Genomic DNA, 69,514 nt, shown 5'->3' with positions numbered 1-69,514 from the left:
ATTCCCGGCCCGGCCCCAAAAAGGCTAAGAAAAAGAAGAGGAAGTCTGCGGCCGCCGTCGAAGCGTCAGCCGCAAGACGCGACGCGGCCCCAGCAGCGGAAACATCACAACCCGCCTCCACTTCAGAATGGACACAGGTTGTTAAAAGGAGAAAGGCGACAAGGAAGAAGAGTGAAGAGAAGCTACAAAAGAGAGGGAAAAAGAGGAGCGGAAGGAAGAAATAAAAGCTCCGCGCACCAAAATCTGCGGCCGTAGTAATCACGCTGCAGCCGGACGCGGAGAAGAGAGGCGTCTCCTATAAAGACGTTCTTGAGAGGGCAAAGGCGCGCTTAAACCTGCCGGCGCTCGAAATTCCGGCAGTTAAGTTCAAGACGGCCGTGACCGGGGCTCGTTTGTACGAAGTCCCTGGCGCGGCCTGCCAGGAGAAGGCCGATACCCTCGCGAGGAGGTTAAAGGAGATCCTTGGAGATGAAGACGTCCGTATCTCTCGTCCACAAAAGTGTGCTGAATTGTGAGTATCAGGCATGGACGACACAGCCTCCGCGCCAGAGATCGCAGCTGCCATTGCACGACTGGGCAGTTGCCGCGTCGATGACGTTAAAGTTGGCGAGATTCGTCGGGACCGAAGTGGCCGTGGTTCGGCCTGGGTAAAATGCCCGGTTGAGGCCGCAAAATTGGTAACAGCTCCCGGCACTAAAGTATACGTGGGCTGGACCGTGGTACGCGTGACTCTTCTGGCCGCTCGCACCATGAGGTGCTACCGGTGTCATCAAGAGGGCCACACACGAGCGACGTGCTCATCAGAGACGGACTTCAGCGGATTATGTTTCCGCTGTGGCCAATCCGGACACCAGTCGGGACAGTGCGGTAACCCGCCCCACTGCGCGTTGTGCGCATCAAGCGGGAAGCCAGCGGACCATACTGTGGGGAGCAAACCTTGCACAAAGTCTGCTCTCACCAGGAAGAGAAACGGTTCTAAAAAGAGCCAAGAGCCCAAGAAGCGCGCCACACCATCTACGGCGGCTTCTGGTGCTGGAGCGGTCCCGATGGAGGCCCAATAACGGCCACTTTACGTTTTCTTCAGGGAAACCTGAACCACTGCGCTCGAGCGCAAGACTTGTGGACTCAGGAAACCCTGGAGAGGAGAACTGACGTCGCAGTTATTGCTGAGCCATACCGGGTACTAGCGAGGGACGATTGGTTCGGAGACGCCGAATCAACAGTCGCCGTAGCCCTCGGCCCCAATATCGTGCCTCCACCTCGGGGGAATACGACACGGGGTCATGGTTTTGTCGCTGTCGGTCTGGGAGCCCTCACCGTTGTGGGGGTGTATTTCTCCCCCAATAGACCACTGGCAGAGTTCGAGGACTTCCTGCTCCACCTTACCGCCTGTATAGAGGGGTCAACTTCTCCTGTTGTTGTTGCCGGGGACTTCAACGCAAAGTCCACGCTGTGGGGTTCTCCGGCGATGAGTGCAAGAGGCCGCGTGGTCGAAGACTGGATGAACACAACCGGTCTGGTGTTGGCAAATCGTGGTGCGGTCAGCACGTGCGTCCGCCCTCAGGGCGAGTCGATTGTCGACCTCACTTTCGTCAGCGCTTCGATCGCTCAACGCATCAAGGATTGGCAGGTCCTGCGTCACACCGAGACTCTCTCGGACCACCGATACATCAGCTTCGTCGTCTCTGCTAGCTCGACGGAGCTGGGTCACCCGATTCCATCCCGTGGCGGCCCAAAGTGGTCCTTGAAACGTTTGGACCGCGACCTGCTTGAGGAGGCGGCAATAGTGGCGTCGTGTCCGCCTCTCCCGTCGGAAGATGTAGACTAATGCGCGGAATGGCTGAACGAGGCGGCACACAACATCTGTGACGCCTCAATGCCCCGCGTAAGTTCGGCTAGGCCTCGGTGCCAGAGCTACTGGTGGCGCCCTGAGCTCGCACAACTCCGAGAGGCATGTGTGGCGGCCCGACGCGCGACGTCGCTACCAACGATACCGCAGACGGCGGAACAGGAGTGAGGAGGAGGAGGGAATCCTCTACGAGGGCTACCGCGTGGCGAGACGTGAACTGCGCGAGTCCATCAAAAACGCAAAAAAGCGGGCCTGGGATGAGTTCCTTGAAACATTGAACCAGGATCCGTGGGGCAAGCCATATAAATGGGTCAGGCAGAAGCTTCGCCCGGCTGCCCCACCACTCACCCAGAATATGTCATCGGAGCTTCGTAGCACCATCATCTCGGCCCTGTTTCCATCTAGGGCCGAGTGGTCGCCGCCAACCATGGCGCCTCGCGCTGCGGATTCAGAGGTCGAAGAGGAAGTGCCGCCCGTGACCGCAGGGGAACTGGCAGCTGCGGTCGCTAAAATGGCCCAAAAGAACAGGGCCCCCGGCCTTGACGGGGTACCAGGACGAGTGTGGGTGCTTTCCATGAAGCACATGGAGGAGCGGGTGCTCACCGTTTTCACCAGATGTCTGGTACAGGGTCGAGTACCCCGCAGGTGGAAAACCGGCAAACTCGTCCTGCTGAGGAAGCACGGGCGGCCAGAGGACCAGCCGTCTGGTTATCGGCCAATTGTGTTGATCGACGAGATTTGTAAGACCTTCGAGAGGGTCATAGTGGCGCGTCTTAACCGCCACCTTGAGGACGTTGTCCCGAATCTGAGCAACGCTCAGTACGGCTTTAGATCTCGTCGATCGACCATTGATGCGGTGGCCCGACTCCGGCAAATCACGGAGGAGGAGGTTTCCCGGGGTGGGGTAGTGCTGGTTGTCTCGTTAGACATCAGCAATGCCTTCAACACCCTGCCCTGGGCAACAATCAACGAGGCGCTCAAGTACCACGGCGTGCCAAAGTACATGCGTAGGACGATTCGGAGCTACTTGTCGGAGCGCTCCGTCAAATACCCCACCGAAGACGGCACCTGGGAGGAACATGAAGTTGATTGCGGCGTCCCACAGGGCTCTTCTCTTGGGCCGGGCCTGTGGGACATCGGTTTCGATTATGTCCTCCGAGGCGCCAACCTCCCCGGCGCAGAGAAGATCGCATATGCGGACGACACATACTTCTGGCAGTTCTCTACAGAAAAGTCCCTTTTTTTATCAAAATACACGAGCCGCCACGATTTGCGTCAGCTCTGCCAAAGAATGAAGCTAATTTATAATTTTCCAAATATAATAAATTTTCTGAACCAGCCCTTAGAAAATGTTCAGTAATGCAAAGTATATCTACAGAAATGTTGTTATCACAAAGTTCCTCTAGGCAAATCGTTAAATCACAAGATTTATTTAAAAGACCTGCTATATTTTGATGCAGTATATTTATGGTATGATTACAGAAATAACCGTTCACTATCGCTATTATTGTCAGAATTCGAATAGTCGGCAAAGCGGTAGTAATCAATGTAATACTGCAAGTTGTTAAAAACATTTTTCATTCCATAGTTGTTAAGTACACCATTATATTTGGAAAACATTGAGCTGTCATATGACAAGTCATAATTTGTATCAAACAATAAAGCATGATTATGTGTGTCGACATCAAGATAGAGCAAATTACAAAAGTTTTCGATTCTCCAATTGAACATTGTTCCATATCCAAAGCATTTAAACGTCGGTGCGCAGATAATTATATTGGTATGGTTTAAAGGTAGTAACGTCATTCGTATTTGTTTTATTATTTCAAAATAATTGTTTGTTTCGCCAAAATCTTCCTCTTCAATCATAATAACACAGTAATCGTCTAAAGTGTAGTTTGTTAGTTTAAACTTAAGATTTTTAATAAGATGTAGTATTCCGCCGCCTGGTGAGAGATAATGACAGATTTGTTGGATAGGGAATGTATCTCTTGCCATGGATAAAATATTGTTCAACTTATTGCTCGTAAGTAGCAAAACATATTTTATTTTGATGTTTTTGTTTTTGATAATTTCTTTCATTGTTCTAATTCCACAGGATTGTTTGAAGTAGGTGTTATTGTTTCTAATTGGGCCTTATTTTTACATAACTTATATTTAAAAAACGTTTTATAATTTATTTTACAAATGAATTAAATTTTTCATTGTTTTCATTGTTATTTTAACTTAATTTAATGAATTATTGAAAGTTAATGAATTGTATCATTATTTTATTTTTTCTTAATTTTAAATCTGTATTTTATTGCAAAAGCATTTTTATAGATGATTTTATGTATCTTATTTTTATTTCTAATTGTGTTTACCGTTTACTTTTTAATGTAATTGCATGCTGTGACCAATTGTAATTAGTTATTGCATGTAGCGTGTATTTTTAAATGTCTAAACCTAATGTTGTAATTCATGCAAAACTGTTTTTGGTCCTAAATAAATAAATAAATATGCATCTAGTAAAAAACGGTTCTTTCAATATTACAAACAGACACTCCAATTTTATTTTTATGTAGTATGTATAGAGTATAGATGTATAGATTTACACCTCGACGTTGATTTCATTATTTCGCATGAATTCGCACCTGTGTTATGCCTTGTGCAGACACATTTACACACAATCTAGGTACTTCATATGGCAATAAGTAAGAACAATAATTATTGTATGTAGTATAATTTGCAGGTTTCACTAATACTCGTGGGAGGGGGGGGGGGGGGGTGCGAGGTGCGGTGCAGGGTGCGGGGCGCGCGGTGAGGGTTTCCCGGTAATGGAACAGCCATTAACCACTCGATACCGGGTGGTCGTCTTACCGGCCTCGACGCTGATCGCCGCATTGTTCGCCGCACCGAACCCTCCCGCCGGGACTTGTATGACTGAGACTTATCGACCACACCGAACGACATGCTATAATAGTTAAGTATGCCATAATAGTATTATGTGGAACATACATTTAAAGATAATACTGTATATAGTTCACTGTGAAAGTAGCAGCGCTGAAAGAACAATTTTTTTTACTTTTTTTGTGGAAACTTCATAACGCTCAGGCGCTTGCCCATACAAATCGCCATTTGTATGGGCAAGCCCCGCATAAATATTTGTTTATGTCCAGGCTGTATCCCGAGAACCGCTTTTAGCTAGACTTCTGTCACAGATGGTGTTTTGGTGGTCCGCGGTACCCACAATTCGCCTAACAATCCTGCATCGCGCTATCAAAATTTCGGAGAACGGCAAGATAATAAACAACGTCTGAAGTGACGTCAGTGGGCTTCGGCCTGGCCGAGCATGCTATCTCGCTCGCCGCTCGGTCGGAAGATCTTCCTTTTCGGCCGCCACTCACATCGTTAGTGTATATTTTGTATTGGGCGATTCCGCTAGAGACGACCCTTGACACGAATTTTTAAATTGCTGTCATTTGTTTCATTTTTTTATTGAATTATAAATAATGTATATTTACTAGCAAAAGAACTTTTATCAGTAAAAATTTAATTTTGAATGATTTATAACATTCTGAAGTGATATCATCTAATGGCGCGAGAAAAACTGCTTATGCCACACATGATTATTTTTTACTACAAATCACTAGCTCGAAGTTGAATTTCACTACATAATATTGACTGTATAACATAAGTTTATATTTCTGAGAAAAAAAAATCAACAATTTTGAATTAGTTTTCAAACATTGCTAAACAAAAGTTGCAATTGTTGCACCCGCGATAAAGAAAGTACAAAAGTTTAGTTTTCTCGCTAAAATAAATTGTTAATAATTTGAAACTTTGTAAAAGTAAGAAGAATTGAGAGGGAAATAGGAATTAATCATTGGAATAAACTATTTTATGGTTTTTAATGAAAAAACAGTACCTTAAAAGTGGTTGCACCCGCGATCGAAGCAGTATAATTGCAAAAGCAACAATTTATTTTTTGACTATTATAGTAATTTTCGTCATATTTAATATTATTAAGGTAAACAATAACGTTAAATTATATTTGTTATCAATACTTCTCATGTAATTACAAGATTTATAAAAAATTCAATAGAGTCACATCGTGTTTTATATTTTTAGATATATTTCATGTATTACATAACAGATGTTTCAAATGATGATTCATCTTGTTTTATTTTTAAACATTTTAGAAGACATGCTACAAATGACATAAAAAAATCATATAATTTAATATTTTTCTTTGAAAAAAATATATTTTTACTTATCATTTTCCCATATTCTTTTAAATAATAGATATTAATTTTGAATTTAATGTTTGCTGTAGTTCGGTTTTATAGCAATACATCGAAAAACGTTTGCCTAATTTACATTATTAAATTATTTTAGTGATTTAGACGATTTATTTTCTCAGATCGATAAATGACTGATAAAAAAAAAATAACAAAATTTTAAGTAGTATTATTACAACTTACTATTAATATTATGTATTGCATATCAAAAATGTAGAAATTAGTGGCAGACTTATGAGTAAATTCAATTTCTTTAGACTTGTTGCACCCGCGATCATGGAAATTGTTAATAATTCCTAGTACTAATAAATTAAATTAATTGTATCTTGTTAAATCATTTCTTTGTCTTATACACTTTTGAAATATGGGTTAATAAATTACTAAAAGTTTCACAATTAACAGTATTCTCAAATGAACTCGTCCGAGTTGTTAATGGAGGGCCGATTTGGTTGCACCCGCGATAGTACTTCAAACATATTTTGTGGCTTTTCTTAGATTTAATTATAGTTCTCATTTACAAATCATGATTAAACTAGTTAAAATGTATCCCTTCAGAAGATAATTTATTAATAAATATGTTTTATTTTGTCAGTAGGACGCTTTAAGTGCGTCAAAATGTTGCACCCGCGATAATGGAATCGCCCTATTGCCATTATATAAATAAATAAATAAAATAAATAAAAATTGTTTTATTTCCGAATAGATTTGTAACAAATACTTTCAGAACGTTGATGCTAATGGTGCCTACCACCGGTTCGGGAACTATCCCGGCGAGAAGAACCGGCGTAAGAAACTCGCACGGGGTCCCACTTTTTACCAAAAAATGTGAGAAAAAAATTATTATTTTTTAAATAAAATTTACAATTCTAACTTAAAATTATACAATGTCAACATCCATACATAATTGTAAGTCATAATATAATAATGTAGAAGTAGCCTTGCAAGGAGCCATCCTACTCCCAAGATGTGCCATCGTTTATGAAATCATTGACCTTGTAATAGGCTTTGGCACACAAACGTTCTTTGACTACTTTTTTAAATTTATTAATCGAAAAATTTTTAACGTTTTCTGGGATTTTATTGTACAGGCGTATACATTGACCTTTAAATGATTTACTAACTTTACTAAGTCTGATCATCGGCAAATCCAGCTTGTGCTTATTTCTGGTGTTCCTACAATGAATGTCACTTTTAGCTTTAAATTTACTTATATTTTTTCTAACATATATTACATTATCCAAAATGTATTGAGAAGCAACAGTTAGAATACCAATTTCTTTAAATTTATCTCTCAGAGATTTAAAAGAAGACATTTTATAAATAGAGCGTATGGCTCGCTTCTGCAGCACAAATATTGTATTAATGTCGGCAGCGTTTCCCCATAAAAGGATTCCATATGCCATTCTACTATGAAAATAACTAAAATATACTAATCGTGCCGTGTCTTCATCAGAAATTTCTCTGATTTTTCTGACTGCATATGCCGCAGAACTGAGCCTACCTGCAAGATTAACAATATGAGGACCCCACTGTAATTTACTATCAAGTGTTATACCTAAGAATACAGTGGTGTCTACCAAATTCATCTTCTCATCATTCAATAGTACATTGGTTTGGACTTGCCTAACATTGGGCAAAGTGAACTTTACACATTTAGTTTTACTGGAATTTAAAAGTAAGTTATTAGCATTAAACCAATGTACTATTTTTGAGAGAGCACTGTTTACCTCGTCGTAATTTGACTGTTGTCGCTTCACTTTAAAAATAAGTGAAGTGTCATCAGCAAAAAGTACTATCTCATTATCATTTTCCTTAACAAGGTAAGGTAAGTCATTTATATAGACGAGAAAAAGAAATGGGCCTAAAATAGATCCCTGTGGGACACCTAATTCTATTTTGGTTCCATTGGACCTGTTACCGTTTACTTCAACCCTTTGAGTCCTGTTTATAAGGTAAGAAGTCAAGAGGCTAAGAGCTGAGTCCTTTATGCCATAGTGGCGCAATTTCCTGATCAATGTAGCATGATCCACACAATCGAAGGCTTTGGAGAGGTCGCAAAAGACACCTAGAGCGTCCTGCGACTCCTCCCAAGCTTGAAATATACTACAAAGAAGACCTATACCGACATCCGTTGTGGATCGACCCTTAGTAAATCCGTATTGATTGTCATGTAATAAATTGTTTGAATTAAAATTTACCAATAATTGTTTTAAAATTATTTTTTCAAAAATTTTACTAAGAGTTGGTTAAATCGATATAGGCCTATAATTTGTTGGGTCAGATTTAATTCCCGCTTTAAATAATGGTACAATCTTACTGTGCTTCATTAAGTCATGAAAAACACCACTCTTTATGCAGTCATTGAAAATCATTGCAAGATGAGGAGCTATGATGTCAATTACAGATTTAATAATTTTAGAGATAGACAATTACAGATTTAATAATTTTAGAAGACCTATACCGACATCCGTTGTGGATCGACCCTTAGTAAATCCGTATTGATTGTCATGTAATAAATTGTTTGAATTAAAATTTACCAATAATTGTTTTAAAATTATTTTTTCAAAAATTTTACTAAGAGTTGGTTAAATCGATATAGGCCTATAATTTGTTGGGTCAGATTTAATTCCCGCTTTAAATAATGGTACAATCTTACTGTGCTTCATTAAGTCATGAAAAACACCACTCTTTATGCAGTCATTGAAAATCATTGCAAGATGAGGAGCTATGATGTCAATTACAGATTTAATAATTTTTGTAGACATTCCCCAGAGATCAGTAGTATTTTTAACATTCAGCAATTTAAATGTATCAACAATGTCTCTGGGGTTAATTTCCCTAAACTTAAAATTGACATCACATTCCTTTACATTGTCTCTGAGTAGCTTTTCAGCAGCTGCAGGTGAGGAATTTAGATTTTTGGTAGTTGAGACCGGAATGTCAGCAAAGAATTTTTCAAAGACCGTCGCAACTTCTAGATTATTAGAAATCTTTTTATTATCAAAATATAGTTCAAAATCTGTGTCACGACAGGTGACGTTTCCAGTCTCATCAGATATAACCTTCCATGTAGTTTTAATTTTATTTTTAGCATTTTTAATTTTATTTTTTATATATAGAGCCTTAGCTGCTTTACAAACTTTTCTGAAGGTTTTAGAATAGTTTTTAACATATACTTTAAATGCTTCACTAATGTTGCAAGACCTTTCATCATACAATTCATATAATTTTTGCCTACTTATCTTAATTCCTCTAGTTGCCCATTCAATAAATTTACTTTTTTTAATGCCGTTTCTAACTGTTTTGAAGTAAATATTGTATTAAATTGAGTTCCTATTACCTTAAACAATTTATTGAAAGCTTCATCAGAGCTATGTGACCTATCCAATAACTCAATATTTAATTTTAATTTAGGTACCTCTAAATTGCTCAATCCAATTAATACTAAAAAAATATAATTTATATTTAAGTTTATCATGCAAAAACACATTTTTGTGCTAATTTTGCATCTAGAGATATGAAGGAATGAATGAACGAATGATTTATTGCTTAACGCTACGTACGGTACGGAACCACTCGTGCGCGAGTCCGACTCTCACTTGGTCCATTTCTTTTTAAAATAAACATCTGTACATAATTAGTAGATCATCTTTTTATTGTAAAGGGGATATAATATTGGTACCGCGTGTCTCGACTACTAATATTAATAGGTACAAATTAGTAAGTATCGATGAATATGACGTATCTTCAAATATAAATAAGGTTTTAAACATGAAATGTAATAATATGACTACCTATTTTACCTATTTTATATTTTGAAAGCTTACACGTGTTTCGCCCTGTCGAGTTTTAAAAGACAGCATTCTAAGGGCCAACGGCCAACGCTAAAACACGGGTGGACGCGGGTGCGAGCACACGCGTCGGAAGACCGCCGCAGGCTACGAATCCGCGTGCGGGCACCCGTCGCGTGCGCCCATCTCATTTAGCGCTGCTAGTATAATTTTTGTCTCGAGCGTGTACAGTTGCGTCGAGTAGATTATCATGGATTATTTACCTACTAATTTATTATTTGGCAAAAATACGTCAACGGAAACAACGTCGAATGCGAAAAGCGTGCGCCCGCGCCGTGTGCCTGCCGTCCGCCGCGCGTGTGTCTGTCCGTCCCCGCGTCCGCGCTCCGTCGCATGCGCCTGCGCTGCCCATACTATTTTTCATTAAACACACGCGAGCGTGCGCCCGTGCGAGTTTTATCGATGGCCTTAAGAACCTTACAATGTTAAATACTGATAAATAATAATATTATGTGATGCGTAAATCGTAATACCCTTTATGGCTGGTTTACATTAGTCCAATCCATAACCCAATTATATATTATGATTACGAGCGTTACTAAATATAATTGCGAGCGTTACCAAATATGATTACGAGCGTTACCAAAATATATAATTGCGTGCGTTACTAAATTTGATTAAGAGCGTTACCAAATATAATGAAGAGTGTTAGCAAATACGATAACGAGCGTTACCAAATGTAATGAAGAGCGTTACCAAATATGATAAAGAGCGTTACTAAATATAGTCTTACTGAAACATGGTTAGATGATTTTGCCTATTCCTCAGAACTGTTTTATGATAGGTAAAATGTGATACGAAGGGATCGGAGTAAATTTTTTCTCAATCACTATAATAAACACCATGGTGGTGGTGTGCTGATTGCTGTGTCTAAGGGTCTTAATTATGTTGTTTGAGATGATTGGCAGTATAGTCTGATGGAGGATCTATGGTTACAGATTAAACCTGTACGTGTCCAGGCTGCACTGGTCCACGACGGTCGAGCAGGTCGTGGACTACATCAGGAGCAAGACCCACTTCGTCTTGAGGGTCGAGCGTTTGGAGTCCCGCCACAAAGTCAATTTTAGCTCCTTTGTGGTGAGGGTCCCGATGCATCATCTACTGACCTTCGAGAAGGAGGAGTTCTGGCCGATTGGAGTCGTATACAGGAGGTTCCGAGGACGACTTCCGAACACGTCGCGCCCCACGTCGCAGACAATACGTGTTTAGTGCTTAGTGTTAGCTTTAGTTTATATGTTATGTATATTAGTCTATAAGGTATATATAATACTAGATGTCCCGCACGGCTTCGCCCGCGTAAATTAGGAATTTTACAGAAACCGTACATTTTCCCATAAAAAATATTTCTCCCGTTTTTCCCACATTTTCCTGAGTTTCTTCGGTCGTATTAGTCTTAGCGTGTTAGTATAATATAGCCTATAGTCTTACTCGATAAATGATCTATCTAACACTGAGATAAGTTTTTAAATCGGACCTGTAGTTCCTAAGATTGACGCGTTCAAGCAAACATACTCTTCAGGTTTATAATATTAGGTAGGTATAGATTTTTTTTTAAATTATCGCTTGACAAACTCGAATCTCGATCTAAAAGACTATGAAATGGTATAATATGGTAGTGATGATGATGATGATGAATGTAATTTGTATAGTAGCATATGCTTTCTGTTCTTAAAACAACGCCGAAACTCTCAAACTTGTATCTATTAAGAATCAGGAGTTCTCTCAGCACCTTCCGAACCACGGTATACCAGGTATATCTCGGTGCAAAATCTTACATGTTGGTAGCATATGCTTAGAATACTTCTCACGAAACCGAAGTCACCACACGTTACCCTATAAGTTTTGAGGAGTTCCCTCGATTACTTATGGATCCTTCATCAGATCACCACTTTTGTGAATATAATACCAAATTGGGATGATACCCTGTATACCAAAAGAAAAATGTTGAAAATCGGATAACAAACGGCGGAGTAATCGTTGAATATAAGAAAACGAACATAACACCTCCCCCATTTTGAAAGTCTGCTAAAATTGTAGAATATGTGTTATTCTGATGTATAAGCTATATTATTGTAAAGTTTCATTAAAATCCGTTCAGTTTTTGCGTGAAAGAGTAACAAACATCCATACATCCATACATCCATACATCCATACATCCATACATCCATACATCCATACATCCATACATCCACACATCCACACATCCACACATACAAACAAACTTTCGCCTTTATAATATTAGTAGGATGGGCCATGCGTGATTTAAATAAATAAATAAATAAATAAATAAATAATCAACAGATCTACCACACTTAACTTATGCCTAGTCTATGTACCCAACTGTTATATTCCATGTAACGTATTAACAAAAGGGCATTGAGTAACTTTGTATGGACCTATGGCGTCATTTTTTTTCCAGCGGCCAGGGATTAAACCAATACTATTTTGTAGCACTGCATTAGAGAAACAGATATTAGTAATAAAATTGTTATAAGTAATATGGGAGCTGAGCTACGATTATTTTAGTATAAGTATTCATTTTTGCGCCTTATGTTCACAAAATCAATAGTAATTAGGTTACTCTATGGAGCTATCCTTAACAACCAGGTATAGAAAGGGTATATTAATCTGTTGGATATATATTTCTCACTAGCTATTGCCCACGACTTCGTCCACGTCAAATATATGAATAATTTTTCATACATGTTCTCACACTGGGTGTAACTCTCGTCCGACTAAAATATAGCCAGACTTGAGACTATATTTCACTAGACAGTGGTTTTCAAAGGGCCGGATGCAATATTAGGCAATTATAATTATTGTTCTTGTTTGTATTATATTAATGTTTTGTAGGTAAAATGACTCTAGGGTATTGTTCCCATAATATAATGTCGATTATTTCCACTATTTAGCGAATTTTGGCAATAGTTCAGTCATAATTCATAAACGCCGGACGCCACCTTTCGGCAGAATTTTTAGTCTAGCTTTTAATCTACTGCCCGGCTCATACACGTGGAGCTGCTGGAATATTTTATAGAATACCAGCGACCCGCCCCGGCGTCGCAGGGTATAAAATCTATAGCCACTGAAAAAAATATTAAAATCGATAGCCTATGATCCTTCACGTGGTCTACTTCTTATCTGTGCTAAATAACATAAAAATTGCTCCACTAGTTCCCGAGATAAGCCCTTTCAAATAATTTCCCCCGTTTTTTTCACATTCTCCTATTAGTCTTAGCCCCAATTTCACCAACGACTGTTAAAGTTAACGCCGGAATTAGTATGACGTTACCTCTTTCGATTTTCATATGAATGAAAGAGAAGACATTACATTTTAACAAGCTGTTAACACTAACAGACGTTGGTGAAATTGGGGCTTAGCGTGATAAAATATAATCTATAGCCTTCCTCAATAAATGGGCTAATAATACTGAAATAATTTTTCAAATCGGACCAGTAGTTCCTGAGATTAGCGCGTTCAAATAATTTACCCCGTTTTCTTTTCCACATTTTCCTCTATTTCTTTGCTCCTGTTAGTCTTAGCGTGATAAAATATAGCCAATAGCCTTCCTAGATAAATGGGCTATCTAACACTGAAAGAATCATCAAAATCCGGTGCGTAGTTTTAAAGATTAAAGGGAACAAAGGGACATGAGGGAAAAAAGCGACTTTGTTTTATAATAATATGTACTAGCGACCCGCCCCGGCGTCGCACGGGTATAAAATATATAGCCACTGAAAAAATTATTAAAGTCAATAGCCTATGATCCTTCACGTGGTCTACTTCTTATCTGTGTCAAATAACATAAAAATTGCTCCAGTGGTTCGCGAGATAAGCCCTTTCAAATAATTTCCCCCGTTTTTTCAACATTTTCCTCTATTTCTTCGCTCCTATTAGTCTTAATGTGATAAAATATAGCCTATAGCCTTCCTCGATAAATGGGCTATCTAACATTGAAAGAATCATCAAAATCCGTTTCGTAGTTTTAAAGATTAAAGGGAACAAAGGGACATAAGGGAAAAAAGGTTACTTGTAATATGTATAGATTAACTATTTACTTGTAGAAATTCGATAAAAAATGGATTTGCATTATTTGCAAAAGAAAAATGAATTAAAGTAAATAAGTGTTAATAAGAAGTTAAAAAACTCATTAAATGACGGCGCGTAGTTGTATTTTGGGTAAGTCATTCTAAAATGTACGAATAACTAAAAATAAAAATAAATGATGAAATGAATTGTACTTGTATCTATATCTACACGTTGTAACAAAACTAAGTGATAATACTGTTACGTGCTATGGTTCGAAGAATTCGGAGAGAAAGACCTGTAGCGGTAGCACGGCGACCAGCGGAAATGCGAAAGTATGGACAAACTGTGGAAATAAACCTAAGGTGCCGTTCCGATCTTTTTTCGTTCCAAAAAATTCAATTAAAATGCCACTTTATGACACACTATAGTATATGTCATAATGTAGGATATTATTTGAATTGTGGCATTTTAATTGAATTTTTCGGAACGAAAAAAGATCGGAACGGCACCTTAGGCTTATTTCCACAGTTTGTCCATACTTTCGCATTTCCGCTGGTCGCCGTGCTAGCACTACTGGTGACTCTCTTGAAGACTTTATTCACTATGTCTAGGTCACACAAGCACACACTAGGTCACAACACTTAGCACTAAGTCCAAACACTATCACTGTCCTAGGTCGTAGCCAAGTCGCAGGTTTCACTATTGATCACTTGTTGTCACTCCGAAATCGCCTTGATGATAGCTCGAAACGAACTGACTCGCCGGGCCTGCCTGCGGGTTTTTATATGGCGAGACGAATTCCAGAAAGTTCCCGATTCAAGTAAACAAGTAAACAACCGTGGGAACTTTCTAGGAGGCTCGAGCATGTAACACAATAAAACTGCCGTCCTTACGATAAGTGCAGTAAGTGTGACAATTTATATGGGTCGAGGCGAGCCCTAGACTGTACGAGAACATTCCCTCCCGAATGTACACAATTCGCGTAAACAAGTAAACAAGTGTGGAATGTTTCTACTAAGTTCGAGCATGTTCACGCGCAGCTAACGTCATCTAGTATCGAGTAGGGGATTTCTGTTGTCTGTATAGGGTGTTCCCTCGATAAGGTTCGCTGGCTCTGTGTGTTCGTACTACTTTACGTTTACGTAATACTTTAGTTAGAGTATATATTATTATGTGTCCCTTGTATAGAGTTCACTGTGAAAGAAACAGCGCTGAAATTATCATTATTTTTTTAATTCATATATTTCTTTAACATTATTAACATTTTACTAATTAATGACCAATTTTATACCCATAGGACATTATTTTCATTAATTAATTCAATCTATCGACTTAAATTTCTGTATCTTATAACATTTTGGATGATGACCATCAAAAATATAAATAAAACATTTTATAAACATGATTAATTACTCTTTAAATGACACTTAGCACTGTATTACTTATTTAAATTTGATTTTGTTATTTTGTCTGAATGTTTATATTTAATATTGTCTTACTCCTTTTAAGAAATTAACATTTGCATGCTAACAATGTATTAGCGAAGTGTGCTGGTACTGTATCATTTTGTCATCCTTTGTAACCACATTTCGAGCAAATAAAGATATTATGATTATGATTATGATTATGAAAGACTTTTTTTTGTGATTTGCAATGGGCAAGCGCTCTGGCATTAAGAGTTTCCCCATACAAAAGTGAAAAAAAAATGTTCTCTTTCAGCGCTACTACTTTTATACACGAGACTTTATACACGAGACTCTATACACGAGACTCATACACAGTACACACCCTAAAGTATTATCACTTAGTTTTATTGTAACCTGTATACTAATATTATGAAGCTGAAGTGTTTGTGTGATTGAAAGTGCTAATCTCAGGAACTGCTTGTTCGATTTGAAAAATTATTTTTGTGTTGGATAGCTCATATATCGAGGAAGGCTTTAAGCTAATAAATAATGCCGTATTTTTTATTTTCCTGAGTATTCATGTTATTATTGAATTTACTTTTAGTTGAAAATACGAACTTAAAATGCCTAATATCTCGGCTCCGATATAGTTTAGCTATAATATGTCCCCCATAAAAAGTTTACTCCCCTTGATATGTTTTTTCATAATATGCTGGTTTGGTGAGTGACCGCGAAATTTCAAAATGACGCCAATATTCAAACCCTTTTTGTATAATACTTGTGGTGTTTGAACTCATCGAAAACTAACAGTGTGACATGTATTTTAGGTTATTTAATATTTTATTTTCCTGATAGTACTTGGTGTAGGGATACTGGGTGTCCCTTGAATTGTACAAATGACAAGTCCAAAGCCATTTTTAATGTAATACATAGTAGGGCGACACGTCAAATCAATTCGATACTTAACTCTAATAATCAGCTTTTAGATTTGGTCATCACAGACAGTAACTTATTAAAAAAGGCAAGGCAAGGCAAGGCAAGGCAAGGCAAGGCAAGGCAAGGCAAGGCAAGGCAAGGCAAGGCAAGGCAAGGCAAGGCAAGGCAAGGCAAGGCAAGGCAAGGCAAGGCAAGGCAAGGCAAGGCAAGGCAAGGCAAGGCAAGGCAAGGCAAGGCAAGGCAAGGCAAGGCAAGGCAAGGCAAGGCAAGGCAAGGCAAGGCAAGGCAAGGCAAGGCAAGGCAAGGCAAGGCAAGGCAAGGCAAGGCAAGGCAAGGCAAGGCAAGGCAAGGCAAGGCAAGGCAAGGCAAGGCAAGGCAAGGCAAGGCAAGGCAAGGCAAGGCAAGGCAAGGCAAGGCAAGGCAAGGCAAGGCAAGGCAAGGCAAGGCAAGGCAAGGCAAGGCAAGGCAAGGCAAGGCAAGGCAAGGCAAGGCAAGGCAAGGCAAGGCAAGGCAAGGCAAGGCAAGGCAAGGCTTAGGTTTAGGTTTAGGTTTAGGTTTAGGTTTAGGTTTAGGTTTAGGTTTAGGTTTAGGTTTAGGTTTAGGTTTAGGTTTAGGTTTAGGTTTAGGTTTAGGTTTAGGTTTAGGTTTAGGTTTAGGTTTAGGTTTAGGTTTAGGTTTAGGTTTAGGTTTAGGTTTAGGTTTAGGTTTAGGTTTAGGTTTAGGTTTAGGTTTAGGTTTAGGTTTAGGTTTAGGTTTAGGTTTAGGTTTAGGTTTAGGTTTAGGTTTAGGTTTAGGTTTAGGTTTAGGTTTAGGTTTAGGTTTAGGTTTAGGTTTAGGTTTAGGTTTAGGTTTAGGTTTAGGTTTAGGTTTAGGTTTAGGTTTAGGTTTAGGTTTAGGTTTAGGTTTAGGTTTAGGTTTAGGTTTAGGTTTAGGTTTAGGTTTAGGTTTAGGTTTAGGTTTAGGTTTAGGTTTAGGTTTAGGTTTAGGTTTAGGTTTAGGTTTAGGTTTAGGTTTAGGTTTAGGTTTAGGTTTAGGTTTAGGTTTAGGTTTAGGTTTAGGTTTAGGTTTAGGTTTAGGTTTAGGTTTAGGTTTAGGTTTAGGTTTAGGTTTAGGTTTAGGTTTAGGTTTAGGTTTAGGTTTAGGTTTAGGTTTAGGTTTAGGTTTAGGTTTAGGTTTAGGTTTAGGTTTAGGTTTAGGTTTAGGTTTAGGTTTAGGTTTAGGTTTAGGTTTAGGTTTAGGTTTAGGTTTAGGTTTAGGTTTAGGTTTAGGTTTAGGTTTAGGTTTAGGTTTAGGTTTAGGTTTAGGTTAGGTTAGGTTAGGTTAGGTTAGGTTTGGTTAGGTTTGGTTTGGTTTTTTTTTTTTTTTTTTTTTTTTTTTTTTTTTTTTAATCTTGTTCCCCCGTACGTAATACAGGATAATTCCTACTGCTTTCTATTTGTTACATGTTCGTATTTTTTTAAAGATATACATGGCTTGTTACATTATGTTCTACATATTTTAATTTACATTATATTTATTTACATTATATTTGTACACTGTTTTTACATTTTGTTCATTCACGGTTTTACAATTCTGTTTCGTTTATATCACAGCTTTTACATTAACTACTTACATTTACAATATAGATAACTTGTCATATTTTTATACATTATTAATTCATACTTACATTTTCTATGTTACACTGCCTTTTACATTAACTTTACATTCAGTTTACACTTTGTTCAGACAATAATTTAATACATGTATGCCACGGTACTTATTTTTCTTTACAGGATGTCAGTTCGAGCGGATTATAGTATATTATTAATTTCTTATTCTTGGTTTGCTATAGATGTAGAGCCGTTTACATGAGTGTCAATTAACAGATTTAAAGTACAGGATTAATACAATATAAAACAACAATATAATACATTAATAAATTTTTTACAGACAATAGACATTATTACTTTTGCTTTATTTGCTACATCAAATAAATGCGAAGTAATATATTATTTATATTTATATATATATATATATATATATATATATATATATATTTTTTTTTTTTTTTTTTTTTTTTTTTACATATATCTTTGGAGCTGAAACCTATATTTTACATAGTCATATTAGTTATTTAATTATTAGTTATTTCGGTTTAACATTTGGTTACATGGTGGTTATTGCTGCCATAAATTTTACTATTTACTACCAGCAATACATATTTTATATATTAACACTTATCCGGCTCTACATTTTAGTTAGCAGCTGTACTGCGACGGCATCGTAGTATCGTCACGTGTGCGTTCGTAGAGCCATGTACGTTCCACGAACGCATCGTCTTCAGGATCATACGATACCGCCGCACGCGCTATAGCTTCCCATTTCCGCCTTACTGGGCACTCTGAACTGAACGCGCCATGGTTTGCTTTTTGATTGTTCTTTTTACAATTAATGCAGCATGGCTCGGTACCCGCCTCGAAGCCCTCACACTGAGATCTGTGGTGAGCTCCAGAGCAATGGCTGCACTTCATTTCCGCAGCAATGTCGGCGCAGAATCGCTTCCCGTGTCCGTACCCCAAACAGTGCGAGCACTGTATTAGGGGGGACTGGTCGGCGACCCGCACCCTCTGCATATCAATGTATGCGCGGCCTTCTCTAGTGAGGCACAGCCATATCTCCGGAGACACCTCCAGCACAACGTGCTCAGTGTGGGCATCCTTTCCACGCTTTCGGTATTTAACCCTTATCCTATCCTCATCCCCATCCAGGATATGCTGTATGAGGTGCTTATTCTGAACCCGGATTGCGTCACAAATGTCGTCGTCCGTGTTCGACTTCAGCACCCCATACAGAATAACCTGGGGATCCTTATTTTTCACTATTTCCACTTCGAACTTATCCCTTGCACATATCTCTATCTTTTTCCTTACTTCGTCTCTCTCTTTTCTGTCCCTAAAGCCTATTATTACCTTCCTCCCTTTCCCTTTTCTTATCCTTTCAACTTTTACACCCTCCTTTCTTGCATCTATTATTTTACCTACTCTATCAACTATTTCTTGTCCTGTCATTTCGTTATCTTTGTCCGTTACCGCTAGGGAGTGGACAGTTATGGGCCCTGGCCCAGACGGTGGGGTTTTCGCCGCCACCGTCGCCGCCTTCGCAGCATAACTCTCCACTGCCTCAGCTGGATCCTTCCTAGTTTCCTGCACTAACTCGTCTTTTACTTTGTTCCCTAACTCCTTAATCTGCTCTTCTACAAATTCCTTTATGTTATCTGTCCTATCGTGTAATTCAAATTTTAACCTGTGGTAAATTTGTAGTATTAGTTCTTTACTATCGCAGTTATTTGTACTTCCTTCGTTTGTCTCTAAATTACATTGTGTTTCCGAGTCCTTTGTTTCCTTTATTATTCCTTTCCCTTTCCCTATCGATTCCCTCCTTACTAATCGCTCTATGTCACCTATTTTTCTTTCCAGCATTTCCAGATTATCTGCTAACCCAGACCTCAAGTCTCCTCTCATATTTCTGGTCTGGTTTAGCAGATAAATACTGTTTTTAACTGTTCCGCTTACCTCTGCCAGAAGGGCCTCAACGGAGTCGGTTCGTTTTTGCAATATAGGGCTGCTTTGTTGGTCACTCTGCATGCCCTCAAGGGAGGGTTTACTCTTTATCTTTTTGGGTTTTACACCCTTCTTAGGCGTGTGTACCATGGCCATTTTGCTTGTTTTATTTATTTATTCTAATATTATTTATAGGGGGAACACGTCAAGTTATTAATATAAATGTATATCTAAAATAGTGTAGTGTTTTATTTTAATATGTGTATATAATTATAAATTTCTATGTATAGTAAGTGGTTTAAAATTATTATTGAGATGTAAATATTAATAGTAGTCCCAATAGGGGACTAGTCTATTTTTTGTCAGTTATAATATAAAATAATAAGTTATTTTCAATGAAAACTGCTTTAAAACACTACCCTAATTACACTAAATCTTATTCTAATCGGTTGTCCCAATAGGGTACAGCCGGTCAATTAAAACTCTAGTTAAGCTTAAATATAAAATATATAAAATAAACTGCAAAAACAGTCGTCGTAAATCGCAATGTCACAAAATAAGATATTAAATAAAATAGGTAATACTAGGTTTAAGGTTTTAACAAAGTTGATGTTTAATATGTAAAGTTGTTGACTAGAATATTACTTTTGTATTTCAAAAGCAGCATGCGATCACGCAGAATTCCGTTGCTTTTTCTTTTTCACAGGGACTCGGATTTCCTACTAATTTAATATAATGTCCCTGCAGATTTAAAATAGCAATTTTTCTTTATATTTTACGTTGAGAATATATTAATTAAATAGATTATTTACTAGTAATTACTAATTACATTCAATCTGTCAATTAAAAACCTTAATCCTAACGAGTACACTAACTAGTGCACTCGGTCTGTAAATTATAAAATGTCAGAAAATATACCTTAACCTAACGAATACACCAAAAATGATGCACTCGGTCTATATTCTAATGATAACTGTGATGTCACTAGTCCTAGATATATAATGTGTAAATATGTATATATTTTAGTCTATAATATGATTAATATGTGTAAATAGTTAACTGGTTAGGTTAGGTTAGGTTAGGTTAGGTTAGGTTAGGTTAGGTTAGGTTAGGTTAGGTTAGGTTAGGTTAGGTTAGGTTAGGTTAGGTTATGTAAATAATAGCTTAGTTTTATTCCCTCTTTTGTTTACACTTAGATTTAAGATTTCATATTAGTAATTCCTATTGGAAAATGTTTATCTTGTGTCTCATTTTTATAATATTGCTGTCCCTTTCGCACGGGAATGTAGTGTGTTTCACACAATTGTTATTGCTGTCTCTTTCTTGCATAGTTGCACTCGAACTATTGTTGTCTCTTTTTTACATGGCTTTGTTTTACACATTTTATTGTTTATTTATCTTATAAGAATGTTTGTTTACCATTGTATTAGCTTATAAGAATCCCATTTGATGTCATATTATGTGTAAAATGTTATATTTCAATAAACGGACTGCATTCGTTCGACAACAACCGATAGAACCCCACGGGCTCTAACGGTACAAATTTCATATATAAACACGCACTTTCTCGGTGCATACACATTCACTTCCGACAAGCCAAGCAGATGCATGCGTAAGCCCTGCTCCACCACACTCCGCTCCAAGCAGTACCAAGTTCACTCCTGTGTTTTTCCTTCTCGTCTCCTGCACCTCCTTCTCCAGGAATCTTCCATCCGGCAACCTTCACCCTTCAAGATACAGTCCACTGCTCTGCCACCAGGCGACCACGGCCCCGCCGAGTTTGTCGTGTCGCCCACAACTGGTCCTTCAGAAGCCGGATCACTGCGTCAGCTCGTGAAGAAAGAAGCTCGCCCTGAAGATTGCAGCCAGCCCTGGAGAAGAGAGAAGCTCGCCCTGAAGACGGCAGCCCAGTCCCGGAGAAGAGAGAAGATTGAAGAGAGAAAACACAGGAGAAGAGACGAAGCCCCTGCAGCCAAGGCCAGCGTCTACCTTCTGAAGAAAGAAGAAAGAAACAAGTACGCGCGAGTGTTGGTGGTTGGCTTTGCTTACCTCCACCGATTACTTGGAAGCAATCCTCATTAACGTGCGTGGCCACCTAGCGGTGTTAAACGGCCCCTGCAGAGCGCACGGAAGCATTGTGGACGACCTGACGCCTCCACACACCTACCCAGGTGAACAGTCAGACCCCGCCGGCACGGTACGGTAACGCTCTGGGGCCACAATTTGGCACGCAACGACGGGTGCGGACATTCCTCCCGCACTCTGATGCACCCGTGAGCGCCCGCGCCCTCTACCGGGAGGTTCCTACCTTCCTATTCCCTGCATTCCTATTCCCGGTTCGGCATCACCGCGGTAGCAAGCTGACCGGGCTGTTAGTAGTAGGCTTGGTAGGTCGCGTTACGTAAAGACATTAAGTGAAGTGAAAGTGAAAAGTGTTAGTTTTAAGGTTAGGGCCCCTCGTGCGCAATGGAGAACGCGCGTGTGTTGCGCTCGGGCAAGTCCACGCCCTCGCGGGAAGAGACGCCATCGTCAGGGCAGACCACGACCCACGAGACCAACACATGGAGCAGAGGCACCGGCGTTGAAGACACGACGGAGAGCAGCACGCGTACCGACGCTAGGGCCAAACTAAATTCAGTACCCGCACAAATCGACAACGTAGTCGAAAATGTAGGAAGTGCGCCGGGCACTATAGTTAACGTCCCCGGGGACAGAGCAAGCAGCAAATTATCCGCGTTGCAGGCCGAATTAGAGTATCACAACTCCGAACTAGCACGGGCTAGGGCGGCGTCCGCAGCTGCCATGAGTCGGCTGGAAATAGCTAGGATAGAGCTAGGAGAATCCACCGACGCGGACCAGCCACCCAGATCGAATAAAACCCGAGTTGAAGGCTGGATCTCGGAGCAATGTGTTAGGCCGTCAACAAGCGCTCAAAACCCGGGACGAGACCCGCGTCCGACCGAAAACATCGAACCGCGCGCCGGTAACACGTCGCTTAGCGACATGACATTGCTAGCCAACGCGATAGTTCAAGCGGTCAATTCGAGTAGGTCGGAAGCGACGCCTAAATTCATTCATGAGTTGCCCCACTTCGACGGAACAATTACGGAGTGGATGGCGTTTAAATCCGTTTTTAATGACACCGCGGATATGTTCTCGGACATTCAAAATGTAGCTAGGTTAAGAAAAGCATTAAGAGGCGCGGCCCGCGAAACAGTTAGAGCTTTGCTATACACAGTATCGGACCCGTACGAAATAATAGATACGCTAGAACGGCGATACGGCAGGCCAGAACTACTTATTCTCTCCGAAATCGAAAACATAAAACGTTTACCCCGTATGACGGAAGACGGGCGCAATGTTAGTAGTTTCGCGAGTAAAATATCAAACACGGTAGCGGCCATAAAATCACTTAACCAGCCACAATATTTGTATTCTCCCGAGTTAGTGGGTCGAATAGTCGACAAGTTAAATATTATTTTAAAATATAAGTGGTACGAGTTCAAATCTGAACGACCCGGAGCACCGGAGCTCGAATTAATGGCTAGATTTTTAAATATTATGGCGGATCAGTGCGGCGCGATGTTCGCGTACGAAACAGCTAGGGAGGAAAGGAGAGGCAAGATGAAACCTCGCGCGGTAAACACGACTCGCACACGGACTCATAGATCGACGCGTTATGATAGCGATAGTTCCTGTGATAGATCAGATTGCGAAGTCACGTACGAGCCGCATAATACCGTAGCAGCCGCGTTCAAACCCTCAGCTAAAAAGGCCGAACCATTCAGGCCGAAGCATCGCACGCCGCGCCCCGCGACAGAGGCGCCACGCTCCGCGACGGAAGCGCCGTCAAACTCGTCCAATAGAAATAATTGTCCCGTATGTTCAGGCTCCCATACGACTATTAATTGTGCAGATTTTATTAAACTTAGCGTATCGGAAAGATGGGACGCAGCTAAAAATAGTAAACTTTGCTTTAGATGTCTAAATAACTCGCACGGGCGAACTTTCAGATGTAAATATATTCCGTGCGGCATAAACGGTTGCGAAGCGTCTCATAATAAGTTATTACACGGCAGCGGCAGTGCAGCGCCGCCCGCAAGCGGCAATGTTAGCTCAATAAATCACGTTCGTGCGTCAAACACCTACCTCAAAGTAGTGCCGGTTGAGATAAGTGGCCCAGTGGGCACCACCGCTACATACGCCTTGCTGGACGAGGGCTCTACATTGACCCTAGTTGAGCGTACGGTAGCGGACAGTGTAGCACCCAGGGGTCGCAGCCAGCTACTTAAGTTGGAAGGGGTAGGCGGTAACCAAATTGACGACCCCGAATCGTGCAACATATCGCTAACAATCCGCGGCGCGTGTAGTCGAAATCTAGAAAAAATGAACGCAAGCACGATTAGTAATTTGAACCTTACGCCGCAGTCCGTAAGCAAGGACCTAGTTAGACAGTGCAGCCACCTAGCGGAATTAGAAGACGAACTGTGTTACGAGCAGGCTAAGCCTACGATACTTATCGGCCAAGATAACTGGCACTTAATTACGTCTCGACAATTACGTATCGGAAATAAGGGCCAGCCAGTGGCGTCGTTAACTAAATTAGGATGGGTCCTGCACGGGCAGGACGCAAGCTTGCGTAATTTAAATAATATTCAGTTCATAAGTCACGTAAGAACGTCGCAGTCCGAGGATCCCGCGTTAGAATTGATAAGGAATTATTTTAGCATAGAATCGTTAGGTATAGAGCCGCGTAAACCTAAAGCGGATCCGGACGAGCGCGCGTTAACTGTTTTAAATAGAACTTGCAATAAAATGAACGATTGCGATCGGTATGAGTCAGGCTTATTGTGGAAAACCGACAATGAAGTAATGCCGGACAATAAGAAACAAGCCCTAAGCCGTCTGTACAATCTAGAGAACAAATTAGATAAAAACTTAAACTTAAAAATAGAGTATTCGAAACAAGTAAATAACTTGCTAAGTTCGGGTTACGCAGAACTAGTGAGCACCCCAGCCACATCACCTCGCACCTGGTACTTACCTCATTTTTCAGTGGTTCATCCCCAAAAAGGTAAGGTGCGACTGGTTTTTGACGCTGCGGCTAAATGTGGGGGAAAATGCTTGAATGATGCGCTACTAACCGGACCCGACTTATTGCAGTCGCTTTTCGGCGTTTTAGTTAGGTTCCGCGAAGGAAAAATAGCAGTAGTAGCGGACATCAAAGAGATGTTCTTACAAATAAAAGTGATTGAGTCGGATCGCGACAGCCTTCGTTTTCTGTGGCGAGGCGACGATAGAAACATCCCCCCGCGAGAATACCGTATGACCTCGCTTATTTTTGGGGCGGCCTCATCGCCGTGCGTGGCCATTCATGTTAAAAATAAAAACGCGCAAAACTTTAGTTCAGAGTACCCGAAGGTAGCTAAAGCTGCGGAACGGAACTTTTATATGGACGATTACTTAGACTCATTCGACGACGCGGACGAAGCCAGGCAAGCGGTCAATGCCATGTATAGGATTAACTTAGGCGCTTCGTTCGAGTTACGCGGTTGGGCGTCGAATGTGCCCGAAGTAATAAAAGACGTTTCCGATAAGCGAATTAGCGGCGCGACGACTTTAGGAAAAAGCGATACAGAGAGGACTTTAGGTCTCATTTGGAACCACGCTCGCGACACTCTAGGATTTAACGTGAACCTCAGAAACACGCCATCTAGTGTAATTTCAGGGGAAATTTTACCCACCAAGAGGCAGGTCACTAGCGCCGTCATGTCGGTTTTTGACCCGTTAGGATTAGTTTCGCCGGTAACTATGGTAGGTAAGTGCCTCATTCAGGAAATATGGCGTAGTGGCGTAGGTTGGGACGATCCTATAACTAAGGAACACCACATTACGTGGATGTCGTTTATTAATAATTTAAACTTGCTGAGGACTTTCGAAATAGAAAGATACGTACCTGCCCCGCCCTCTGGCGAGGGGGAGTTACACATATTTTGCGATGCTAGCGAAAAAGTTTATTCGGCCGCAGTTTATTTCGTTAGCATGAATAATAACACAAAGACGGCTAGATTAGTTACGGGAAAGGCGAAAGTAGCGCCGTTGAAACCAATTTCGATACCGCGATTAGAGTTGCAAGCCGCGGTTCTTGGTTCCCGCTTAGCAGAGTCAGTAAAACGGGAATCTGACTACAAAATTACAAAGTCGTATTACTGGTCGGATTCAAAAACGGTATTAGCTTGGATTAGATCCGATCCGCGTACTTTCAAGTCGTTTGTCGCGCACCGGCTAGCCGAGATCGAAAGTACAACGACCCCGGCCGACTGGCGATGGGTGCCGAGCGCCGACAACGTCGCGGACGACGCTACCAAGGGCATTCCGGTGAATTTTAGTTCGACACACAGATGGTTTACAGGACCTAGCTTTATTTTAGACGACCCCGCGACATGGCCGTGCGAAAAGCGGACCGCGGTTCCCTTACCCCCTTCAGGGGAGGAGAGAATAATTAAGCAGGTTCACGTCTGTGTAGACCATGTAAATAACGATTACTTGCCTAAAGTTGAAAGGTTTTCGAAGTATAAGCGCCTGGTACGCGCTGCTGCCACCGTCTTGCTCTCGGCTGAGGCATTTAAAGCCAAATTGCTCAAGAGAAAAGTAAATACGGAAATCTCTCCTGATCACATCAGACTAGCAGAATTGCTGCTTATCAAGAGGAGTCAGAACATCTCGTTCGCGGACGATATAAAGACGATAGAGGCTGGGCAACGACCTCCGAAGAGGTCCCCCTTTCACAAACTTGCTGTGAAACTCGACCGCAGCGGGATATTATACCTCGATAGCAGAGTTAAGGAAGAATATAATCTGCCTGTCCTACATGCGAAGGAAGAATTTACCCGACTGTTAGTGCATCACACGCACGCAGTATTTAACCACGGCAATCACCAAACCGTGATGAACGAGCTCCGACAGCGCTACCACATAATTGGACTACGCAGCATCCTTCGCTATATATGCAACAAGTGTCAATGGTGTAGAACCTACAGGGGAACTCCCTCTAAAATTCCTCTGGGTGACTTACCTCCTGAAAGACTGGCCCACAATCAGCCGCCGTTCACAGCCTTGGCGGTTGACTATTTTGGCCCAATGCAAGTCACGATCGGGCGAAGACACGAGAAGCGGTGGGGCGCAATTTACACGTGCCTCACCACTCGGGCCGTGCATCTGGAGCTGGTGCCTTCCCTATCTGCATCCTCCATGATCATGAGCTTGCGCCGAATGATGTCCCGCCGTGGCACTCCAACGGTCATATATAGCGACAACGGAACCAACTTCGTGGGCGCCGAGAAAGAAGTGACGGAAGCTCTTCAACAAAATGACGACGCGATGAAGGTCTTCGCCTCCGGAAAACAGATAATTTGGAAAAGAATACCCCCTGGGGCCCCGAACATGGGCGGCGCCTGGGAGAGATTAGTGAGATCTGTGAAGGCGGCATTACGAGTCACCTTAACAGAAAAGACGCCCCCAGATGAAGTGTTGCATACGCTGTTGCTGGAAGCAGAACATGTCATAAATACGAGACCGTTAACACCAGTAAATCCTGATCTAAACGAGGAATCACTGACCCCAAATCACTTCCTAATTGGGAGGTCAAGCGGGATGATACCTTTCGGCTCGTATAAAGACTACACAGCAGACAGTCGCTCGTGGAAAGCTGCGCAAAAGTTGGCCGAAGCATTCTGGGCTCGATGGGTAGCAGAGTACAAACCCCAATTGATGCCTCGGCTCGGCAACCCGCAGCACAGCAACCTCAACCCCGGAGACATCGTTATAATATGTGATAGAACGATGCCCCGTGGAATATGGCCTAGAGGTGAAATAATAAAGACTTTCCCAGGTCCAGACGGGCGGGTTAGAGTAGCAGAAGTCCGTACAGCCGCCGGACTAATTCGTCGCCCAGCCTCTCGTCTGATTCTCGTAAGCAGCCAGGAATAAAACGTTTCGGTGCTTGCGCACGAGGGGGAGACTGTAAATAATAGCTTAGTTTTATTCCCTCTTTTGTTTACACTTAGATTTAAGATTTCATATTAGTAATTCCTATTGGAAAATGTTTATCTTGTGTCTCATTTTTATAATATTGCTGTCCCTTTCGCACGGGAATGTAGTGTGTTTCACACAATTGTTATTGCTGTCTCTTTCTTGCATAGTTGCACTCGAACTATTGTTGTCTCTTTTTTACATGGCTTTGTTTTACACATTTTATTGTTTATTTATCTTATAAGAATGTTTGTTTACCATTGTATTAGCTTATAAGAATCCCATTTGATGTCATATTATGTGTAAAATGTTATATTTCAATAAACGGACTGCATTCGTTCGACAACAACCGATAGAACCCCACGGGCTCTAACGGTACAAATTTCATATATAAACACGCACTTTCTCGGTGCATACACATTCACTTCCGACAAGCCAAGCAGATGCATGCGTAAGCCCTGCTCCACCACACTCCGCTCCAAGCAGTACCAAGTTCACTCCTGTGTTTTTCCTTCTCGTCTCCTGCACCTCCTTCTCCAGGAATCTTCCATCCGGCAACCTTCACCCTTCAAGATACAGTCCACTGCTCTGCCACCAGGCGACCACGGCCCCGCCGAGTTTGTCGTGTCGCCCACAGGTTAGGTTAGGTTAGGTTAGGTTAGGTTGCGGCTGGCTGAAGAGGGCACAAAGCTCGTAGTCAGCCGCATTGAGCAGCTTGGGCTTCGGGTCCGCATGGAAAAAACCGAAGCCCTGCTCTTCCGCGGGCCCGGGAGGAAAGGACCCCCACCGGGTGCACGACTCCTGATTGGAGAGACGGAGGTCAGGGTGAGCCCGACACTAAAATGTCTTGGGCTCATCCTGGACGGGAGGTGGACCTTCGGTCCGCATTTCGAACAGTTGGGACCGAAGGTCGTGAGGGCGGCATCAGCGCTGGGCCGGCTCCTTCCGAACATAGGAGGGCCCAGCGAAGCCTGCAGGCGGCTATACTCCGGGGTTTGCCGGAGTATAGCTCTGTACGGGGCCCCAATTTGGGCGGATTCCCTCACCGTAAGGAACAAAGCCCAGCTGCGAAAGGCGCAGCGGGTCATAGCGGTGAGGGTAATTCGGGGCTACCGTACCGTCTCCTGGGTGGCAGCCACTGCCCTGGCTGGAGATCCCCCGTGGGAGCTCGTGGCGCCGGTGCTCGCCGAGATGCACCTCTTCACTTTAGAGAGGAGGTCACTTGGTGAGTCGCTGACGTGGGAGGAGCTCTCGCGGGTGCGGACGCTGGGGCAGGAATGGCTGCTTCGAAGGTGGGGTGAGGTTCTGGCGCAGGCTCAGTACGGTCAACGTACTGCTGAGGCCCTGCGTCCAGTTCTTGCGGCGTGGATGCGTCGCAAGAGAAAACCCCTCACCTTCCGCCTTACTCAGGTGCTCACCGGACATGGTTGTTTCGGTGCGTACCTGTGTAAGGTCGCCAGGAGGGAGCCTACGCCAGCCTGCCACGACTGTGGCGCTGCGGAGGACACGGCCCAGCACACCCTCGAGATGTGCGATCGCTGGGCCGTGCAGCGCCACGATCTTGTGGCAGTGCTAGGCGGGGACCTCTCGCTCCCGAGCATGGTGCGCTGCATGCTCGAGAGCGATGAGGCCTGGCAGGCGGCGGTCTCTTTCTGCGAGTATGTCATCTCGCAGAAAGAGACCGCGGAGCGGAATAGAGAGGATGACAGGTCCTCTCTTCCGCTCCGCCGGCGTAGAACGGGAGTGCGGAGGCGTCGCTATGCGAACCTCCAATAACTCTCGTCCCACGGGGCTCCGGGTCAGGATGGGTACCTGCCCGGCTGAGCTAGTCCCGGCGCCGAGGGGAACGCTTCAGTTTGCCTAAGCGTTCCCTTACTTTTGGTGGAAGTCCGGTCCCTTGAGGTAGACCGGCCGGTCGTGGAGGGAGTCCTGTGTTAGACAGATCCAGGACATCCCTCCGTATACGGCTGAAGGCAACCGCAGGTGGTTTTAGTGAGTAAGAGTCTCACATACCCCCGGGGTGCTTCAGCTTAACTGAGGCACATACCCGACCCGGGGGACCCATGATGGGTTTCCCCTGCGCATCAAAAAAAAAAAAAAAAAAAAAAAAAAAAAAAAAAAAAAAAAGGTTAGGTTAGGTTAGGTGGGGGCGATACCGGTCCGTCCACGTCGTGTCCCTGGGCACCTCCCCCGTGCCATCGTGAGCGTTTTTCGCGGTGACACGGGAGGGGTGGCTGAACGCCGGTATGGGCGAGTGTTTGTGTGTGTGTTTGGCTGCGCCCACAGTGTGACGAAAGGGCCCGCGACCCGGGGTGTCGGAGTTTTGAGAATGATGGCAGATCGTATTAGGCAAAGTATTCTCCGGGTGGGTCCCGGCTCCTCAGGAGCCGGAGAATCCCATGCGCCGTCTTCGGACGGTGGCCGGCCCGTGTATACGGAGGGGCCAACTAATGCGAGGAAGGACGAGGGGGCCGCTAAGGCGGTGAAGAAGGAAGAGGAGGCCGCTAAAGCGGCGAGACAGAGGGCCATTTTGGCGGCGTTAGGAGGAGGAGGAAGTGACAGCGCGAAGAAGCGCGACAGCCCGAAGCCGGCGCCCATTACCACGCCGGCGGCGGAGCTTCTAACGGACGAGGACATCGACTTCAGTCAGCCGCAGCCCAACGGCGTTGAGCGGATGCTGAAGTTGATGCAGAAGAAGAAATTGAGAGGCGACAAGGATCTGCCGCGTGTTCTTTTGACACGCGACGTGAAAATGCCGCCTCCAAGCACCGGAAAGGACCCGATTGGTAGAGACTCCCCTCGCGGTAGAGTCTCCCAACATGGACGTGACTTACCCGGACATGACAGCGAGGACTGGCTCTCGGACTCCAGTGAGATGTCTGGCATATCGCTGGACTCCGAGGGTTTGCCCGCATTCTCGGATCTGACGCGCCGGAAGAGGCGCTCTGACGACGACATGGCGCCGCCCCTCAGTAAAGGAGCGGTGCCCAAACCCAAAAGAGGACGCGGCCGCCCGCCAACGACCGGACAATATGTCGGCTTGGCGAAGGCACAGGCCGATCTGAATAGGGAAAAGGAGGAGGCCCTTCGACTCCAGGCAGAGGAGGAGGTAGCCGAGGCGGCCAGGGCGGCGCGAGAGACGCGTTCTTCGCTCCTTGCGAGCCCCGCCGCCATGGAAGAAGACAGGCCAGAGCAGACCAACTACGCTCTGGCCCAATGTGTTGAGACTTCGCTGGGAACGATCTCCATGGTCGCAGCGAAGTCGAATAACCTCAAGGGGACGTTCCAGCGGCTCCTCAAGGAGGCGGTCAGCGACATACGCGCCACCGTCGCTGAAATGAGAAGTCGCGGAGCGACCGAAGAGATGAAGGCCCTCGAGGCTCAGAATGCGCGGCTCCAGAATGAAGTGGAGTCTTTGCGCAAAGAGTTAGAGGAGCTACGCCGTCAGGTGTTGAAGCCGGCCGAGCAGGATATGCGCCAGCTGTTGTCTGAAGTCTCTCGATCTAACGTGGAGACCTTCAGCAACATGCTGAACGCTCGGCTGGCCGGACTGGAGAGTCGGCTCCTTCCAGAGCCTCGACTGCGCCCTCCGCTCGCGGCGGACAGAGCCCGGAGTATTACGCCGGCTCCCGTCGAGAGTGTAGAGGCTCCACCGGATATGACGCCGGAGCCCCCGAAGCAGAAGGCCAAGGGGAAGCCGGCCCCAAGGAAGACACGGCAGCCAGCCGCCGCAGCGGCCCCGCAAGAGGCCACTCCCGCGCCCAAGGCGCCCAAGGCCAAAAAGGGCCGGAAAAAGAAGCGGCCGTCGATGGCTGCTCTGGAAGCGACACAAGGGGGAGCGAACATCAGCTCCCCTCGTACTGAGGCCCCGTGGACCACGGTAGGTCCAAAGGGCAAGAAGAAGAAAGGGGCGGCTACAATACCTACAGCCGCCCCGAAGAAGAAGGGAAAGCCAAGGCTTCGCGTCCCCGTCACTGCGGCTGTCGCTCTCACAATAGAAGAGTCGGCCGTGAAGGCGGGTATGACGTACGCCAAGGCGCTTGAGACGGCCCGGCGGGCAGTGAACATCGCGGAACTTGACATTCCGCAAGTCCGCTTCCGCCGGGCCCGAACCGGTGGGCGCCTCCTCGCGATTTCCGGCGAGGGCGCAAGAGAAAAGGCGGACGCCTTTGCCGCGAGGCTGAGGACCGTCCTGCCACCCGAGGTGAAGGTCGGACGGCCGGTGGCAAGCGCGGAGATGCGCATCGCCGGCCTCGATGACTCCGTGACGACCGCAGAAGTGGTAGAGGCGGTCGCACTGGAAGGAAGGTGCCAGGCCGGAGATGTCCGGGCGGGGCCGATTAGAGAGGGGCCACGGGGGGACGGGTCGTGTTGGATCCGCCTCCCAGTCGCGGCCGCCAAGAAGCTCTCGAGCTCTGGGCGGTTGCGTATCGGTTGGGTGTCGGCGAGGGTGGCGTTGCTGGTCGCGAGGCCGACGCGCTGCTTCCGCTGCCAGGACACCGGCCACGTGGCTGCCAAGTGCCAGTGCCCGGTGGACCGTAGCCGGACTTGTTTTCGGTGCGGGAAACCGGGGCACAAGGCGGCGGAGTGCGGGGCTGCAGCACCAAACTGCGCCCTGTGCGAGGCCGCTGGCAGGGCCGAAAGGGGGCACGAGCTGGGTAGATGCCCATCTACGTCAAAGCCGTCCCCCGGAGAAGACAAGGCGCCGACCAAAAAGGCTCGACACAAAAAGTCGAGACCTAAAGGCGCGCGGGCCCCGCCCGCTCCCGCCCGAATGGAGACGGACGCCTAGACCCGTGGGCGGTGATCGGGGGATCCCGCCCACAGTATGGGTCCCGAGAAGACAGCCCCCCTATAGCCCGGGGGGCTCTCGGTGAGGTACGCGGCTCAAGCCGCTTGAAGAAGGTGCCGGTTGCGGCTGCGCGCTGGGAGGGGCGGAGTTGTAGTCGCTCCGCGGTTTCCCGCCCCTCCCGCACTAGGCGCGTGACGGAGGGCTGGGGGGGTTTTAGTGGGTAGACCTCTTGTAGGGAGTCCCACATACCCCCGCCCCTTCCCCCGAGGGGGTGGGGGATACGCAAAGTATTTCCCCTCCTAAAAAAAAAAAAAAAAAAAAGGTTAGGTTAGGTTAGGTTAGGTTAGGTTAGGTTAGGTTAGGTTGAGCTTAAACTTTCTGTGGTTTTGTGTTTACTTGCCAACGGATTTTTGAGTTCTTGGTGTCCTCTAATGCGTACAGCGTCTAGCGATTTTTTGGTGGCGAAATTATTCCGAAATCCCCAGGGGTTCGGGAGAAATTTCTCATTTTGTGTATTTGCAGTTTTCTGCAGAAATTTCAGTAGGTCGTCCATATAGAGTGTCTTCGGTTGACGAGTTTGTCCCAGGGCATTTTGTGGGGGCGACCCCTGAAAGGGGCGTGTAAATATAGCAGTAGGTTAGTTTTATTATTTAGGTGTAGTTTTATTTAATTTTTTGGTGGTGGCTCTTTCTTATTTGTATTATTAATATAGGTGGTGGTATACATCACTCTTTGGTGATAGTCATTGTTGTCGCCTGCCAGAGTTTTTCTGGCGGGTGACCAACCCTTGACTTGGCACCATGCCGAAAGGTATGGAGGAGGCTGAGGGGGGTGAAAAGGATAGTGGGGGGGAGGGCAAGAGGTGCTCTGGAAGGGGCCTTAGGCTCGAGTTTGGTGGTGTCCTGAGCGGTAGCGAGGGAATCAGCCAGAGGGTTCGCACTCGTGCTGGAATCACTCTGGAGGAGGCTCTCGATTGGAGTATGCACTCCGGCTCGGAGTCGGAGATATCTCGGGATAGGAGCAAGTCAAAACGCTTGTTCTCCGAGGTCTCCGACACCGAGGATCCGGAAGACGCTGTGGAGTTGTCGGGGTTGAAGTGCTCGGCTAAGCGCGGGAGGGCTCGCGGATCTCGACAGACGCGCCGAGGCAGTACGGAGGTTGCACGCGAAGCCGAATTCGCTGCCGCCCTTGATAAAAGGGCTTTTTTGAAGCCGGCGTCTGAGGTCGCCCAAGAAGCTGTCCCACCTGGTCCCCTTGACCTGGACGTGGACAAAATGGGGGCAGATGAGTTGGTAGATGCTGCCGTGGCTAACCTCCAGGAGATCCTTGGCATTGCTGGCAGATCCACCAACCTGAAGGGAGGGTATGCCAGCAAAATAAGAAAGGCTACCGGGGCTGTGAAAACAGTCCTGGAAGCGCTGGTGTCCCGTACGGAGGCAGAAGAGACACGTCGCCTCCGTGCTGATAATGGAAGGCTTCGGCGGGAGGTGGAAAACCTTCGTGAAGAGGTGCGCGCCTATAGACGCGATTTTGAGGAGGCCAAGGTGGCGGCAAAAGGCCAACCGTCGGTGCCGAACCAGATGTCCAGCGAGCAGCTGGGCATTTTGGAGAAAAGTGTTGCTCGGCTTGTCGGCAACATGATCGACAGTCGTCTTTCGTCGCTGGAGGCACGTCTGCCGCCTCCTCCGATTATTCGCCCGCCATTGGCGAGTGACAGGAAGAGGGCAGCTCGAGAAGAGAGGGCTGCCCAAGCTGATAAAGTTTCGCCGACGCCAAGGGAAGGGTCCCCGGTTTTGGCGGTGCGATCGACCCAGGTGGCAACTGTGGCGCCCGAAAAGGCTCCGAAACCGGCTCAAAAGAGCCGTGAAGAATTTCCGGCTCTACCAGTTCGTCCTCCGGTGCGGCAAGGACATCCCCCAAAGGGGAAAAAGAAGGGAGGAGATTGGTCCAGCTTTGGTCCGGTCGCCTCCAATGGGACCCAAGTGCCTGTGGTGGTGGAGAAGTCGGCGGAGGTTGCAGCGCCAGCTCCTTCCTCGGCGCCAAATGAGGCGTGGACTGAGGTTGTTAGGCGTAGGGCGCCGAGGAAGAAGAAGGTACAGGATGCTCCGGTGCCCCCTGTCTCCCAAAAGAAAAAGGGGGCGAAGTTGGTCCTTCCTAAATCCTCGGCCGTAGTTGTGAAACTGCGGCCAGAAGCGGCGGCTAAAGGGGAAACCTATGGGTCTGTGCTCATTCGGGCCCAACAGCAGCTGAACCTTGAGGAGCTGGGGATTGGGCCCATTCGGGTAAAGACGGCGGCGACAGGAGCTCGCCTCATAGAAGTGCCAGGGCGCGCCAGTGGCGAGCAGGCGGACGCCCTTGCAAAGAAAATGGGAGAGCTCCTGTGTGAGGTTGCAGATGTGGTCAGGCCCGTCATGAAAACCGAGTTTAGGTTGACGGGTCTGGACGAGACTGCCACAAAGGAGGGCATAAGGGCGGCTATGGCTGCTGAGGGCGGATGCTCCCGTGGAGAAGTGTGGGTTGGCGAACCACAATTCAATTTTAGAGGTGTGGGCACTGTGCGGGTATCTTGCCCTGTGGTCGCTGCCAAGCGGCTCATAAAGCTTGGAGCGATTCGCGTTGGCTGGAGCAGGGTGCGGCTCATCCATGAGGGCCACAAACCCAGGCATTGTTACAGGTGCCTGGGTAAGGGCCACATGTCCGGACTGTGCAGCTGCGAAAAAGACCGCAGCAACCTCTGTTATCGCTGCGGCAATCCGGGGCATAAAGCTGCCGGCTGTGAGTCGTCCCTGCTACGCTGCGCAATTTGCAGCGATGCCGGCCTGAAGGCAGATCACGTGATGGGGGGGAGAGCGTGTAACCCCCCATCAGTACGTGGGAAGATTCCCTCCGCCCCGGCTCCATCCGGGAGAGGGCTGGTGGCGCATGATGCCGAGATGACAGAGTAATGACTGGTCATCTCGGCGTCCTACAGGCTAATGTGAACCACTCCGCCGCGGCTCAGGACCTCTTCCTGCAGTCGATGACGGAGTGGTTGATTGATGTGGCGGTCGTGTCGGAGCCCTACTTCGTTCCTCCCTTGCCGCACTGGGCTGGGGACAATGTGGGCTCCGTGGCAATAGTGGCGAGGCCAGGTACTGGGCCCCCCCTCATACCCAGAATGAGGGGGGATGGATACATAGTTGCCGCTCGGGGAGATATGTGCATCGTCGGGGTGTACTTCTCCCCAAACCGCAACCTAGCCGCCCTAGAACAATTCCTCGATGTTCTAGGGCCGCTGATCAGGAGGCTGGCCCCCCTTCCCGTCATAGTGGCGGGGGACTTCAACGCCAAGTCCTCGGCGTGGGGTTCCCCTGTCACTGATCCGAAGGGGAGGGAAGTAGAGGAGTGGGCCTTAGCCTCGGGACTGTCCCTTCTTAATACGGGGACAGTCCTGACCTGCGTGCGGCGGACGGGCGGTTCAGTGGTGGACTTGTCGTTCGCCATTCCCGCCGTCGCGCGCAGGGTGGAGGGGTGGAGGGTGTTGACGGAGGTGGAGACACTCTCGGATCACCGGTACATTAGGTTCGAGGTGTCTTCAGCCTCCGCATCGAGTCCGGCGTCAGAGTCTATGGGGCGTAGCAGGTTCCCGCGTTGGGCATTTACCAAGCTCAACCGGGAGCTGGCGGAGGAGGCGGCCATCGTCGGTCGCTGGAGCCTCCCGTCGATGGAAGGCATGGGGGTGGATGAGATGGCTGGCTGTCTTGGCAGGGTTTTCACAAACATATGTCAGGCAGCCATGCCTAGAGTTCGGGGTCCACCCTCTCCGCGACGGGAAGTGTATTGGTGGAGGACCGAGTTGGCTGACCTTCGTGCCGCCTGCAATGCGGCGCGTCGGGCGTATACTCGCAGCAGGCGGCGCCGCCCCCAGGACGTGGATCGGGATGACCGGCTGCACAGGGTCTACGTAGCAAAACGGAAGATCCTGCAGCTGGCCATCAGTCGGGCCAAGGAGGAAGCGTGGCTGGAGCTGGTGGAGGGGTTAGAGAAAGACCCCTGGGGCCGACCGTACAAAAGGGCGCGAGACAAACTTCGCGCCCAGTCGGCCCCCCTGACGGAGACGCTCCAGCCAGATCTGCTGGGGAATATAGTTCGAGAGTTATTCCCGAACCCCCCGGCAGGATTCGCTCCACCGCGGATGGCCCGACGGACGCCGGGCTCGATGGAGGAGGGTGTTCCGCCACCCGTCACCGACGCTGAAATGGAGGCGGTTTTGTCCCGCCTCCGATCCAAGAAGAGGGCGCCTGGTCCGGACGGGGTGCACGGGAAAATTCTTGCAATTGCTCTCGTGCACCTCGAAGACAGTATTCGGGAACTGTTTGACCGCTGCATTCGGTGCGGGCAGTTCCCGAAGGCATGGAAGGAGGGCCGCCTCGTCCTGCTACCGAAGGGCGGGCGGCCACCGGACAGCGCGTCGGCGGTACGACCGATCGTGTTGCTGAACGAGGTCGGTAAGGCATTTGAGCGCATTTTAGCCTCTCGCCTCGTTCAGCACTTGGAGGAGGGCCCTGGGCCTGGACTGTCGGATGCACAGTTCGGGTTTCGGGCCGGTCGGTCGACCATCGACGCCATAGGGCGTCTCAGGTCGGTGACGCAGGAGGCGGAACGCAGGAAGGAGGTGGTGGTTGTGGTGTCCTTGGACATCGCCAACGCCTTTAACAGTCTCCCCCACAGCGTAATACAGGAGGCACTGGAGTACCAGGAAGTGCCTCCGTATCTCAGGAGACTGTTTAAGGCGTACCTCTCCGATCGGGAGATCGTGTTCGAGGATCGGTCGGGGTCCTTAGTGAGGGTGGAGGTCGAGTGCGGCGTCCCACAAGGTTCGGTTGTGGGTCCGAACCTCTGGGACTCTGGCTACGACTGGGTCCTGCTGGAGGAGTATCTCCTCCCCGGAATGGATCTCGTCTGCTACGCAGACGACACTTACATCACATTCCGGGGAAGGACGTACAAGGAGGCTGCGCGGCTGGCTGAAGAGGGCACAAAGCTCGTAGTCAGCCGCATTGAGCAGCTTGGGCTTCGGGTCCGCATGGAAAAAACCGAAGCCCTGCTCTTCCGCGGGCCCGGGAGGAAAGGACCCCCACCGGGTGCACGACTCCTGATTGGAGAGACGGAGGTCAGGGTGAGCCCGACACTAAAATGTCTTGGGCTCATCCTGGACGGGAGGTGGACCTTCGGTCCGCATTTCGAACAGTTGGGACCGAAGGTCGTGAGGGCGGCATCAGCGCTGGGCCGGCTCCTTCCGAACATAGGAGGGCCCAGCGAAGCCTGCAGGCGGCTATACTCCGGGGTTTGCCGGAGTATAGCTCTGTACGGGGCCCCAATTTGGGCGGATTCCCTCACCGTAAGGAACAAAGCCCAGCTGCGAAAGGCGCAGCGGGTCATAGCGGTGAGGGTAATTCGGGGCTACCGTACAGTCTCCTGGGTGGCAGCCACTGCCCTGGCTGGAGATCCCCCGTGGGAGCTCGTGGCGCCGGTGCTCGCCGAGATGCACCTCTTCACTTTAGAGAGGAGGTCACTTGGCGAGTCGCTGACGTGGGAGGAGCTCTCGCGGGTGCGGAAGCTGGGGCAGGAATGGCTGCTTCGAAGGTGGGGTGAGGTTCTGGCGCAGGCTCAGTACGGTCAACGTACTACTGAGGCCCTGCGTCCAGTTCTTGCGGCGTGGATGCGTCGCAAGAGAAAACCCCTCACCTTCCGCCTTACTCAGGTGCTCACCGGACATGGTTGTTTCGGTGCGTACCTGTGTAAGGTCGCCAGGAGGGAGCCTACGCCAGCCTGCCACGACTGTGGCGCTGCGGAGGACACGGCCCAGCACACCCTCGAGATGTGCGATCGCTGGGCCGTGCAGCGCCACGATCTTGTGGCAGTGCTAGGCGGGGACCTCTCGCTCCCGAGCATGGTGCGCTGCATGCTCGAGAGCGATGAGGCCTGGCAGGCGGCGGTCTCTTTCTGCGAGTATGTCATCTCGCAGAAAGAGACCGCGGAGCGGAATAGAGAGGATGACAGGTCCTCTCTTCCGCTCCGCCGGCGTAGAACGGGAGTGCGGAGGCGTCGCTATGCGAACCTCCAATAACTCTCGTCCCACGGGGCTCCGGGTCAGGATGGGTACCTGCCCGGCTGAGCTAGTCCCGGCGCCGAGGGGAACGCTTCAGTTTGCCTAAGCGTTCCCTTACTTTTGGTGGAAGTCCGGTCCGAAAAAAAAAAAAAAAAAAAAAAGGTTAGGTTAGGTTAGGTTAGGTTAGGTTAGGTTAGGTTAGGTTAGGTTAGGTTGGGGGCGATACCGGTCCGTCCACGTCGTGTCCCTGGGCACCTCCCCCGTGCCATCGTGAGCGTTTTCACGGTGACACGGGAGGGGTGGCTGAACGCCGGTATGGGCGAGTGTTTGTGTGTGTGTTTGGCTGCGCCCACAGTGTGACGAAAGGGCCCGCGACCCGGGGTGTCGGAGTTTTGAGAATGATGGCAGATCGTATTAGGCAAAGTATTCTCCGGGTGGGTCCCGGCTCCTCAGGAGCCGGAGAATCCCATGCGCCGTCTTCGGACGGTGGCCGGCCCGTGTATACGGAGGGGCCAACTAATGCGAGGAAGGACGAGGGGGCCGCTAAGGCGGTGAAGAAGGAAGAGGAGGCCGCTAAAGCGGCGAGACAGAGGGCCATTTTGGCGGCGTTAGGAGGAGGAGGAAGTGACAGCGCGAAGAAGCGCGACAGCCCGAAGCCGGCGCCCATTACCGCGCCGGCGGCGGAGCTTCTAACGGACGAGGACATCGACTTCAGTCAGCCGCAGCCCAACGGCGTTGAGCGGATGCTGAAGTTGATGCAGAAGAAGAAACTGAGAGGCGACAAGGATCTGCCGCGTGTTCTTTTGACACGCGACGTGAAAATGCCGCCTCCAAGTACCGGAAAAGATGAAATTGGTAGAGACTCCCCTCGCGGTCGAGTCTCCCAACATGGACGTGACTTACACGGACATGACAGCGAGGACTGGCTCTCGGACTCCAGTGAGATGTCTGGCATATCGCTGGACTCCGAGGGCTTGCCCGCATTCTCGGATTTGACGCGCCGGAAGAGGCGCTCTGATGACGACATGGCGCCGCCCCTCAGTAAAGGAGCGGTGCCCAAACCCAAAAGAGGACGCGGCCGCCCGCCAACGACCGGACAATATGTCGGCTTGGCGAAGGCGCAGGCCGATCTCAACAGAGAGAAAGAGGAGGCCCTTCGACTCCAGGCGGAGGAGGAGGTGGCCGAGGCGGCCAGGGCGGCGCGAGAGACGCGCTCTTCGCTCCTCGCGAGCCCCGCCCCTATGGATGAAGACAGGCCAGAGCAGACCAACCACGCTCTGGCCCAATGTGTTGAGACTTCGCTGGGAACGATCTCCATGGTCGCAGCGAAGTCGAATAACCTCAAGGGGACGTTCCAGCGGCTCCTCAAGGAGGCGGTCAGCGACATACGCGCCACCGTCGCCGAAATGAGAAGCCGCGGAGCGACCGAAGAGATGAAGGCCCTCGAGGCTCAGAATGCGCGGCTCCAGAATGAAGTGGAGTCTTTGCGCAAAGAGCTAGAGGAGCTACGCCGTCAGGTGTTGAAGCCGGCCGAGCAGGATATGCGCCAGCTGTTGTCTGAGGTCTCTCGATCTAACGTGGAGACCTTCAGCAACATGCTGAACGCTCGGCTGGCTGGACTGGAGAGTCGGCTCCTTCCAGAGCCTCGACTGCGCCCTCCGCTCGCGGCGGACAGAGCCCGGAGTATTACGCCGGCTCCCGTCGAGAGTGTAGAGGCTCCACCGGATGAGACGCCGGAACCCCCGAAGCAGAAGGCCAAGGGGAAGCCGGCCCCAAGGAAGACACGGCAGCCAGCCGCAGTGGCCCCGCAAGAGGCCCCTGCCGCGCCCGAGGCGCCCAAGGCCAAGAAGGGCCGGAAGAAGAAGCGGCCGTCAATGGCCGCTCAGGAGGCGGCACAGGGGGGAGCGAACACCAGCTCCCCTCGTACTGAGACCCCTTGGACCAAGGTGGGCCCAAAGGGTAAGAAGAAGAAGGGGGCGGCTACACCATCTACAGCCGCCCCGAAGAAGAAGAGAAAGTCAAGGCTTCGCGTCCCCGCCACTGCGGCCGTTGCTCTGACCATAGAGGAGTCGGCCGTGAAGGCGGGTATGACATACGCCAAGGCGCTTGAGACGGCCCGGCGGGCGGTGAACATCGCGGAACTTGACATTCCGCAAGTCCGCTTCCGCCGGGCCCGAACCGGAGGGCGCCTCCTCGCGATTTCCGGCGAGGGCGCAAATGTAAAGGCGGACGCCTTTGCCGCGAGGCTGAGGACCGTCCTGCCACCAGGGGTGAAGGTCGGACGGCCGGTTGCAAGCGCGGAGATGCGCATCGCCGGCCTAGATGACTCCGTGACGACCGCAGAAGTGGTAGAGGCGGTCGCACTGGATGGAGGGTGCCAGGCCGGAGATATTCGGGCGGGGCCAATAAGAGAGGGGCCACGGGGGGACGGATCGTGCTGGGTCCGCCTCCCAGTCGCGGCCGCTAAGAAGCTCTCGAGCTCTGGGCGGTTGCGAATTGGTTGGGTGTCGGCGAGGGTGGCGTTGCTGGCCGCGAGGCCAACGCGGTGCTTCCGCTGCCAGGACACCGGCCACGTGGCTGCCAAGTGCCAGTGCCCGGTGGACCGCAGTGGGACTTGTTTCCGGTGCGGGAAACCGGGGCATAAGGCGGCGGAGTGCGGGGCAGCAGAGCCTAACTGCTCCCTGTGCGAAGCCGCTGGCAAAGTAGAAAGGGGGCACGTGCTGGGCAGATGCCCATCCGCTAAAAAGCCGGCCCCTGGAGAAGAGAAGGCCCCGTCTAAAAAGGTTCGGCAAAAGCCGAAGCCTAAGGGCAAGCGGGCTCCGCCCGTCTCTGCCGCGATGGAGATGGAGGCCTAGACCCGTGGGCGGCGATCGGGGGATCCCCGCCCGCATAAAGGGTCCCGAGAAGACAGCCCCCCTATAGCCCGGGGGGCTCTCGGTGAGGTCAGCGGTTGAAGCCGCTCGAAGAAGGTGCCGGTTGCGGCAGCGCGCTGGGAGGGGCGGAGTTGTAGTCGCTCCGCGGTTCCCGTCCCTCCCGCACTAGGCGCTTGACGGAGGGCTGGGGGGGTTTTAGTGGGTAGACCTCTCGTAGGGAGTCCCACATACCCCCGCCCCTTCCCCCGAGGGGGCGGGGGATACGTAACGTATTTCCCCTCCTCAAAAAAAAAAAAAAAAAAAGGTTAGGTTAGGTTAGGTTGGGGGCGATACCGGTCCGTCCACGTTCGTGTCCCTGGGCGCCTGGGTGCGCCGCCCCGCCCTTTACACGGGGTGAGGCACTCAGGATGGCTGAACGCCGGTCTTTCACTATCTTTCTCTTCTTTGTGGTAGCATACTCTTCTCTTGTTTCTGATTTGTTTTATTTATGCTGTATTTCACCACCTTTTCTTCACTATCTTTCCTTTATGTTGTACTCTTCTCTACACTATTGTTTGGTTGTGTGTGAAGTTCAGTGAGTGATTGTGTGATGGATGGGCCCGTGGGCCCCGAACCCTAAGCTGGTGACGTCCGGTGACGGGGTGCATGGCGAGTCGGTGACTACGCACCTAGGATGTGGGGCAGACTCACCCCCAATTGATCGAACCATGGAAAGTTGCAACGAGAAAAATATTCCCCGGGCGGGTACCAACCATGTTGGAGAATCCCGCACCCCCTCAGAGGAGGGGGTCTGGCCCATGTATACGGGGGGCGCCACCGCTGCAATGGAGGGAGAGAAGGAGGTCGCGAAGGCGACGGTAGTAGGAACGAGGCAAGCTAATGACACCAGCTTAAAGCTTGACCCTCGTATACCGGTCGTACATTTAGAGCGGTTTGAGGATGTGGAAGGAGGTTCACGGGCGACAACGCCCGCTTCCATCAAGAGCAGCAAGTTCTTCGGCTCAGAAGGAACTTCAGACGATGGCGAGAGCGGTCATGAGACGACCAACTCTCAGACCGAAAAGGAGAGGGAACAGATGAGACGGCACTTCCGCAAGAGGCGCGGAAGCGACGTCGAAGACGACCTGGATAAGAATAAGGGCGCACCCGCCCCGCGGTGCATTAAGCGCGGTAGGGGCAGGCCGCCCACTACTGGCCAATACGTTGGTTTACACCAAACCAAGATGGAGAAGGCTGCCGCTGAACGTTTGGAAGAGCGCAGGGCTCAACAGGCAGAAGCAGAGCGGCTTGTCTCGGACATGGCAAAGGAGCTTCCACAGCAACGGTCCCACCGGCTGTCGGAAGCCTCCAGATATTCGGACGTGACAATGACAGACGGAGAAGAGGAGGAGGTGACTTCGGCCAAATTAGGTTCAACCATCACCAAGAGCCTAGAGGTGATCAGCATGGTGGCCTCGAAGTCCAAGAACCTCAGTGGCCCCTTCGTCAAGCACCTCAAGGATGCGATGAGGGCGATTCAAGAGGCGACTGCGGAGCTGCTGCGGCACTCCAAAACAGAGGAGACGAGGGCCCTGGAAGCGGCAAACAAACGCCTCTCCAGGGACCTCGCAGAACTTCGGGCAGAACTCACGACGCTCAAACGTGAGTTGACAAATGTGCGGCCTCCGCCCGCCCCTCCAGCGCCGGCGCTGGAAGAAATGCTGGCAAAGGCAGTGCGGGAAGCGATAGCCGTATCGAGCGCCCGCATGGACGCGCGGCTCGAGGGCCTAGAGGCGCGACTGTTACCACAGCCGCGAATCCGGCCGCCCCTTGCCGCGGACAAGAGGCAAGAGCATGTCCAAGACGCACCATCAGCGTCTGCGTCGAAGCCCCCGAAGACGGCAGCGGTGTCGGAGCCCGCGGTGTCGACCCTGTCGCCTCCACTCAACCCGGGCCCGGCCCTGAAAAAGAAGAAAAAGACTAAGAAGTCTGCTGCCGCTGCAGAAGCGGCAGCCGCGAGACGCGACGCCCCCTCAACATCGACAGCACCACAACAGGAGTGGACAGAGGTGGTTAGAAAGAAGGGAAAGGCACTAAAGGAAGGGAAGGATAGAAAGGAAAAGGTGTCTAAAAAGAAGAAGGAAAAGAAGGGGGACAAACTCCGCGTCCCCAAATCGGCAGCAGTGGTGCTAACACTGCAGCCTGAAGCCGAAAAGCGAGGCGTCTCCTACAAGGACGTCCTCGAGAAGGCTAAACAGCGGCTGGACTTTGCTGCGTTGGACATTCCTCTGATGAGGTTCAAACAGGCCGTGACCGGGGCTCGTCTGTACGAGGTCTCGGGCGCGGACTGCAAAGAGAGGGCGGACAAGCTGGCGGAGAAGTTAAGAGAGGTGATGGAAGGCGAAGAGGTTCGCATCTCCCGACCTCAAAAATGCGTCGAGCTGCGAGTTCATGGACTCGACGACTCCGCCAACGCAACAGAGATAGCACAAGCTATAGCTCTGCCAGGTGAGTGTGCTGTTGCCGACGTAAAGGTCGGCGAGATAAAGCGGGACCGAAGAGGACGCGGAATGGCGTGGGTGAAGTGCCCGGTCGAAGCCGCGAAGAAGGTCACGGCGCCCAATAAAAGGGTGTACGTAGGGTGGACCGTGGTGCGCGTAGTGCTGCTGACCTCGCGCCCTATGCGGTGCTACAAATGCCATGCGACCGGGCACACCCGAGCGACGTGCCCGAATGAAGTCGACCGAAGCGGGCTCTGCTTCCGCTGCGGCCAGCCGGGCCACGCAGCTGCACAGTGCGAAAATGCACAACATTGTGCGCTTTGCGCGGCGAGTGGAAAGCCGGCGGACCACAGCGTTGGCAGCAAAGTCTGCGGCAAAGAAGCGACCAATAAGAAGAGGAAACGCTCTAAAAAGAGCAAGGCACCTCAGAAGTCCACCACAACACCTACGGTGGCTACTGAACCCGGAGTGGCCCAGATGGAGCAGCAATAACGGCTACACACCGATTTCTGCAGGGCAATTTGAATCACTGCGCCCATGCTCAGGATCTTATGATTCAAAATATGGCGCAGTGGTCAATTGACCTAGCGTTCGTGTCGGAGCCGTACCGCATGCTCCCCAGAAATGACTGGGTGGGAAGCGCGGACTCAACGGTCGCTCTAGTGTTTGGCCCCGGAATTGTGCCTCCAACATCAAGGAAGACAACCAAGGGCCAGGGGTTTGTCGTCGCCAGCATGGGGGCCCTCACTGCGGTGGGGGTCTACTTCTCCCCCAACAGGCCTCTCGCCGAGTTTGAGGCATTTCTGGGACGGCTGACTCCCATCGTAGGCGGAGCATCCGGTCCTGTAGTCGTCGCCGGAGACTTCAACGCGAAGTCTTCGCTCTGGGGTTCCTCGGCGACGAATGCAAGAGGCCGAGTGATGGAAGATTGGCTGGGGTCCACGGGACTAATAGTGGTCAATCGAGGGGCAGTTAGCACCTGCATTAGACAGCAGGGCGAGTCCATTGTGGATGTAACGCTGGCGAGTCCGAACTTTGCCGGTCGAATCGCCAACTGGAGGGTTGAGGCTGAAGAGGAAACCATCTCGGACCATCGGTACATCCGCTTCGATGTGTCCGCTCGAATATCGGAGCTAGGCCGCGCAATGTCATCCGGCGGCGGCCCGAGATGGTCTCTGGGGAAGCTCAACAGGGAGCTATTGGAGGAGGCCGCGATAGTTACGTCGTGGGCTCGACTCCCCTCTGACGACGTCGAAGAATGTGCGGAGTGGTTGAATGAGGCGTTGCGTAACATCTGCGACGCCTCTATGCCACGCGTCGGGCCACGCAAACCGCGACGCCAGACTTATTGGTGGTGCCCAGAGATCGACCAGCTGAGGCGGGAGAGCATAGCGGCACGCCGCCGCTACACACATTATCGCAGAAGGCGAAATAGGGTTCCCGAAGAAGAGGAGGCCATATATGATGCCTACCGTGCAGCACGCCAAGCCCTCCGTAAGGGCATCACGGAGGCAAAGGCCGCATCATGGCAGGAGTGGATACGGGCCCTCGACGAGGACCCTTGGGGTAAACCCTATAAGTGGGTACGGCAGAGGCTCCGTCCGGCTGCCCCGCCAATCACCCAAAGTCTCGAACCGGAACTGCTCAACAGAGTCGTCTCGACCCTATTTCCATCTGGGGTCGAGCGGAACCCAGCGGTGGCGGCTCAACCGGAAGAGACATGGGAAGTTGAGGAAGACATCCCGCCTGTAACATCTGCGGAACTGGCGGCGGCGGTCCACAAAATGGGACTAAAGAACACAGCGCCCGGACTTGACGGAGTCCCGGGACGTGTCCTGCTCCTGTCCATGAAAGAGTTGGAGCCGCAGGTACTCACCATTTTGACTAACTGCTTAGTCCAGGGAAGAGTACCGCGGCGATGGAAGACCGGGAAACTGGTTCTTCTTCGTAAGGCCGGGCGTCCGGAGGATAGTCCATCCGCGTACCGTCCGATCGTTTTACTAGACGAGATTGCCAAGATTCTCGAGCGGGTGATTGTGGCGCGACTCGTCAAACACCTCGAGAGCGTCGGCCCAGACCTGAGCCCGAATCAATTCGGATTTCGCTCAGGCCGCTCAACGATCGGTGCGGTTGCGCGCCTCCGAGACATTGCAGAGGAAGAGGTGAACCGGGGCGGGGTAGTGTTGGCTGTGTCGCTAGACATATCTAACGCCTTCAACTCCCTGCCCTGGGAAACCATTAAAGCCGGATTAAGACACCACGGCGTTCCGAGATACATGCGGCGTACCATGGGCAGCTATCTCTCGGAACGCTCCGTGCAGTTCCCTACACAGAACGGATGGGACATAGAAGAAGTGGACTGTGGCGTTCCACAAGGTTCGGCGGTAGGGCCGACACTGTGGAACATCGGTTTTGACTCAGTGCTCCGCGGCGCAATGCTTCGCGGTGCAGAGGTCATCTGCTACGCCGACGACACAGAAGTCGTCTGTTGTGCCAGGACCTACCGCGAAGCAGTCATCCTGGCGACCGCTTCCGTCGCTCAAGTGGTTCGCCGGATACGCGCGCTGGGCCTAAACGTCGCGTTGGAGAAATCCGAGGCCCTATTCTTCCACGGGCCGAGGAACCCACCGCCGCCGGACATGGCCGTGGTAGTAGGCGGAACCAGCATCAATGTCACTCCAGCTATGACATACCTGGGAATAGTCTTGGACGGAAGATGGTCCTTTGCAGAACACTTTCGCCGGCTGTCCGAAAAGGTCTCCAGAGCAGCTGGAGCCCTCGCGTCGCTTCTCCCGAATCTCGGGGGGCCGAGCATCGGCTGTCGGCGTCTGTATATGGGCGTCATCCGGTCCATGATCATGTACGGCTCGCCGGTCTGGGCTAACCATCTTTCACCCCAGAACCGGCTCATACTCGGACGAATACAGCGGGTGATGGCGACCCGGGCAGTGCGTGGCTACCGCACCATATCAAAGGATGCGGCATGCCTGCTCGCGGGAAGCCTACCCTGGGACCTCGATGCTCAAGCCCTCGCCGACGTATATTGGCGTTGCGCAGCGGTCCGCGCGGAGGGCAGCAACCCTTTAACGGACGCCGTACGTCGGTGGAGGAGCTCAGCCAACGAGAGGGCAATGGAGTTGTGGGCGCAACGGCTCGAGGAGCCTACTGTAAGCGTCAACCTCATTGAGGCGATCCGGCCCCTATTCAGGGAGTGGACTGGACGGAAGTACGGGGCGCTGAGTTTCCGCCTAACACAGATACTGACCGGGCATGGATGCTTCGGTCGGTATCTGTGTGAGATCGCAGGAAGCGAACCGACCGCAGAATGTCACCACTGCGGCGCGGACCCGGACACGGCCGAGCACACAATCACGGCCTGTCCCGCTTGGATAGAGCAACGAGCGGAGTTATCATCCGTCATCGATGAAGACGTAACGCTCCCAGCGCTCATAAGGGCAATGGTCAGGAGCGAAGATGGATGGACAGCCGTTGAGACGTACGCGCACAGCGTAATCTCGACGAAGGAGGAGGCCGAGCGCGCGAGAGAGCAGGCGGCGCTTGAACTCTCAGGAAGAAGGCCGAGGCGGAGACGTGCCGCTCGCAATGGCCACGACATCCCGCCTTAACCAGGGGACTCGGGCGGTGGTATGGGGATGCCGCCGCCCATTACATCGAGTCCCCGAGTGGGTCGCGATGCGCAACATGTTCCCGCGCATCGCGACATACGAAGAGGAACGGCCTATGCAAGCCCCCCATGTGGGGCCTCTGTTCGGCCTGAGGGTCAATAAAACCCCCCCAATGTAAGGGCCTGTGCCGTACAGCAGGTGTCGCCGACCGAGTCCCGGAAGCCATGTAGCAGTCACCGGTCGACTCGGTCCAGCGTGTCGAGGGAACATCGCAGTGTTTTAGTGGGTAGGGCCGCGGCACATACCATCTTCGCCGTGGCGAGCCCCACATATCCGCAGGGGAGCCCCCATCCCCTGCGTCGAATGCGTCACTGCATTTCACTGCGTCAAAAAAAAAAAAAAAAAAAAAGGTTAGGTTAGGTTAGGTTAGGTTAGGTTAGGTTAGGTTAGGTTAGGTTAGGTTAGGTTAGGTTAGGTTAGGTTAGGTTAGGTTAGGTTAGGTTAGGTTAGGTTTTTTTTTTTTTTTTTTTTTTTTTTTTTTTTTTTTTTTTTTTTTTTTTTTTTTTTTCCATCCCCCTAACAGTATCAGGGCTTGTTTTTAGCTTTCTTTTTTAATTTTTTGCTCTATTATATCTTTTTCTTGTCTTTTTTTAAAATACTCTTATAACTAGTGATTACAATTTCTTATTCTTCTTGATTGTTTTCTTACAATTGTTTTCGTCATATTCTTATCTATTACATATTTTTTATTACAAAAGTAATTTCGTCAATCTTATATACTAATTTATACTTCTAGTACATGTCCAATATAGTTATATATCAAAGTTTAAGCAAAAAAATTTTATACAATTAAGTAATAAGCACTATAAAATTTTACACAGTCAATAAAATACAGGAAAATTCAGCAATTACAATAAAACCCAATTAAATTAAATACTCAATAATAATTAATAATTTCAATAAAATTCAATATGTCAAAAGTAAAACGATAAAAATACGGCACAACATTCAACTAACCCTAATATCACAGTAAAGCCTACAACTAACATCACACTAATTTATCACAGTTAATCTTATTTACATATTGAACAATATATTTACAAAAAGAGAGAAATATATTCCTCTTTTTTCCCCCCAGGATGGAAGGCAGGTTCTCACCCGTCATCGATGTGCCCAATTTCTGCTCAATATCATATCTATTGCTAGCAAAAATCGGGCACTCGAGTAACAGATGAGGAACCGTCTCCTCAACTCCGGGCTGACACGAACACGACGGATCCTCCTTCAGCTTGAATCTGTTCAAGTAGAAGGCGAATCCGCCGTGGCCAGTCAGTATCTGTGTAGTGTGGTGTGTTATGTCTATTTTCTTAACTATTTTGTGTGCAGCAGCAGCGCTTGGGAAAAAGAGCTTTGTGACTCCGGCCGTCCCTCCCACTTCGTATCTCCTGTCCCATTCCTCAACCGTATCCTCTCTTAAGATACGCTTGACGAATGAAACAGGACACAGATCGTAGTCGGGCTTCCTCTTCGAGCCCAGAGCGGCCTCCTTGGCTAGCTCGTCTACTCTCTCATTCCCTCTCAACCCTGCATGCGCCTTGATCCAAAACAAGGAGACCTCCCGCCTCTGCAATGCAGCTTTTCGGAGGGCCGCCCTTGTTTGCACCGCCAGGGGATGAGGGGAACTAAGAGTGACTGCCTGGAGTGCCGATCTAGAATCGCTTAGGATTCCGACCTTCGCCAGTCCACTCTTGCAGGCTTCAGTTACGGCTCTTTGGAGCGCTAGAAGTTCGGCTTGGTAGACGGTGCAATACGGCGGCAATGCAAGCTTGATGGCCTTCGTCTCGGCCTCACCCTTCCATACGGAGAGTGCGGCCCCGACTCGACCCTCAATCTTGCTGCCGTCCGTATAGATCCTATGGACGTGGCTGTTAACCACGTCTGCATATGAGTCCTCATCTACCAACCCGAACCTCAGCTCTACCTGCTCTGCCGGATGTGGGTCCTCAATCGCAGGAGCCATTCGCTCCACCTCCCTGTCTCTTAGTACCGGGTGTGGCACTCCCTTCTTGGCCTCATAAAGCCTCGATGCTTCGAGTATTCTGAGGTCAAGAGGGAGCACCCCAGCCAACAGCATTGCAGAGTTCAGGGAGACAGTTCGATATGCTCTGCAGATCTTCTGGGCAAAACCCCGTTGGACGGAGTTGAGCCGTTTTTGGACCCCCATCTTTTCCGCGGTGGGTGCCCACGCTGCTGCTGCATACAGAACAGTTGGCTCTACTACGGCAATATATATGGTCTTAACTATCTGGGGGTTAAGCCCCCATCCTACTCGAGCAGCTTTTGCGAGCTGCTTATAGCGCACTATCGCCTTCTTGCAAACGCTTGTGACATGGGCGTTGAACGTCAGGCCGCCGTCAATCGTAAGCCCTAATACTTTTATAGTATCGTGATACTGTAAATCCACACCCCCCATAGTAAGTCTCGGGACGTCGTACTTTAATTTCCTCGTCGATAGTAACGCACAAGTTTTATGGGGGGCAAATTTCAACTTGTTCAATTCCCCCCATTTTCTGATTTTCTCAAGCACTGCGTTAGCCTTCAGCTCTATCTCGAGGGCCGTTTTTCCTTCAAAAACTAGTACAATGTCATCTGCAAACGCCTGGTTAAACACATTCATATCCTCTAGCAAAGTTAGCAGGGGGTCCAACAAGAGGTTCCACAGTATTGGTCCACCGATGGACCCCTGTACGCACCCCTTGTTGGTCACCCTGCTCACTTCCACACCGGCATATCTAACATTCACACTCCTTCCGCTCAAGTAGCTACTGAACACCCGTCTCAGGTTCCCCGGACACCCAACCTCAGCCAACCGAACCTTTATGGCCGGCCACCAAGCACTATCGAAGGCCCCCTCTATGTCCAGTGATACCACAACAGAAATTTTCTTCTCTTCCCTCAGCTTTCTGATGTGGTTCACTAACCTATAGAGGGCGTCTTCGGTGCTCCTTTGGGGCATGAAGCCATACTGGTTGGGGCCGATCTTGGGCAGCAGGTAGAACCTAAGTCGGGCAACCAGCATCTTCTCGAAGATTTTGCCGAGAACAGGAAGGAGGCCGATCGGTCGATAGGCTTTTGGTACCCGGTATGATTCCTTGCCCGGCTTTCTCAGCACCACCACTGTCGCCTGCTTCCACTTCTCGGGAAAGTAGCCGACAGTGAGGCACCTATTCAGCAGGGCAAGAAGCCATTCCGGGTTACAATCTACAGCGTGCTGGCAGATGTCGGACGTGAGACCGTCCGCCCCGGGGGCCTTTTTGGGGTTGAAGGACCTTACAGCTCTCTTCAACTCCTCCATGATGAAAGGAGGGTCGTCCGGACCCGCCAGCAGTTCGGAGTCTAATGACTCCGCACGCTGGCGCGTCCGTCGGTGTTCCTCGCTTTCATCTCTTTCCAGGTCCGCGGGGTAGAAGGTCTCCGCCAACAGTTCTGCGGAGCTTCGGGCGTCGAGGGTCTCACTGCCCCTTGTTAGGGGCAGATCCTCCTCCCTTCCTCCAACTCTGTTCAGCACTCTGTAGATGCCCTCCCAGACCCCCTCCCTATCCTGTTTTCGGCAAAACTCCTTCCAGCTCGCTACTTGAGCCTCTTTCACAGCACTCTCATACTTCTCTTTCGCTTCCAGGTACAACCCAACCACGCGGTTTCTGCGATCAGGCGCTGCGTTCCGGATCCTGCGTTTCCTCGTGGCGACCTCCTTCTTCATCTGCGCGAGCTCATCATTCCACCACGACAATGTGAATTTCTGTGTGTGTTTTTTGGTCGGCATAGTATCTCTGCATGTCTGTGTTATGGCTTCTGTGTATCTGTCTATTGCATCATCTATTTGTTGTGTGCTATGTATTGAGTCTATCGCTTGTACAGTCAGTTGTCTGTCTGACATCAGCTGGGTCAGTTTCTCACGAAACTGAGTCCAGTTCGCCTTATGTGTGTTAAAGATGCGTGTGGTACGTATTATGTTCGTGCCTGTGGATTTATGTTGTGTGATGCCGAAGGAAATGCCGTTGTGGTCCGAGCTCGTCAGACCCTCCTCTACTCTCCAGTCGCCCACTCGGTTCAGCAGATCGTCGGAGCACGCTGTCACATCCACGAAGCTGGTGTACCTTTTACCCCCTCTGACGGTGTCGTACGTAGGTATGTCTCCGGTGTTGAGTATGTGTAAACTCATTGCTTCCAGTACGGCAGACACTTCCCTTCCTCGCGGGTTTTCCACATCGCCACCCCACCACGGGCTCTTTGCGTTAGCGTCGCCTCCCAAGATCATCTTATCGGATCCCATCTCTCTCCCTATCCGCATAAGATGGTCCAGGTAGGGCCCCACAGGCTTATCGGGCTCGAAGTAGAAGGACACTACAACCATCTCCCAGGCTTTGGTTCGGAGGGTGGCCACAACAATGTTGTTGTTGCTGAGGCGTGTGTGCAGCTCGACATCCAGCGTGTCGTCGAATACTGCAACACACGCCTTGACAACACCGCCCCCTTCCCCGTCGCTCTGGAAGACCCTCACTCCGTTGTATGTCCTCATACTCCGGGCCCCACCTATGTAGGGCTCCTGCAGCAGTGCCACGCAGGCCTTACGCTTGGTGGCTTCGAGCATTAGCTCCCTTGTGGCGATTTGGCTCCGTTGGAGGTTGGCCTGCAGAATTCGGTACTGGAGGTACTCACCGGGGACAACCTTAGCAGTACGCTACCGCCGATCTGGCCAGAGCCTCCCACCTCTTTCTTTCCAAACACTCTCTATCGAAGGCACTGTGCTCCTCATTGCCTCTCTTTGCCTTCGTGCAATTTATGCACTTGGGCTTCTCTCCCTGCAGCCACTTGTCGCATTCAGTCCTCAGATGAGGACCGGCGCAGTGGCTGCATCGTACCTGACTCTCCTCGCAGTGCCTCCTCGTGTGCCCATACCCCAGGCAACAGGAGCACTGCACCAATGGACTGTGGTCCTCCACACGCACTCTACCAAGCCCAATATGGGCATGGCCAACATTCACACACCTCTTCCATATCTGTGGGCTGACTCTGGCCACGAGATGTTTCTGTAGGGAGTTCCTCGCATTCTTCACGTACGCTACCTCCACCTTTTTCTCCTCCCCCCTCAGGCCCTCAAAGATGTCTGCATTTTGATTGCAGAACGCAGTGACGAAGTCAGCTACGTCGACCTTCATCACATCTTTGAAGGCCAGAAGGGGGTTCTTATTCCTCACATCTTCAACTATTAGTCCATCATTCTTACACAGTCTTTCCCTCACCTTATTCTTCTCCTCCTCATTTATGCAACCTACGATGACTTTCCTGTTCTTTACTTTTCGCACCCTTTCCACCTTTACCCAACCGTCTTTTGGATTTACCGTCTTCCTGATCTTTTCCATTACCTCCTCGCCATTATCTTGCCCGTCTCTGGAGGACACCATGACTGAATGCAGAGCTCTTGCTTCAGGAGGTTTCTCCACGAAAACTCCTGAAGCAACGCTCGCATAGGTCGCCGGTTTGGCGACAGTCATGTTGTTTTCCAGCAACGAGCTCAATTTTCCCATTTTATCTCGATTTTCCCTAATGCTTTCTCCTATTTCTTCCATCTTTTTTATATTTTCTATTATTAACCTACTATTCTCTTCCAGGTTCCTCACCAGTGCTTCTGCCTCCGCGTTCGCTCCTGCGCCGGCTGGCCGAGGAGGATGTATAGGGTCCTTCCCCAGCCCGCCATTGCTCCCGGCTCTGACACTGGTGAGTTCGTTCTCTAATTCCTTTACTATTTCGAAGAGCCTCTCTATAGCGGCGAAGGCTCCTTCTTTAAGTTCCGTCTTAAAATTTTTGGAACAATTTATGAGTCTCTTCGCTCGCTCTAGACAGGCTCTTCCTTCCGTTGTTTTGGGTTTGTTAGGTGGAACGGGGCTATAAACTTTTTCTACTATTACCGGTTTTTTGCTTGTTTTTGTTTTAGGTGCAGCTGGTTCCTGACTTGGCTTTATCTTACTAGTGGTTGGTGTTTCGTTATTTATATTCATAGTTTCAAAATTGTCAATGCTCCTCCTCACGGCGGAGGGCTTTGTCGGCTGCGACTGGGCTCTGCCCTCGTCAGCCCCGTTTCTTTTCGGGGGTGAAATAGTGAAGGTGTCGCTAGCTCGTTGTATCAGGGGGGTGCGTGGCATCATTTTGTTAGGGAGATTTAGTCAAAATAAAATAAAATAGATAGAATTTAAGTGTCAATTGTAAAATGAAATAACATAAAATAAATAAATTAAAATTGAATTATTAAAATAAATGTCAAATTGATAAAATGTCAAAATTACTAACCTAACAGTTCCCCAATAGGGGGGTTAACTGACCTACTCTAGCTAAATAAAATAATGTGTTGTGTGAGGGGTTCCCTAGGCACACAATACGATCAGAAAAAGCTTAACCTAACAACTACACCAAAAATGATGTAGTTGGTCCTTATCCAAATTCTTACACACTAAGCAGTAGCTCCAATAGGGGCTACTGGTCACTAGAACTATTAACAATTGTTTGTACCTTAGTATTAAGCTCTCTTCCAGGTGTAGCAGCTGTCCAGTTCCCGGTGCGACGTCTCCTTCCAGGTGAGTTTTGATTTTTCTTATTTTCCAGGTGCTGCAGGCGTTCCAGGAGTTCCGGATTGGTAAGTATGGCGTCTTCAATCTCCTCCAGTTCCGGTTCCCGAAAACCGCAGCTCTCTGCGACGTCCCGAAGCCCTAGGGTAAGTTTTTTCTCTTTCCAGGGGTTGACCCCTTTTCCAGGTGTTCGGAATGGGCACGCCTGGATAGTGCTTTGCCAGCCGATGTCAGCAAAGAAAATCCTGTGGCTCTACGACGCCTAGGAGCCGAGATATTTAAATTCAAAAATTTCCAAGATGGCCGCCGTTTAAAAGTCTGGATTTTTGTTTTTGTGCTGCTACCTCGCTATTTGTCGTTGCCTCCGCGAGTTTGGGCTCGTTTTTCGCGGTTTTTTCTCGTCTTCCCGATGGTCTAATTCCTGACCCCAAATTCGACCTTGAAGCTTGACCTTCTCGGATTCGGTTCAAACTTGGGGAGGGGGTAGCCGAGGTGAAGCCTTTTACTCCAGAGGAAACCGCGTTCCTCTAGCTTATCTGGGAGTGGAGATATGGCGGTTTTTGTCCACCGTTTGACAGCTCACGAGCTGTCAAAGTCACTTTTTAGAGCCCGTTTTCTCGGTGACTATTTATCGCAGATAGGGCGTGCTTGGGTTTATTGGCCTCGGCCAGAGCTCCTCTATCCGATACCGATCTCGGTTTAACAAAAAATTTTCCCGGAAAAATTTTTGGTTTTTCCGAGTTTTCCGGCTATTGACCGAACTCAATCGATAGTTGGCCGCTTGTGTAGCCCGACGCCGGAAACCGCGTCCCTCTACGGCTTCTAGTTTCCCAGCTATTGGCGTTCGAATTTCTTCAAGATGGCGGCCGAAACGTCAAAGTCGTTGGTTTTTTGCCAATAACTGGGTCAGTTTAAACCTGCCCGGATCGCGGTTTCCAGTAACAGGGGGTTTCCTTACCTTGGGCAGGTGATGGTGGGTGAATTTGGGGGGGTTACAATTCCCCCCTTTCCCCCTCTTATTTTAGCTCCTACGTATTCTCCTGAATGCGCCCTCTTCAACAATGTGCCGCTCACTTCTCCTAGATGAGTGGTTCGGGAGTAATTCTTGTTTGAATTTTTACAAGATGGCCGACAAAATGGCGGCCAAAACGTTTTCTTTTAATAACTTCCGAACCAGTAGTCGTAGAAGGGCATGCGAGGTCTCGTTTGTTTTGTCGTCGAGCTGTCTATTACGCCTTGCTGTTTTTTGTCTAGATTTCCCAGGATTTTCCTAGATTTTCAGATTTTTTACCTTTTTTTTAGGTTATCTTTGGTCCTGGAACAGCTACAGCTTCGCGACTTGGGTTGTTTCGTCTGGGGTGGTGGCGCGCACCTTTCTGTATAAATTTTTAGCGTCTTCCAGGCAATGGTTTTCCGCGGCAGCCGTTTTCCCGAAAAAAGGGTTTTCCGGGATTTTTCCGGACTTCTTCTTAGGGACCACTAACCTTTTTATTGCAGGCTGCCTTGAGCACTATTTATAGGACCTCCTGCCGCTGTCAGATCCCACGCGTCTCTACAGGCCTCGTAATGGTGGAAGTTTGAAAATTCAATTTTCTAATTTTTACCACTCACCCCAGAAGTGCCGAAAAATTTTTCTTTTTCCGGTTTATTGGTCCAGTGGTAGGTATCCTTCCGATGCACTGTAGTGATACACTCTAGGTCCCCTATTTCTATGACCTCGTGGGGACGCCAAAATATAAATCACAAGGTCAAGAGTAGTTGTCGTGGGTCTATAATTCTAATTTTCACTAAACTAATAGAGGTCCCTGTCCTGCATAAAGTTTGCTTTGTTGCACTAAAAACTTATCACTATAGCGTCAGTTATCGCGCTTTAAAATAATTAAAATTTTTTACTTTCGGTTTTTCACTGTTTTTCTCACTTTTTCGCGCGAGTTAACACTTTTCACAATCACCCACGTGTGGGGGGTACCGAGACGAATCTAATGACACTTTACTTTTGAAAATCGGACCACTTTTTCCCACTTTTTTCGATTTTTTAGTACGGAGCGATGCAAAAAACATGTGCTCTCGAGCGCGATCGGCACGAAACTCCGGGTTAGGTTAGGTTAGGTTAGGTTAGGTTAGGTTAGGTTAGGTTAGGTTAGGTTAGGTTAGGTTAGGTTAGGTTAGGTTAGGTTAGGTTAGGTTAGGTTAGGTTAGGTTAGGTTAGGTTAGGTTAGGTTAGGTTAGGTTAGGTTAGGTTAGGTTAGGTTAGGTTAGGTTAGGTTAGGTTAGGTTAGGTTAGGTTAGGTTAGGTTAGGTTAGGTTAGGTTAGGTTAGGTTAGGTTAGGTTAGGTTAGGTTAGGTTAGGTTAGGTTAGGTTAGGTTAGGTTAGGTTAGGTTAGGTTAGGTTAGGTTAGGTTAGGTTAGGTTAGGTTAGGTTAGGTTAGGTTAGGTTAGGTTAGGTTAGGTTAGGTTAGGTTAGGTTAGGTTAGGTTAGGTTAGGTTAGGTTAGGTTAGGTTAGGTTAGGTTAGGTTAGGTTAGGTTAGGTTAGGTTAGGTTAGGTTAGGTTAGGTTAGGTTAGGTTAGGTTAGGTTAGGTTAGGTTAGGTTAGGTTAGGTTAGGTTAGGTTAGGTTAGGTTAGGTTAGGTTAGGTTAGGTTAGGTTAGGTTAGGTTAGGTTAGGTTAGGTTAGGTTAGGTTAGGTTAGGTTAGGTTAGGTTAGGTTAGGTTAGGTTAGGTTAGGTTAGGTTAGGTTAGGTTAGGTTAGGTTAGGTTAGGTTAGGTTAGGTTAGGTTAGGTTAGGTTAGGTTAGGTTAGGTTAGGTTAGGTTAGGTTAGGTTAGGTTAGGTTAGGTTAGGTTAGGTTAGGTTAGGTTAGGTTAGGTTAGGTTAGGTTAGGTTAGGTTAGGTTAGGTTAGGTTAGGTTAGGTTAGGTTAGGTTAGGTTAGCTTAGGTTAGGTTAGGTTAGGTTAGGTTAGGTTAGGTTAGGTTAGGTTAGGTTAGGTTAGGTTAGGTTAGGTTAGGTTAGGTTAGGTTAGGTTAGGTTAGGTTAGGTTAGGTTAGGTTAGGTTAGGTTAGGTTAGGTTAGGTTAGGTTAGGTTAGGTTAGGTTAGGTTAGGTTAGGTTAGGTTAGGTTAGGTTAGGTTAGGTTAGGTTAGGTTAGGTTAGGTTAGGTTAGGTTAGGTTAGGTTAGGTTAGGTTAGGTTAGGTTAGGTTAGGTTAGGTTAGGTTAGGTTAGGTTAGGTTAGGTTAGGTTAGGTTAGGTTAGGTTAGGTTAGGTTAGGTTAGGTTAGGTTAGGTTAGGTTAGGTTAGGTTAGGTTAGGTTAGGTTAGGTTAGGTTAGGTTAGGTTAGGTTAGGTTAGGTTAGGTTAGGTTAGGTTAGGTTAGGTTAGGTTAGGTTAGGTTAGGTTAGGTTAGGTTAGGTTAGGTTAGGTTAGGTTAGGTTAGGTTAGGTTAGGTTAGGTTAGGTTAGGTTAGGTTAGGTTAGGTTAGGTTAGGTTAGGTTAGGTTAGGTTAGGTTAGGTTAGGTTAGGTTAGGTTAGGTTAGGTTAGGTTAGGTTAGGTTAGGTTAGGTTAGGTTAGGTTAGGTTAGGTTAGGTTAGGTTAGGTTAGGTTAGGTTAGGTTAGGTTAGGTTAGGTTAGGTTAGGTTAGGTTAGGTTAGGTTAGGTTAGGTTAGGTTAGGTTAGGTTAGGTTAGGTTAGGTTAGGTTAGGTTAGGTTAGGTTAGGTTAGGTTAGGTTAGGTTAGGTTAGGTTAGGTTAGGTTAGGTTAGGTTAGGTTAGGTTAGGTTAGGTTAGGTTAGGTTAGGTTAGGTTAGGTTAGGTTAGGTTAGGTTAGGTTAGGTTAGGTTAGGTTAGGTTAGGTTAGGTTAGGTTAGGTTAGGTTAGGTTAGGTTAGGTTAGGTTAGGTTAGGTTAGATTAGGTTAGGTTAGGTTAGGTTAGGTTAGGTTAGGTTAGGTTAGGTTAGGTTAGGTTAGGTTAGGTTAGGTTAGGTTAGGTTAGGTTAGGTTAGGTTAGGTTAGGTTAGGTTAGGTTAGGTTAGGTTAGGTTAGGTTAGGTTAGGTTAGGTTAGGTTAGGTTAGGTTAGGTTAGGTTAGGTTAGGTTAGGTTAGGTTAGGTTAGGTTAGGTTAGGTTAGGTTAGGTTAGGTTAGGTTAGGTTAGGTTAGGTTAGGTTAGGTTAGGTTAGGTTAGGTTAGGTTAGGTTAGGTTAGGTTAGGTTAGGTTAGGTTAGGTTAGGTTAGGTTAGGTTAGGTTAGGTTAGGTTAGGTTAGGTTAGGTTAGGTTAGGTTAGGTTAGGTTAGGTTAGGTTAGGTTAGGTTAGGTTAGGTTAGGTTAGGTTAGGTTAGGTTAGGTTAGGTTAGGTTAGGTTAGGTTAGGTTAGGTTAGGTTAGGTTAGGTTAGGTTAGGTTAGGTTAGGTTAGGTTAGGTTAGGTTAGGTTAGGTTAGGTTAGGTTAGGTTAGGTTAGGTTAGGTTAGGTTAGGTTAGGTTAGGTTAGGTTAGGTTAGGTTAGGTTAGGTTAGGTTAGGTTAGGTTAGGTTAGGTTAGGTTAGGTTAGGTTAGGTTAGGTTAGGTTAGGTTAGGTTAGGTTAGGTTAGGTTAGGTTAGGTTAGGTTAGGTTAGGTTAGGTTAGGTTAGGTTAGGTTAGGTTAGGTTAGGTTAGGTTAGGTTAGGTTAGGTTAGGTTAGGTTAGGTTAGGTTAGGTTAGGTTAGGTTAGGTTAGGTTAGGTTAGGTTAGGTTAGGTTAGGTTAGGTTAGGTTAGGTTAGGTTAGGTTAGGTTAGGTTAGGTTAGGTTAGGTTAGGTTAGGTTAGGTTAGGTTAGGTTAGGTTAGGTTAGGTTAGGTTAGGTTAGGTTAGGTTAGGTTAGGTTAGGTTAGGTTAGGTTAGGTTAGGTTAGGTTAGGTTAGGTTAGGTTAGGTTAGGTTAGGTTAGGTTAGGTTAGGTTAGGTTAGGTTAGGTTAGGTTAGGTTAGGTTAGGTTAGGTTAGGTTAGGTTAGGTTAGGTTAGGTTAGGTTAGGTTAGGTTAGGTTAGGTTAGGTTAGGTTAGGTTAGGTTAGGTTAGGTTAGGTTAGGTTAGGTTAGGTTAGGTTAGGTTAGGTTAGGTTAGGTTAGGTTAGGTTAGGTTAGGTTAGGTTAGGTTAGGTTAGGTTAGGTTAGGTTAGGTTAGGTTAGGTTAGGTTAGGTTAGGTTAGGTTAGGTTAGGTTAGGTTAGGTTAGGTTAGGTTAGGTTAGGTTAGGTTAGGTTAGGTTAGGTTAGGTTAGGTTAGGTTAGGTTAGGTTAGGTTAGGTTAGGTTAGGTTAGGTTAGGTTAGGTTAGGTTAGGTTAGGTTAGGTTAGGTTAGGTTAGGTTAGGTTAGGTTAGGTTAGGTTAGGTTAGGTTAGGTTAGGTTAGGTTAGGTTAGGTTAGGTTAGGTTAGGTTAGGTTAGGTTAGGTTAGGTTAGGTTAGGTTAGGTTAGGTTAGGTTAGGTTAGGTTAGGTTAGGTTAGGTTAGGTTAGGTTAGGTTAGGTTAGGTTAGGTTAGGTTAGGTTAGGTTAGGTTAGGTTAGGTTAGGTTAGGTTAGGTTAGGTTAGGTTAGGTTAGGTTAGGTTAGGTTAGGTTAGATTAGGTTAGGTTAGGTTAGGTTAGGTTAGGTTAGGTTAGGTTAGGTTAGGTTAGGTTAGGTTAGGTTAGGTTAGGTTAGGTTAGGTTAGGTTAGGTTAGGTTAGGTTAGGTTAGGTTAGGTTAGGTTAGGTTAGGTTAGGTTAGGTTAGGTTAGGTTAGGTTAGGTTAGGTTAGGTTAGGTTAGGTTAGGTTAGGTTAGGTTAGGTTAGGTTAGGTTAGGTTAGGTTAGGTTAGGTTAGGTTAGGTTAGGTTAGGTTAGGTTAGGTTAGGTTAGGTTAGGTTAGGTTAGGTTAGGTTAGGTTAGGTTAGGTTAGGTTAGGTTAGGTTAGGTTAGGTTAGGTTAGGTTAGGTTAGGTTAGGTTAGGTTAGGTTAGGTTAGGTTAGGTTAGGTTAGGTTAGGTTAGGTTAGGTTAGGTTAGGTTAGGTTAGGTTAGGTTAGGTTAGGTTAGGTTAGGTTAGGTTAGGTTAGGTTAGGTTAGGTTAGGTTAGGTTAGGTTAGGTTAGGTTAGGTTAGGTTAGGTTAGGTTAGGTTAGGTTAGGTTAGGTTAGGTTAGGTTAGGTTAGATTAGGTTAGGTTAGGTTAGGTTAGGTTAGGTTAGGTTAGGTTAGGTTAGGTTAGGTTAGGTTAGGTTAGGTTAGGTTAGGTTAGGTTAGGTTAGGTTAGGTTAGGTTAGGTTAGGTTAGGTTAGGTTAGGTTAGGTTAGGTTAGGTTAGGTTAGGTTAGGTTAGGTGAGGTTAGGTTAGGTTAGGTTAGGTTAGGTTAGGTTAGGTTAGGTTAGGTTAGGTTAGGTTAGGTTAGGTTAGGTTAGGTTAGGTTAGGTTAGGTTAGGTTAGGTTAGGTTAGGTTAGGTTAGGTTAGGTTAGGTTAGGTTAGGTTAGGTTAGGTTAGGTTAGGTTAGGTTAGGTTAGGTTAGGTTAGGTTAGGTTAGGTTAGGTTAGGTTAGGTTAGGTTAGGTTAGGTTAGGTTAGGTTAGGTTAGGTTAGGTTAGGTTAGGTTAGGTTAGGTTAGGTTAGGTTAGGTTAGGTTAGGTTAGGTTAGGTTAGGTTAGGTTAGGTTAGGTTAGGTTAGGTTAGGTTAGGTTAGGTTAGGTTAGGTTAGGTTAGGTTAGGTTAGGTTAGGTTAGGTTAGGTTAGGTTAGGTTAGGTTAGGTTAGGTTAGGTTAGGTTAGGTTAGGTTAGGTTAGGTTAGGTTAGGTTAGGTTAGGTTAGGTTAGGTTAGGTTAGGTTAGGTTAGGTTAGGTTAGGTTAGGTTAGGTTAGGTTAGGTTAGGTTAGGTTAGGTTAGGTTAGGTTAGGTTAGGTTAGGTTAGGTTAGGTTAGGTTAGGCTAGGTTAGGTTAGGTTAGGTTAGGTTAGGTTAGGTTAGGTTAGGTTAGGTTAGGTTAGGTTAGGTTAGGTTAGGTTAGGTTAGGTTAGGTTAGGTTAGGTTAGGTTAGGTTAGGTTAGGTTAGGTTAGGTTAGGTTAGGTTAGGTTAGGTTAGGTTAGGTTAGGTTAGGTTAGGTTAGGTTAGGTTAGGTTAGGTTAGGTTAGGTTAGGTTAGGTTAGGTTAGGTTAGGTTAGGTTAGGTTAGGTTAGGTTAGGTTAGGTTAGGTTAGGTTAGGTTAGGTTAGGTTAGGTTAGGTTAGGTTAGGTTAGGTTAGGTTAGGTTAGGTTAGGTTAGGTTAGGTTAGGTTAGGTTAGGTTAGGTTAGGTTAGGTTAGGTTAGGTTAGGTTAGGTTAGGTTAGGTTAGGTTAGGTTAGGTTAGGTTAGGTTAGGTTAGGTTAGGTTAGGTTAGGTTAGGTTAGGTTAGGTTAGGTTAGGTTAGGTTAGGTTAGGTTAGGTTAGGTTAGGTTAGGTTAGGTTAGGTTAGGTTAGGTTAGGTTAGGTTAGGTTAGGTTAGGTTAGGTTAGGTTAGGTTAGGTTAGGTTAGGTTAGGTTAGGTTAGGTTAGGTTAGGTTAGGTTAGGTTAGGTTAGGTTAGGTTAGGTTAGGTTAGGTTAGGTTAGGTTAGGTTAGGTTAGGTTAGGTTAGGTTAGGTTAGGTTAGGTTAGGTTAGGTTAGGTTAGGTTAGGTTAGGTTAGGTTAGGTTAGGTTAGGTTAGGTTAGGTTAGGTTAGGTTAGGTTAGGTTAGATTAGGTTAGGTTAGGTTAGGTTAGGTTAGGTTAGGTTAGGTTAGGTTAGGTTAGGTTAGGTTAGGTTAGGTTAGGTTAGGTTAGGTTAGGTTAGGTTAGGTTAGGTTAGGTTAGGTTAGGTTAGGTTAGGTTAGGTTAGGTTAGGTTAGGTTAGGTTAGGTTAGGTTAGGTTAGGTTAGGTTAGGTTAGGTTAGGTTAGGTTAGGTTAGGTTAGGTTAGGTTAGGTTAGGTTAGGTTAGGTTAGGTTAGGTTAGGTTAGGTTAGGTTAGGTTAGGTTAGGTTAGGTTAGGTTAGGTTAGGTTAGGTTAGGTTAGGTTAGGTTAGGTTAGGTTAGGTTAGGTTAGGTTAGGTTAGGTTAGGTTAGGTTAGGTTAGGTTAGGTTAGGTTAGGTTAGGTTAGGTTAGGTTAGGTTAGGTTAGGTTAGGTTAGGTTAGGTTAGGTTAGGTTAGGTTAGGTTAGGTTAGGTTAGGTTAGGTTAGGTTAGGTTAGGTTAGGTTAGGTTAGGTTAGGTTAGGTTAGGTTAGGTTAGGTTAGGTTAGGTTAGGTTAGGTTAGGTTAGGTTAGGTTAGGTTAGGTTAGGTTAGGTTAGGTTAGGTTAGGTTAGGTTAGGTTAGGTTAGGTTAGGTTAGGTTAGGTTAGGTTAGGTTAGGTTAGGTTAGGTTAGGTTAGGTTAGGTTAGGTTAGGTTAGGTTAGGTTAGGTTAGGTTAGGTTAGGTTAGGTTAGGTTAGGTTAGGTTAGGTTAGGTTAGGTTAGGTTAGGTTAGGTTAGGTTAGGTTAGGTTAGGTTAGGTTAGGTTAGGTTAGGTTAGGTTAGGTTAGGTTAGGTTAGGTTAGGTTAGGTTAGGTTAGGTTAGGTTAGGTTAGGTTAGGTTAGGTTAGGTTAGGTTAGGTTAGGTTAGGTTAGGTTAGGTTAGGTTAGGTTAGGTTAGGTTAGGTTAGGTTAGGTTAGGTTAGGTTAGGTTAGGTTAGGTTAGGTTAGGTTAGGTTAGGTTAGGTTAGGTTAGGTTAGGTTAGGTTAGGTTAGGTTAGGTTAGGTTAGGTTAGGTTAGGTTAGGTTAGGTTAGGTTAGGTTAGGTTAGGTTAGGTTAGGTTAGGTTAGGTTAGGTTAGGTTAGGTTAGGTTAGGTTAGGTTAGGTTAGGTTAGGTTAGGTTAGGTTAGGTTAGGTTAGGTTAGGTTAGGTTAGGTTAGGTTAGGTTAGGTTAGGTTAGGTTAGGTTAGGTTAGGTTAGGTTAGGTTAGGTTAGGTTAGGTTAGGTTAGGTTAGGTTAGGTTAGGTTAGGTTAGGTTAGGTTAGGTTAGGTTAGGTTAGGTTAGGTTAGGTTAGGTTAGGTTAGGTTAGGTTAGGTTAGGTTAGGTTAGGTTAGGTTAGGTTAGGTTAGGTTAGGTTAGGTTAGGTTAGGTTAGGTTAGGTTAGGTTAGGTTAGGTTAGGTTAGGTTAGGTTAGGTTAGGTTAGGTTAGGTTAGGTTAGGTTAGGTTAGGTTAGGTTAGGTTAGGTTAGGTTAGGTTAGGTTAGGTTAGGTTAGGTTAGGTTAGGTTAGGTTAGGTTAGGTTAGGTTAGGTTAGGTTAGGTTAGGTTAGGTTAGGTTAGGTTAGGTTAGGTTAGGTTAGGTTAGGTTAGGTTAGGTTAGGTTAGGTTAGGTTAGGTTAGGTTAGGTTAGGTTAGGTTAGGTTAGGTTAGGTTAGGTTAGGTTAGGTTAGGTTAGGTTAGGTTAGGTTAGGTTAGGTTAGGTTAGGTTAGGTTAGGTTAGGTTAGGTTAGGTTAGGTTAGGTTAGGTTAGGTTAGGTTAGGTTAGGTTAGGTTAGGTTAGGTTAGGTTAGGTTAGGTTAGGTTAGGTTAGGTTAGGTTAGGTTAGGTTAGGTTAGGTTAGGTTAGGTTAGGTTAGGTTAGGTTAGGTTAGGTTAGGTTAGGTTAGGTTAGGTTAGGTTAGGTTAGGTTAGGTTAGATTAGGTTAGGTTAGGTTAGGTTAGGTTAGGTTAGGTTAGGTTAGGTTAGGTTAGGTTAGGTTAGGTTAGGTTAGGTTAGGTTAGGTTAGGTTAGGTTAGGTTAGGTTAGGTTAGGTTAGGTTAGGTTAGGTTAGGTTAGGTTAGGTTAGGTTAGGTTAGGTTAGGTTAGGTTAGGTTAGGTTAGGTTAGGTTAGGTTAGGTTAGGTTAGGTTAGGTTAGGTTAGGTTAGGTTAGGTTAGGTTAGGTTAGGTTAGGTTAGGTTAGGTTAGGTTAGGTTAGGTTAGGTTAGGTTAGGTTAGGTTAGGTTAGGTTAGGTTAGGTTAGGTTAGGTTAGGTTAGGTTAGGTTAGGTTAGGTTAGGTTAGGTTAGGTTAGGTTAGGTTAGGTTAGGTTAGGTTAGGTTAGGTTAGGTTAGGTTAGGTTAGGTTAGGTTAGGTTAGGTTAGGTTAGGTTAGGTTAGGTTAGGTTAGGTTAGGTTAGGTTAGGTTAGGTTAGGTTAGGTTAGGTTAGGTTAGGTTAGGTTAGGTTAGGTTAGGTTAGGTTAGGTTAGGTTAGGTTAGGTTAGGTTAGGTTAGGTTAGGTTAGGTTAGGTTAGGTTAGGTTAGGTTAGGTTAGGTTAGGTTAGGTTAGGTTAGGTTAGGTTAGGTTAGGTTAGGTTAGGTTAGGTTAGGTTAGGTTAGGTTAGGTTAGGTTAGGTTAGGTTAGGTTAGGTTAGGTTAGGTTAGGTTAGGTTAGGTTAGGTTAGGTTAGGTTAGGTTAGGTTAGGTTAGGTTAGGTTAGGTTAGGTTAGGTTAGGTTAGGTTAGGTTAGGTTAGGTTAGGTTAGGTTAGGTTAGGTTAGGTTAGGTTAGGTTAGGTTAGGTTAGGTTAGGTTAGGTTAGGTTAGGTTAGGTTAGGTTAGGTTAGGTTAGGTTAGGTTAGGTTAGGTTAGGTTAGGTTAGGTTAGGTTAGGTTAGGTTAGGTTAGGTTAGGTTAGGTTAGGTTAGGTTAGGTTAGGTTAGGTTAGGTTAGGTTAGGTTAGGTTAGGTTAGGTTAGGTTAGGTTAGGTTAGGTTAGGTTAGGTTAGGTTAGGTTAGGTTAGGTTAGGTTAGGTTAGGTTAGGTTAGGTTAGGTTAGGTTAGATTAGGTTAGGTTAGGTTAGGTTAGGTTAGGTTAGGTTAGGTTAGGTTAGGTTAGGTTAGGTTAGGTTAGGTTAGGTTAGGTTAGGTTAGGTTAGGTTAGGTTAGGTTAGGTTAGGTTAGGTTAGGTTAGGTTAGGTTAGGTTAGGTTAGGTTAGGTTAGGTTAGGTTAGGTTAGGTTAGGTTAGGTTAGGTTAGGTTAGGTTAGGTTAGGTTAGGTTAGGTTAGGTTAGGTTAGGTTAGGTTAGGTTAGGTTAGGTTAGGTTAGGTTAGGTTAGGTTAGGTTAGGTTAGGTTAGGTTAGGTTAGGTTAGGTTAGGTTAGGTTAGGTTAGGTTAGGTTAGGTTAGGTTAGGTTAGGTTAGGTTAGGTTAGGTTAGGTTAGGTTAGGTTAGGTTAGGTTAGGTTAGGTTAGGTTAGGTTAGGTTAGGTTAGGTTAGGTTAGGTTAGGTTAGGTTAGGTTAGGTTAGGTTAGGTTAGGTTAGGTTAGGTTAGGTTAGGTTAGGTTAGGTTAGGTTAGGTTAGGTTAGGTTAGGTTAGGTTAGGTTAGGTTAGGTTAGGTTAGGTTAGGTTAGGTTAGGTTAGGTTAGGTTAGGTTAGGTTAGGTTAGGTTAGGTTAGGTTAGGTTAGGTTAGGTTAGGTTAGGTTAGGTTAGGTTAGGTTAGGTTAGGTTAGGTTAGGTTAGGTTAGGTTAGGTTAGGTTAGGTTAGGTTAGGTTAGGTTAGGTTAGGTTAGGTTAGGTTAGGTTAGGTTAGGTTAGGTTAGGTTAGGTTAGGTTAGGTTAGGTTAGGTTAGGTTAGGTTAGGTTAGGTTAGGTTAGGTTAGGTTAGGTTAGGTTAGGTTAGGTTAGGTTAGGTTAGGTTAGGTTAGGTTAGGTTAGGTTAGGTTAGGTTAGGTTAGGTTAGGTTAGGTTAGGTTAGGTTAGGTTAGGTTAGGTTAGGTTAGGTTAGGTTAGGTTAGGTTAGGTTAGGTTAGGTTAGGTTAGGTTAGGTTAGGTTAGGTTAGGTTAGGTTAGGTTAGGTTAGGTTAGGTTAGGTTAGGTTAGGTTAGGTTAGGTTAGGTTAGGTTAGGTTAGGTTAGGTTAGGTTAGGTTAGGTTAGGTTAGGTTAGGTTAGGTTAGGTTAGGTTAGGTTAGGTTAGGTTAGGTTAGGTTAGGTTAGGTTAGGTTAGGTTAGGTTAGGTTAGGTTAGGTTAGGTTAGGTTAGGTTAGGTTAGGTTAGGTTAGGTTAGGTTAGGTTAGGTTAGGTTAGGTTAGGTTAGGTTAGGTTAGGTTAGGTTAGGTTAGATTAGGTTAGGTTAGGTTAGGTTAGGTTAGGTTAGGTTAGGTTAGGTTAGGTTAGGTTAGGTTAGGTTAGGTTAGGTTAGGTTAGGTTAGGTTAGGTTAGGTTAGGTTAGGTTAGGTTAGGTTAGGTTAGGTTAGGTTAGGTTAGGTTAGGTTAGGTTAGGTTAGGTTAGGTTAGGTTAGGTTAGGTTAGGTTAGGTTAGGTTAGGTTAGGTTAGGTTAGGTTAGGTTAGGTTAGGTTAGGTTAGGTTAGGTTAGGTTAGGTTAGGTTAGGTTAGGTTAGGTTAGGTTAGGTTAGGTTAGGTTAGGTTAGGTTAGGTTAGGTTAGGTTAGGTTAGGTTAGGTTAGGTTAGGTTAGGTTAGGTTAGGTTAGGTTAGGTTAGGTTAGGTTAGGTTAGGTTAGGTTAGGTTAGGTTAGGTTAGGTTAGGTTAGGTTAGGTTAGGTTAGGTTAGGTTAGGTTAGGTTAGGTTAGGTTAGGTTAGGTTAGGTTAGGTTAGGTTAGGTTAGGTTAGGTTAGGTTAGATTAGGTTAGGTTAGGTTAGGTTAGGTTAGGTTAGGTTAGGTTAGGTTAGGTTAGGTTAGGTTAGGTTAGGTTAGGTTAGGTTAGGTTAGGTTAGGTTAGGTTAGGTTAGGTTAGGTTAGGTTAGGTTAGGTTAGGTTAGGTTAGGTTAGGTTAGGTTAGGTTAGGTTAGGTTAGGTTAGGTTAGGTTAGGTTAGGTTAGGTTAGGTTAGGTTAGGTTAGGTTAGGTTAGGTTAGGTTAGGTTAGGTTAGGTTAGGTTAGGTTAGGTTAGGTTAGGTTAGGTTAGGTTAGGTTAGGTTAGGTTAGGTTAGGTTAGGTTAGGTTAGGTTAGGTTAGGTTAGGTTAGGTTAGGTTAGGTTAGGTTAGGTTAGGTTAGGTTAGGTTAGGTTAGGTTAGGTTAGGTTAGGTTAGGTTAGGTTAGGTTAGGTTAGGTTAGGTTAGGTTAGGTTAGGTTAGGTTAGGTTAGGTTAGGTTAGGTTAGGTTAGGTTAGGTTAGGTTAGGTTAGGTTAGGTTAGGTTAGGTTAGGTTAGGTTAGGTTAGGTTAGGTTAGGTTAGGTTAGGTTAGGTTAGGTTAGGTTAGGTTAGGTTAGGTTAGGTTAGGTTAGGTTAGGTTAGGTTAGGTTAGGTTAGGTTAGGTTAGGTTAGGTTAGGTTAGGTTAGGTTAGGTTAGGTTAGGTTAGGTTAGGTTAGGTTAGGTTAGGTTAGGTTAGGTTAGGTTAGGTTAGGTTAGGTTAGGTTAGGTTAGGTTAGGTTAGGTTAGGTTAGGTTAGGTTAGGTTAGGTTAGGTTAGGTTAGGTTAGGTTAGGTTAGGTTAGGTTAGGTTAGGTTAGGTTAGGTTAGGTTAGGTTAGGTTAGGTTAGGTTAGGTTAGGTTAGGTTAGGTTAGGTTAGGTTAGGTTAGGTTAGGTTAGGTTAGGTTAGGCTAGGTTAGGTTAGGTTAGGTTAGGTTAGGTTAGGTTAGGTTAGGTTAGGTTAGGTTAGGTTAGGTTAGGTTAGGTTAGGTTAGGTTAGGTTAGGTTAGGTTAGGTTAGGTTAGGTTAGGTTAGGTTAGGTTAGGTTAGGTTAGGTTAGGTTAGGTTAGGTTAGGTTAGGTTAGGTTAGGTTAGGTTAGGTTAGGTTAGGTTAGGTTAGGTTAGGTTAGGTTAGGTTAGGTTAGGTTAGGTTAGGTTAGGTTAGGTTAGGTTAGGTTAGGTTAGGTTAGGTTAGGTTAGGTTAGGTTAGGTTAGGTTAGGTTAGGTTAGGTTAGGTTAGGTTAGGTTAGGTTAGGTTAGGTTAGGTTAGGTTAGGTTAGGTTAGGTTAGGTTAGGTTAGGTTAGGTTAGGTTAGGTTAGGTTAGGTTAGGTTAGGTTAGGTTAGGTTAGGTTAGGTTAGGTTAGGTTAGGTTAGGTTAGGTTAGGTTAGGTTAGGTTAGGTTAGGTTAGGTTAGGTTAGGTTAGGTTAGGTTAGGTTAGGTTAGGTTAGGTTAGGTTAGGTTAGGTTAGGTTAGGTTAGGTTAGGTTAGGTTAGGTTAGGTTAGGTTAGGTTAGGTTAGGTTAGGTTAGGTTAGGTTAGGTTAGGTTAGGTTAGGTTAGGTTAGGTTAGGTTAGGTTAGGTTAGGTTAGGTTAGGTTAGGTTAGGTTAGGTTAGGTTAGGTTAGGTTAGGTTAGGTTAGGTTAGGTTAGGTTAGGTTAGGTTAGGTTAGGTTAGGTTAGGTTAGGTTAGGTTAGGTTAGGTTAGGTTAGGTTAGGTTAGGTTAGGTTAGGTTAGGTTAGGTTAGGTTAGGTTAGGTTAGGTTAGGTTAGGTTAGGTTAGGTTAGGTTAGGTTAGGTTAGGTTAGGTTAGGTTAGGTTAGGTTAGGTTAGGTTAGGTTAGGTTAGGTTAGGTTAGGTTAGGTTAGGTTAGGTTAGGTTAGGTTAGGTTAGGTTAGGTTAGGTTAGGTTAGGTTAGGTTAGGTTAGGTTAGGTTAGGTTAGGTTAGGTTAGGTTAGGTTAGGTTAGGTTAGGTTAGGTTAGGTTAGGTTAGGTTAGGTTAGGTTAGGTTAGGTTAGGTTAGGTTAGGTTAGGTTAGGTTAGGTTAGGTTAGGTTAGGTTAGGTTAGGTTAGGTTAGGTTAGGTTAGGTTAGGTTAGGTTAGGTTAGGTTAGGTTAGGTTAGGTTAGGTTAGGTTAGGTTAGGTTAGGTTAGGTTAGGTTAGGTTAGGTTAGGTTAGGTTAGGTTAGGTTAGGTTAGGTTAGGTTAGGTTAGGTTAGGTTAGGTTAGGTTAGGTTAGGTTAGGTTAGGTTAGGTTAGGTTAGGTTAGGTTAGGTTAGGTTAGGTTAGGTTAGGTTAGGTTAGGTTAGGTTAGGTTAGGTTAGGTTAGGTTAGGTTAGGTTAGGTTAGGTTAGGTTAGGTTAGGTTAGGTTAGGTTAGGTTAGGTTAGGTTAGGTTAGGTTAGGTTAGGTTAGGTTAGGTTAGGTTAGGTTAGGTTAGGTTAGGTTAGGTTAGGTTAGGTTAGGTTAGGTTAGGTTAGGTTAGGTTAGGTTAGGTTAGGTTAGGTTATAATTAACGGCCCCTAATTTGGGACCTCTTGTTC

At 47.1% G+C, this 69,514-nt stretch overlaps 3 protein-coding genes and 1 pseudogene across 3 annotated transcripts; all 4 read left to right on the top strand.

Moving 5' to 3' along the window:
* Positions 1–22,357: 22,357 nt before the first annotated feature.
* On the top strand, positions 22,358–27,880 carry LOC121728040. Its single transcript, XM_042116136.1, has 2 exons — positions 22,358–23,530; positions 26,159–27,880. The coding sequence occupies exons 1-2, from the start codon at positions 22,358–22,360 to the stop codon at positions 27,878–27,880; spliced, it is 2,895 nt and encodes a 964-aa protein (XP_041972070.1).
* A 1,181-nt stretch (positions 27,881–29,061) lies between these two features.
* Positions 29,062–32,714, top strand: LOC121728039 (eukaryotic translation initiation factor 5B-like). Its single transcript, XM_042116135.1, has 3 exons — positions 29,062–29,631; positions 30,863–31,941; positions 32,617–32,714. Exons 1-3 carry the CDS (start codon positions 29,114–29,116, stop codon positions 32,712–32,714), a joined length of 1,695 nt encoding a protein of 564 aa, XP_041972069.1. The 5' UTR covers positions 29,062–29,113.
* An 800-nt stretch (positions 32,715–33,514) lies between these two features.
* Positions 33,515–35,659, top strand: LOC121728037. The gene has a single exon (XM_042116134.1). It carries the CDS (start codon positions 33,515–33,517, stop codon positions 35,657–35,659), a length of 2,145 nt encoding a protein of 714 aa, XP_041972068.1.
* A 6,726-nt stretch (positions 35,660–42,385) lies between these two features.
* On the top strand, positions 42,386–47,784 carry LOC121728036 (annotated as a pseudogene).
* The last annotated feature ends 21,730 nt before the right edge of the window (positions 47,785–69,514 follow it).

Source organism: Aricia agestis, chromosome 6, assembly GCF_905147365.1.
Source record: "Aricia agestis chromosome 6, ilAriAges1.1, whole genome shotgun sequence".
NCBI lineage: Eukaryota > Metazoa > Arthropoda > Insecta > Lepidoptera > Lycaenidae > Aricia > Aricia agestis.
This window is presented reverse-complemented; position numbering and strand designations above follow the sequence as displayed.

Excerpts from the sequence above, each read along its gene's own strand:
- LOC121728040 (XM_042116136.1), top strand. The coding sequence starts at position 22,358 with ATGGAGAACGCGCGTGTGTTGCGCTCGGGCAAGTCCACGCCCTCGCGG. Across the intron at positions 23,531-26,158 it reads GCAAGATGAAACCTCGCGCG|TCGTTTGTCGCGCACCGGCT; the intron begins GTAAACACGACT and ends CGTACTTTCAAG.
- LOC121728039 (XM_042116135.1), top strand. The coding sequence starts at position 29,114 with ATGCACCTCTTCACTTTAGAGAGGAGGTCACTTGGTGAGTCGCTGACG. Across the intron at positions 29,632-30,862 it reads CGGAATAGAGAGGATGACAG|GCGCTCTGACGACGACATGG; the intron begins GTCCTCTCTTCC and ends GCGCCGGAAGAG. Across the intron at positions 31,942-32,616 it reads AGAGTCGGCCGTGAAGGCGG|AAGACAAGGCGCCGACCAAA; the intron begins GTATGACGTACG and ends CGTCCCCCGGAG.
- LOC121728037 (XM_042116134.1), top strand. The coding sequence starts at position 33,515 with ATGCCGAAAGGTATGGAGGAGGCTGAGGGGGGTGAAAAGGATAGTGGG.